Genomic DNA, 72,089 nt, shown 5'->3' on the forward strand with positions numbered 1-72,089 from the left:
GATCCACTAATCCTATCAATACATGTAAATAATTGGTGTAAAATGCAGTTTGTCATCTTTTCACGGTCATCAGATATGACCCATTTGGACGTTCAGAGGCACCGTAGTGAACGTGGAAACACTGTCATTGTCTTCAACATTGAATCAGTAGTAAAACCCATGGAGTTTGACAAATGACAGTGGTTGGAGATGTTTATTCTATGTTCAGTTAAGGATATATTTTGCTGAAAAAAATTCTTTTTCTTCAGTTTTCTCTGTTTTGGATATAATAACCCTCAACTTCAATCTGAGCTTTAATGAACATCTACATGATCAGTACATTAAATATAGGAAAATACATGATTTTCACTTAAAAATGCAAAATACAGAACATAATGTTAGAGCAAATGGTCATAAATCACTTAAGAAAGGGTAAAAATAAAGAAAAAAAAAATCATTTGGGATCTGCCACAAAAGCAACACTGGGTCTTTATGGGTTAAATCTCAGAAGTTCTATTTTTATTTATTTATTTACTTATTTGACATATCCTTTATTTAACAGGTTCTTATTTGATTGGTTTCCAAATTTAGATTTTTTTCCCCTCAGTTTTTTGGTAACTTGAAAGCAGTTTTTCAGGACGAAGACATTACTACATTGGAGCAGACTTGCATCTGTTTTTTAAATTGAGAAACGTTCCCAACCAAAAACAAGCTTGACATTATTTCCATTGTGAAGCCCTTTGTTTTGTGGTCTGTGGAGCTCCATACATTCTCACAGTGTGACTAAACAATCACACTGACTTGCTGAAAGTCATTCACAGCCAACTAACCCTGTAATGAAAATGTACTGGGGCCAAACCCAAACCCTGCAGATCCTCCAACCTATGATTGCCAAATGCTTTCGATCAAGTGCACAATAAGTGTGAGAAATAGACGTGAATGGGGCTCTTCTCACAGTATATCATCCTATACTTGCAGACCAGTCTTGGGAACAAACATTATTCTCCCAGGCCCTGTTGTTGTACATTGTACTTGTACATGTTCGAGGTCATGATGATGATTTATGGAGACGGTTCACTAAATGCACTACACAACTTAATTTGTTCTGGTTTTCCTGATTGGGTAGATTATAGGGCCCCTGTTGTTATGGCGACAAATGTGTCACCACACATATCTGCACATCAACTCTTGTCTCCTGGTTGGTATAAACACACAGAAAAACAAGAGAAACATTCCCTGATGCGTTGCTTCTGGGGAAGATCGAGCTGATATCCACTCATTTGGACGCTGCGGTGATGGATTGCTATTGGTGGTTGTACCATATTTGTGTCAAACCTTTATTCTGGGGTTTTGGTGAGGAGATGTCTTGTTTTGTGATTGACAAAATGTATTTGTCTGGGAAGAGTAGCTGAGGTTTGAGGTTGCCTCAGCTGAAGTAGAGTCACTGGGATCAGTGGAACGCAGCGTCGGCCGATTTTCTCATTGACTGAACTAAAAGATAATAATGCAGTACATCACAACTAACCAGACGTGACTGAACACAGATATGACTGTGACTGTATGAATTACATATGCCATAATATGTAATTAAAGAAAGTAATTGAAAGTAATTAAATAACATCCTCCTGTGACATATGAAACTGTCTTGATTAAAAAAGATAAATAACTGGTTTGTTTTTGCCTTGGTAAAACATCAGAAGGAATAATATATTATTATATAACGCTGTTTATGTGCTCTCTTTTAGCATTTGTTACATTTACTTTTTGTAGTTTGGTGGTTTTTGAAGTATTTAGAGAGTGTCTTTGGAAAATATGTCATATAAATTTATTTTTAAAGTCAAATTTGCCTAAAGGAGTGCTGTTTCTGTATGCAGTTAGGATGTCTTTGAGTAACTGGAAATAGGAGGCAGGCTGTAATGGTAAAATGTGATTACTTCTCAGTGACCCCAGACATTTTAAAAGATTCAGTCAGATGTGGTTAGATTTAGGGAATAAAAACATGGCATATTTGGACATTTTTTTCCCCACACATGGTTATGAGGTCCCCTTGTAACCCTTAACAGTTGTGGAATAATAGGAAGAAAAATAAACATATAGTTTATTTAAAATCACAAAACTACCCTGTAAGTAAAGTTTCTGTATCTGCAATTTTATTTACTTTACTTAAGACTTTCCAAAAAACAACAGAGCTATACCAAATCTTTATTGTATACTCTGTTAACTGCTTTTGACGATCATGTTTGAAGCTGTTACTAGAATTAAAGATTCAATGTGTAATATTATGCATGCTTTTGTGTTTGCATGTGAAATTTATGTTGAAATGAAGCTGGTCATGTGTAGATTTTAGGAAACTCCCATTTCTTAACCAACAACTTTCATTCACATATATCACTGATAACAGCCTGTGCACTTATTTCTATGTTGAGGACTAATTTTTACCTCCGCCAAGGAAGTTACGTTTTTGCCGGCGTTGGTTTGTCTGTCTGTCCGTATGCAAGATAACTCAAAAAGTAATGGATGTATTTGGGTGAAAATTTCAGGAAGTGTTGATACCGGCACAAGGAATAAATGATTACATTTTGGTGGTGATTGGGGGCGGGCACTGATCTGCCTTGGCTGCGCTCTCCAAGTGCTTTACTAGTTTTGTTTTATCTGCAAAATTCTTCATGCTCATTCTGGTCACTGAACTAGCTATCATTTTCTTAGACATAGGGCCTGCAAATGTACAAGGATGGGAGGATGAGGAAGATGCTTGATGTATCTGGATTCTGGAAATCATTTCCTGTTTCAGTGTCACATGGTTTGTCCACTGTCCCACCCCTTTTAGAGATTAGCAGCAAGTCTTGTTCCTTTTCATTCCAATAGGAGTGCACAAAATTCAACAATATTCAAATATTCTTCCACTTCATCCTCAGTCAAGTCAAAATTGGATTCATTTTTCACAAGTCACATATACTGAATATTCTGACATTAACGTTACATTTTAAAGATGCCCAGATCTAAAGACCATACAGTTTGACTGAAAAGTGTCTCAGCAATGAACTCTCCCAAGATCCTGCACAAATTTCATCTGGGGGTGGTAAAAAAATAGTTTTTATTATTATGATTGTGGAATGAGAGAAATATGATAATAATAATAATAATAATAATAATAATAATAATAATAATAATAATAATAATAATAATAATAATAATTGTCACAACGGGGGGAAAAGAAAGGACTCAAATGCTCGGTACTGAAGGGAAAAAAATAACAAGTTTATTTGACAAAATATAAAAAAAAAGAAAACCAGACAACGAAAAACCTAACACAAAAAACTAAAGCAAAAACAGAGTCCAAAAAAACATACAAAACCTGGGGTCAGAGTCCGTGGATGAATATGGAAAAATGTCCGGGTTATGGAGAGGATAAGGAGAAATGGACCAGCGCTGCATGGCTGCAAACCTAATCCTTAAATAGGCCAGTGGAAATTGGCTGCAGCCACGCAGCGCCAGCAGGTGAGTCTAATGATAATAATGATTATGACAAGGAGGAGCTGAGGGTCACAGGCACAGATCCTGACAATAATAATGTATTTACACCTTGTTAACATACTTTCATATATTTACAGGAAGTTCTCAATTCTTCTGACCACGTGCCTTTAGAAGACAGGAAGTGAACAACTTTATAATACTGGCAAAACAATACAATGCATAAGTGGAGAATCTTTGGTGTCGCTACCTGAGACACACTAGATACAGAATTTGTTCTAATGCTATTTCCTTTCATTGGTATCTACATAAGACTCTGGGATTTAAAGGAAATTAATATAAGTCTTACCTTTGGTTTAGTAGATTTGAAATGTCAAACTCAAATTTTATATCTACAGTATATCTATATATAACACAAGGTGTCCACAGAGCATTTTTACAATTTAAAAAAATTTATTACAAAAGCAACTGATAAGTTTAATCATATTTGTTCTATGTACTCAGTGATTTTCAAAGTTGCAGTGGTTGATGTGGGATCATGTGCAATTGAATCATTGCTCCATTTTTCTTCAACAAGAGATCAATTACTGCAAATGTTTACATTGAGCTTTTGACTGAATATGTGGCACCACAACTGGATGACCTTCAATCAACCATCATTTTCTAGTAGATGGTGCACCAAAACATTGGGGACTGCATGTTGGTGGGTTCCTAAATCAAACATTTCCAAACCAGTGGATTGGAAGGGATGGTCCAATGTCCTGGACACCTCGTTCACCTGATATCACTCCCCTGGATTTCTTTCTATGGAATTATGTTAAAGATATCATGTATCCAACAAAGATACGGGACATCAACAACCTGAAGCCAAAGATCACTGTTGCCATTGTCTCCATTGATGAGGCTATTCCACAGACAACATGAAATCCAGTACCATCTTGATGTGCTTCGTGCAACTAATGGTGCCCATATAGAGGTGTATTAAATGAGGCAAAAAAAACAAAACAAAACAAAAAAAAACTTCAATGTCTACTTTTCATTTTGTAATAATTTCCACATATTTATCTATTCATTTGCTTTTGGAATAAATTTGTCAAATTGTACAGCGACTTTAGGGACATGCTATACAGGGTGGGGAAGCAAAATTTACAATAAACATTTAGTTATTTTTTCTCAGCAGGCACTACGTCAATTGTTTTGAAACCAACCATATATTGATGTCATAATCATACCTAACACTATTATCCATACCTTTTCAGAAACTTTTGCCCATATGAGTAATCAGGAAAGCAAACGCCAAAGAGTGTGTGATTTGCTGAATGCACTCGTCACACCAAAGGAGATTTCAAAAATAGTTGGAGTGTCCATAAAGACTGTTTATAATGTAAAGAAGAGAATGACTATGAGCAAAACTATTATGAGAAAGTCTGGAAGTGGAGGAAGCAACAAAAAACGTACCAAAGCTTTTATTAAAGCTCTCAAACCCAAAATCCTAAAGGATCCAACCAAATCCATGAGAAAAATGGCAACTGAACTTTAGCTAGACAACAAGACCGTCAGAAATGCAGTAAAATATGATTTGAAGATTTAAATTATCATGACTTTCAATAAACTAATTGGTCATACACTGTCTTTCAATCCCTGCCTCAAAATATTGTAAATTTTGCTTCCCCACCCTGTAAACTTAATATTTTTTTCAACAGTTAAAATTGTCTAATGCTAATTTTGCCAGTTCAGACAAGGAGAAATTATAATTATATAGGCTATAGGAACTGAAGTTATGATAAAAACCTAAAACATTCAGGACATTTGAGAAATTATCTCTGTTCACTTAACACTGTTATTTAATTAATAAATTAAATGTAGCCAACATTCTGTTTTGTTAGTACTATATTCTGAAAAATTAGCATTTAAGTAATTTGCACCTCCTTTTTAATTGCTTATAAAATATAATAACATCAATTTAATGAAACATACAACTTTATTTTTAAAAAATCACGACAGTATTTTTGCACATGCGTTGAAAAAAATCAGGTGCAGAGTCAGTGTTTGACTTTTCTGTATGTCACTTTTTCTGAGAATGACTAAAGTTTAAGGCTTAAAGTGTGAAAGTTCAGTTCTATGTGAGAATACTTTGTCAATGACCCAGTAGCAGACAAAAGTAAATGTGTTGGTTCATTTTTGATTTAGCTCTTGGTGCTAATTACAGAGCTTTACTGTGGGTTGTGCAATGTTGGTTCTTGGTATGCAATAATAAAATATCCATGGGACTGTGAATAAACAACGGTTCTGTAAATCACTTCTTGTGTCATGCACTTTTACATAATACTTTTTTAGGCTTTCCTCATAATAGCTGAAAAACTACAAATAAAGTGGAAAAAAGTTAACTAAAACTAATTAATTACTCCAAAAAGAAATAGAACTGAAAATGTCAAAAATAATCTGAAACCAAAAGCTGAAAGACTAAGTAAAAATAAAAACTAATATCAAAGCTCGCATATGTCTGATATGAGTGAGAAGTATGAATTATGATAACACTAGAATATAGTTTATGAACATGTATAAGTAATGTCTGTTGGTACATGTCAAAAGTAGACACATTTAAAGGGTGGCCATGACAATAGTGTGTGTATACATTTGCAGGTGTGTGTGTGTGTGTGTGTGTGTGTGTGTGTGTGGAGACAAAGAGCAGTAGATACCGAGGTGTATGTTTGTGTGTGTGGCTTGTGTACGTTAACTTGAGGTGGGCCTGGCATTTACCTTTAACCGTCAGCATCTCAATAAACAGCATGTTTACGCCCAAACAACAGCTCAGTCTGATTTCTTCACATCTACTTTGAGGCATTCAGATCTCTACAGTACGAGCTCTGTGAAGACACTGAGGCGTGTGTTTCACAAGGACACACACTGTTACACAACCACTAACAGATCTCAGTGCTGATCAGATACCACCATGGAAAATGCTTTGGTTTTTTTTTTTAGCACTTTAGTGTGTTACAAACTCTATCTTCCACTTCTGTGATGTGAAGGAACATGATTTTGAGGTTGTTAACATTTAAAACATATTTAAAGATGTTATAAAATCTTGCATCACATTTCGGAGCACTTCAACACACCTACATACATCAAGATGAATATTTCGCTTCCCTATCATGAAGCAACTAGTCATTTCTTAAAACAAGTTATCTTTTTTAGTGATGACAGGTGCTTTGACAAAACCAGCAAGTCTGTAAGCAGTTTATATAATCAACAACTTAACAACCTTGTATACTGCCTTTTATTACCTATATTTTTGTATTTGTATTTATTTAAGTTACAGGACAGTGTTTAGTGTCATTAGTTCCAAAGACCAAGATGCATGCACCAGATTTAGCAGAAAAGCTCATTTCTGTCTGTTGTCCTGGACAAACAACTAACATAAAAAAACATCACATAGATTATGAAGTACTTATAAACTGAAAGAAAACCATTAGACATGACAGATATAGGAAAGTTTGCTCATACTGAACGGTTACAGCCAAGTACATAAAAAGGGGCTTACATTCTAAAAGTACAATAACATTTCCTAGAATAAGAATAAGATATAAAAGAAAGAAGAAAAGAGAAAAAAAACAGAAGAATACATAAATAAATAAATAGATAAATAGGCTAATCGCACAATAGAAAACCAGACGTAGAAGAAAGTGCAAAAGTAAAAACTGTATATACAGCGTGTCCCAAAAAAATGTATACGCACTTTAAATAATTGTAAAGTAGGTGTTTATTAAATTAATTTAATTTTCAAAATGTAATCGAATTTATAAACATCATTTTATTGTTTTGTCACCACCTGTTCTCAAACTGATGTCTATTCTGGTCCAGACACTGCTGTCAATGCGAAACAATAGAATCGCACACATCCTGAAACAATTCCCTTGGTATTTGCGTGCATTCATGTTCAATAGCAGTTCTCAATTCAGCGACTGTTGCAGGTCTCATAGCATAGACTTTGTCTTTTAGGTATCCTCATATAAAGTCTAGTGGTGTGTGGTCTGGTGAACGTGCAGGGTATTCAACGAAACCCCTCATCCAACCCACCTGTTTGGCAAGTTCACCAGACCTCACACCACTAGACTTTTTTTTTATGGGAAACATCAGATTATCTATCTTCATATTTAGTCTTCTGATATGGACTGAGAGGAGAGAGCTGTGCACAGAAGTTATGTGTTTCCAACTTCTGATGTATCCTCATTTTGGCTGATATAATTTTGACTTTAATTGAATAATGAAGTCTAATAATGTCAAAAAATACTCTTTACTCTGCTTGGTTTACATTTGAGCAATATTTTAGGTGATGTACTTTACACTGTGTTTCAGCCACATTAAACACAGTAAGTCAAAGATGCTTCCTTTCAGATGAATTATAATACATCCATTTTGGCTTTAGAGTGGCCTCAATGTATCACATCCACTAATGTGCAATAACTCTGCAAAATGTGAATTATGCAAAATTAGTCGTGCAATAATCTTCTGTTCTTACAATAATAATGCAATATTTATTCAGATACAAATGCACTATTTTTTTTAAACAAACTTTCATAGATATTCACACTGTTCATATTGTCAATATTCATAGCTATATGTACTATTAATACTGTTAAAATTCTAAATATTGTGTCTACTCATATCTCATGTCTTTTTTTTTTTATTTTATTCCACCTTTAGCTCTGTTCTTACTTGACTTTGGTTACATTTTATATTGTATTTTATTTAAATTTTTACATTTTTGGGAATTTTATATTTGCTCTTCTTATTTTCTGATTTTTTTTTTTTTTTTTTTTTTTTAATTATTCCTACTGTTTGTGTTGACTGGAATAGCACTCTTTATTTCACTGAACACACAATGACAATAAAGGCAATTCTATTCTATTCTATTCTATTCTATTCTATTCTATTCTATTCTATTCTTAGAGTTGTTGTATTTTAACCCCAACACTAACCCTAGTGGAGTGAATGTGAAATGGTTAAAATGCTGGTACTGTGTACGCAATGCAAAAATATTTGATTTAATCTGATGAAATCAGATAAAAAATCTCTTCGTGGGAATGCTTTCAGTGATGTAGCAGGTAGTCACAGGCAGATTCAGTCACCTGTACTTCTTGTAAATGTATCAAAAGGATACATTTCTTGAAGACTATTTAATGTCTATTAGTCCACAATGTGACTAAACGTGATTAGAAAATGACTTACAGAACCTTAGAACTAAAAACCCAAAAGGACTGTTTACCTGAAATAGCTGCATAACAGTAATGAAGTCTGCATATGATAAAAAGGACACATCTAACCACTTCAATATATGCCTGAGATCAGAAATGGCTGTACAGTACACACCCAAGAAGAAAAGAGGCTGTTTTTTTGGTGATCTTTTTTTTTTTATGATGTATGAGCTGAAGTCGGGATCAAATAACTCACCAAGGTTAGTAGCTTGAGGCCTGATGTTCAATGACAGGGATTTCTATTCGATGTACAGCTTCTGCCTTTTGACACAGAACCTTGAATGTTTATGCCAAAACTAAATAAATAAATTGAACTACATTATTTTAATTATATTCTGACACTACATGCATGTACTCAGCCGTTCAAAGAATATAAAAAGTACTCTACGTCTGAATGAGCATCTGATTATTACACATTTTACTGTCATTTGTCTCACAGTAGAATTACACACAATGAGACTTGTGTTTTAAGATTTACAGCTCACTGTAAATCTGCTGAACTAATGTACCAACTAAACACTGCGAAGAATGAGGGACAACCACAAAACACAACTAAATAGACAATAAAGGGTGTGCCTGTTCAGTGATGGGTTTACAAGGTCTAAAAAGTTCAGAACAGTAATTAAGTTTTACTATTAGCATCTGTCAGAATTGTAACTGGATGTGGCATTTGCTTCAAATGTTTTATTAGATTGACATAAAAAATTGTCATAACCTCATTAGTAAACTCGTGAGAAAAGAGATGCAGCAGATTTAATTGACTTAAATTAGTAGGTTTTTAATCAAAAGAATACCACTTCAATGTGTAGTGTTAATTGTATTAACCCATAAAAACCCAAACATCCACCACCGACCAAATTCATCCATTGATGTGAACTGTTTAATACCTGTTGATCCACTAGTCCTATTAATACATGTAAATAACTGGTGTAAAATGCAGTTTGTGATCTCTTCATGGTCATCAGATGTGACCCATTTGGATGTTCAGAGCTCTGTAGTGAACGTGGAAACACTGTCATCTTCTACAGCATTGATTCAGCAGTAAAACCCATGGAGTTGGATCAATGACAGTGGATGGAGACACTTGGTTCATGATCAGTTACTGATGCATTTGACTGAAAAAGTCATGTTTTTTTTCTCCAGTTTTCTCAGTTTCTGATATAATAAACTTTGAATTTACTCTGAGCTTTAATGATCTTCTACATGATCAGTGAATTAATTATAGGAAAATACATGATTCACACTGAAGCCCCCCCCCCCCCCAAAAAAAAAAAAAAAAAAAAAAAAAGAGTATAATATTATAATAAATGGTGATAAATCACTTAAGAAAAGTTAAATCTAGAGAAAAAAACATTTGGGAACTTCCACAAAAGTAGCACTGGGTCTTTATGGGTTAATTTACAATAAAGAGCAAATGCATGAGGAAGTTTCAAAGACAGAGTTTACAGTGTTATTTTTTTTTTTAAATACATCAGAGGTGAAAGTATAACTAAGTGACATTTTGGTACTTTTCCATCTCTCCTCACTACAGAGGGATAAAAACTTGGATTCTTGGTGTGGGGACTTTTATATCTGATCATATCTTTTCATATCTGTGGTTAAAAGAGGCATTTGGTTTGATCAGCTCATAACCAGGTGTAGGCAAAACCTACAAAACCCATCAACCACAGCCCTACCTGCGAGGCAGCGATGCGGTAGTCATGAAATTAAATTTCCTCGGCTGCTCCTTGCCTATGTCTTGAGGCTGAAAGCCGGGCTGTTTCATACAGTAGAAGGCACAGGCGCATGGAGATACCACACCATGCTTCACCTGCTTTGATGTTGGCGAGGCACCCGGGGCCAAGAATATGGAGAATTTGTTGATTACTGGATCCTGTATTCCGTACACATATTGGTGCCGGGTGCAGCGACGTAGTGGCAGTTTGATAGTTTGTGGTAAAAGTGCTGGCACGGCCACAGCTTTTCTCTAGCTTTGCCAAGACTGTGGTTTCTGTGATTATCAGCGGTAGATGGGAATCACAATATAAGCTTTTCCTGAGCACACTGGCCAAAAAATCATAGACTTTCCTTGGACTGGCTTGTATGTCAGCTGGTAAAAACTTTTATCTTAAAGGATCTACCAGTGTTGGCCCATACAGACCCCCTCACATTCTGCAAAGGTCTTCCAACTTTAAAGGTGCAATCTTTAAAGGCCTGTCTACAAAGAAAACCTGTTAGTGTGCATTTAAATGTCTCACAGTGAGTGCTATGGTATCCAAGGGTCACATTTGCAAATGTTTTTCTATGAGAAATATAGTTTCATAGCAGTGGCAGCTGGTGAAATAATTTTTTGGTGGGGCACAGTATGCAAGTTAGTCTTCAGAAACACTATAACCACATATCACCACCAGGATACACCAAGCACATGCACAACTATTGAAAAATATCAATTTAAATTAATAAATAAATAGAAGTTAGCCTACTGGTCTACAGTACACACACCTCTTATAATGGTAAAGGGAGAGCCTTGCGTGCAGATTTTTGCACCCCAAACAGGAAACACGTCATTTGACTGCTCACTAAACATTTTAAAGGTGCTTATCAAAAACATTTTAAAGGTGCCCTGCCACACACATTTCATTACTTTTGTGGTCATGTCTGAAGTTCTACCATGGACTGTGTAACATTTTTTGTGGAAAAAATTCCTTGGTTACCAAGTTTCAAGCAATTCTAACGTGGTATAGAAAGCCTGCTGGAAGACTCAGCTCAATTTGCGAAGTTGTCGTGAATAGTCAACATGCTTATCTGCTTGACTCTGATTGGCTAACAGCTAGCCAATGAGAGCCTGGCTTTATAGTATCCTTTACCCTGCGCAACAAATAGAAGAACTGGCGGAAACAAAAGAGAAACCTAACATGCTTTGAACATCTGACTCCCGGCTTTTATGCCTCTCTTGTACGGCGGATCTTACATGGAATTTTCACAGCTTCTAACCTGTATCCACTGGGCCCCCTCCACTGCTCTATGGGCCCCCTGGGAATGTTGGGCCCCTTGAATTTGTTATGTTTACCTCCCCCTTTACGGTGCCCAGCTTGCTCTATACGAAAACTGTCACTGAGCCACACGAATTCTGTGGGCGTGGTCTCACCTGAGCGAGCTTATGAATAGTAATGAGCTCAGGCATTAACATGTCACACTGACCAGCTTTTCTAATTGACCTGATGTCTCCACTTATTTCTTTTCAGTGGCAATAGCAGACAGAGGAGGTAGCAGTTCATTTTCAAATTCACTACATAACACAAATAACTATGGACCTAACATATTTAAAAAAAATACAAGTAAAAACCTTTAAAACTACACTTGAATGCAGATTATACACAGTACTCCCAGGCTGTATCATGTATGGCTCATTTATTTAAATATTCATGTTTTTGTAAAATTATTTTATGTGATTTGTATCGTCTTCTTCTTCACGTGAGACAGGTGGGGTGGTGCCCTTGCGCCCTCTATTGATGAACTGCCACTGTTTAATAGCATATTCAAGAATTATATTATATCATATTCAGAAGCCTGTGTTTGTATAATTTTAGGAATACTGAAGCAGAGCACATGTCTACAACACATTTTAACCATACATGATCAAAGTATTAACCACATTTATGAAGAGAGTAACAAATAAATAAATTTCTGCAGCTCATTTCATGTTTTTATTGCCTGTTTTGTATGTAAAATTTTTATCACTAGTAAAAGTAACTAAACCAGTAAAACAAATGCGATTCCATAGATTTTATTTATTTAATGTTAATGTAAATACTAAAGTGCACCTACCAATATACTGTAAATCTGAATAGTTGAGATATTTCATTAAAGTTGCAGTTTTTTTTTTTTTTTTTTTTTAACTTTCATTAATTTATTTATTTGGGGGAATATGTTGCTTATTGTTTGATTTATGTTGAGTATATTGTTAATTATTGTGTAATATAATGTTCAATAAAGATATTGTTAAAAAAAAAAAGTTGCAGTGGGTTACCCTGTTGTCGCTAGCATGGAACAACTATGTAACGTATAAAAGACAATTAATACAAGTGACAGCACGGAAGGAGGAAGAATTACTGCAATTAGGCAACGCAGCAGCAGCAGCATCACCTCAGTTTCCACAGCAGAAGACAGCAGGTGGCTTCACAACCAATGTGACTATCAGCACATCTCTGCCAGGCACATACTGAGAAAATAACTGTTAACCAACTTACGCTACATTTCCTTGGACGCCATGAATGAGAGATAAAGATCAGTGCATCTGCCATGTACAAGACGCCACACACAGCACACAACACCATCCGTCGTATTCTTACACACACACACGCATGCACGCACGCTTGCACGTATGCACACACACACACAAACAATGAGAGTGAGTCACTGCTCCACAGCAGCAGCTCTGACCACAGTTGAGCCGTGACATTTTCTCATGCCTCCAGTCTATTTACCAAAGTTCAGACAGGAAGGAAGTTTCTCACACTTTCTCTCATTTTTCCTTTCTTATTTTGACGAAAATAAAAAGGGGCAAACAATGACATAAATATTTGAGGTTGTGTCGTTGATTGAAATATTTGAACAGTTAGACTACAGTTAAAATGGGTTTAACACTGATACTGATACTGGGTCCTAAGCAATATGTTCTTATACAAAAAAGACAATTACATTACACATTATGGTACAAATATTTGGCTATATTTTTTCAACTGTTCTGTATGTTTATACACTCAACAGTTTCATATCATAAAAAAACAAATCTATGTACCAGAAATGGTTTGTCTCAGCTATTTAGTTTTATGTTTCAGTATTATTTTTCACCAAAAGTAGTTTTACATCATAAGATATAAACCTGTTTACTACTACTTGATGTTGCAAATATATCTAAGGCTGCACAATTATTGATCAGTTAAAATCAATAAAATGTCAGTCATCAATATATTACATTAGACTATCAGCCTACAAACAATAGTAAACTATTATCGTGAATTTGCCGCAATTTTTCACTGTTTTTGTAATGAGTTGTTGCTCAACACTCTTTACGCTCTCTCTGAATGTACACGTTAATTGATTACCAATAATCCCCAATGTTCATGTACTAATTTCAAAGCCCTTTTTCATTCACAGTATTATTAATTTCAGGACAGTCTACTGATTTTCGGATCATTTTTGTTTGGATTGTTGACTGGAGACAATGATCAATAACAGCATCAGTAATATAATCTTTACACCTGATACTGGAAAATTTGTTCAGTTACTATTTTGCCAGTTATGCCTAATGTCGCGAATTTGCACCATAACTAATTTATATACAATACCTGTGTATGTGTTATATTCAAATGAACAATCTCCACTTAATTTAGCATCTGCTGAACAGCAACAACACGAATAATTAATTTTTATATAACTGTAAATACATTTGGGCAGTAAGGTCAAAGGCTGCAGTTTAAAGGTTAAAATTTAGGAGGATTTAAGGAGATCTACTACTAGGAATGGAAAAAATAAATGCAAATTCTAGAGTTATATTTTGGATTTAACGACAATAAACCACGAAAAAAACTTTAATAGTTTTTTTTATTATTCTTTTTTGGCATTTTGTATTTTTAAATCTAATTTTAACATGAATTTTGACATTTCTAAATGAGTAATCTGTGCAATTCCCTTGACAACCAAGCCACTAGAGGCAAATCACGATCACATTCGGATTCACAAAAAAAAAAAAAAAAAAAAAAATCAAACTAGAAAAGCACTCGGAGAGCGCAGACCTCCGCCGAGGCAGGTCAGTCCCCCCCGATCACCACCAAAATTGTTTCATTTGTTCCTTGTGCCAGTATCAATACTTCTTGAAAATTTCATCCAAATCAATCCATAACTTTTTGAGTTATCTTGCTAACAGACAAACAGACAGCCAAACAGAGGTAATCATGAATGCAATCACAATCGCAATTACAATTTGCATTCAAATTTGTAATTCCGACCACAACTACAACCACAATCACATTAGCTATTTCAATTGTAATCACAATCACAACTTTACACACAATATTGCAATATGACTTTTTCACCAAATTGTGGTAATAATATAATTAATATAATGTACAAAACACAGGCATACTTTCTACCTGCACTGACATTGATGAGATTTACTCCTTAGGTATTAACATTTGGTATCTAATAAGTTCAGAACCAAGAACTGGTTGATGAAGGTTTCAAATACATAGGTTTCAATACATGAAACTAGCAGAAAGCCTCCTGTCTCTGAACATTGTTTTCATCTCTAGAGGCAACAAATCTGTACTGTTGAGTTCAACACATTCCCATTGTTCCTGTTTGTAGACATTACATCAGTGGGTTTGTCCAGACAAGATGGTAGACAACATTTACACTGAACAGCTCATCACATTATTATAATAACCTACTGTCTTCCTGAATTAAAACAATACAATAACAAGGGCTTATTCATATATTGCTATATTATAAAATGGTCCTGTGAGACTGTTTGAACAAAGAGCTCTCTTTTGCAAGCTTATCAATCTTTCGAAGTTTTCTCAACGGGATGAACTTGTGCAACAAATCATCCCTGAATAAATAATTTTACTGTCAATTATAAGATGAGAACATAAATAAATGAGCTCATGATTCTGACCACACATCCAGTGCCACATTTTATTTGACCAATTTCGAAACATGGCACAGCACACACTTTTTGGTCACTATTATTATATTCTTTCATTTCTCCTCAAGGGTCTTATTGTTGAGGAGTTTTTGCTGAAATGTTTGATGCTCCCTGTAGTACATAAATATTTCATGCATCTCACAATGAAAGGAATCATTTCATGACAGGAAAGTGCTTTGCATCAGTAATTTTCATGCTGGACTGTAGTTGATTATTGAATGAATTATTTTATTTATCCGGTTTTGGAGTTGTCATCTCTTTCGCTGCCTCATTTGATGGTCATAATCCCTCCAAATTTGGGGGAGTGGAAACTTCAAATATTAAAAATAAACCCCTCTATGTTGAAGAGACAAAGGTAAAAAGGTCTCTGGTTTTGAGCTGTTTGAACGCAGGAACATGAGGAACGTGATTTATAAGACTGTATTAACCAGAGCCCGGGTTACAGACTTCCACTTGGAGCTGGAAAAAGCAGCAGCATGTTGTGAAATCACTGACTCATGAGGGCTCTGGGACATATGGATAGATGGGATAGAGAGAAATGGAGCAGTTTGGACTCTATGTGAACCACTGAATTAAAAAAAAGATGACATACTGCCTTATTTATCCATATGTTGCAAATTAGGGCATCTGTTGACAATTTATTTTATTTACTTTGGTGATGCTTGGCCCGAGATGATTAACATTTTCTGTCGTGTTTGTTGTCTTCTGGATCAGAATTTGATTGGCACTCGGTGACGGTTGTTTGAAGCCAGCGTAGCTTTGGCTTTGAAGCTTGGGGGATGAAAGCAGAGCATCCAGATATGACTCGAAGGATAATCTAGAAATGAATTTTTGGCTGCCTCTGAAGGCGACCGACAGGCGACAAACATGTTGCCGAGTTGTTGATTAAATGTTACTTGAGAGACGCAGTGATGCAAGGACATAAAACCAAGATGGAAACTTCTAAATACACATTAGGAAATGACTTAAATGTGTTTGTTTAATGGCAACAAGCTGTGGATGAATAAAGAGTGAATGTTCTCTTCTCAGCAGTCATGGGATGACTCCTGTTATTTATGAGCCATGCTGTTTGTAATTGTGACTTTAATTGATGGTATTAATCAATGTTTCCCATCAGAGCTGCCTTCTGTATATAATTACTCATGAAATCCATGATTGTATTTTCTAATGACATCCAAATAAATGCTCCAAAAATATTCACATTTCTACATGTAAGTACTTTACAAATACAACAAACCAGAATAGAGAACTAACCTAAAGTTGTTGTTTTTTTTAACGATAGATACTGCTGTACTGGAAAAAGGAGAAGTACTCTAATCCTTTAGTCAAGCAGACAGCTATTTAATATTCAATATACTTAACAAAACACATGTTCAATATAAAAACCTCCTGGCAAAGGAGGAATAACATATTTGGCTTTGAGTTTTCCTCTCTAAAATAATCTCATAAAGTAAACGTTTTCCATGTTTTAATCCCTCTCCATAGAGAATCCACTAAATGCAGGCAGAATATTCTGCTGTTTCTGAGCAGGAGGTTTTGCTTCCAGTTAAATGTTAAATTTCAGTTGAAAGACTTAAATTCAGCAAAAACTAATAAATGATTATTTTAGTGAAAACTCTCCAAAAACTTGTGGTTAGGATGTTGAGTTTTTGTGATTTATTTGGAAGAAAAAAAACAATAAAACTACTACTTTTATTTACGTTAGATTTTGTGAATTAACTGTGATGAGCAACTGATAATTTATGCACAAATAAAATCTTTAAAGCTCAATTAATATTGCTTTCATAATACTATTAATAATATTTTAAAGGTTTCCAAATGAATAATAAGCAACAAAACTGATTGAAAGGATATAAAGACTGGATGACTACATTTAATATGTTGCTGAAAACACTTAAAGGATTACAAAATTTACAATCGGTACAATAAAATGGTGTTTTTCTTTTTAAAACAGACAAAAGGTAAAACAGAAGTAAGGTCTTGTGCTGCATCTTGCGCTGATCTAATTTCCAAAGGGAGTTTATTTCCAGCTAATTATCAACAGTGACATCTACTGGCTGAAACCCATCATACCCTTATTTTTCCCTCCTCTAAACTCATTTTTCTTCTGTTTTGATGCAAACAAAGCTCAGCTGTTTATTTCAGATAAGTTCAATTCAGAGAAGTTTTTCATTTACTCACAGGTGAAGCAGCTACAGTCAGACTCATACACTGTCACGTTGTAATTTCCTGTGAACTTTATCAACTCCAATGTTCTTTTACAAGGGAAAGTTCTCTTAATTTGCTGATTGTTGATTTAGAAAATATGACAAACTGAAACAACAACATTTAACAATGCCTAAAGATAAAGCAACAAATGAAATGATCATAGTTGAGAATCTTTCAAACAAGGCATAAAGAAAACAATTTGATCTGAGACTGAAGGAGGTGATGAGGTGTTAATTCTGAGCATTGCACTGCCAGATGTAAAACAAACTGCAAAGGAAGTGCCTTCGGGGTTTGGCAGCGTTCCCTTAACCAACCACACTGCTGTATTTCCGTGAAATTCTGCACAGGACAAATTAGACAGAACTGCACATCACTCACAAGCAGGAGACATTAAGACAAGATGATGTTTTTAATAATGAGGTGGTGTTCTTTGTTAGAATATATAACTAATGAGACGGTATCAGAAATAAAACAGCCTATTTGAACTTCATACAAGTCGTTATTATTTTTGTTTTATTTATTTTATTGTAAGGACTTAGTGAAAGTCTTTGAAAACACAAAAAATAATAATATATATTGTTTTATGTATAATATATGGGGGTGGGATTGAAAAAGTTTTCTTTTTCCTACTCCTTTTTGAACAGTACATATTGAATTTATTTTATTACTAGTGTACATGGCAATTACTATTTTGTCTTGATTATCTTTATTTATTAATGTATTTGCTCAGATATTAGTTCCTTGTACACAAAATTTTTAAATTTTTTTTCTTCTGCTCAAAACAAATAAATGCATGAATGAATGAATGAATGAATGAAAATATGTTTCATTGCATAGTCTCCTGTCTGTCGGTCAGTCGGTCTGTCTATCTATCGATCTGTCTGTACATTTTTAACTATTTTTGTTAATGTTTTAATGCTTATTTTACTTTTTACATTTTACTTCTTTTTTTCTTTTACAGTGTTTTCACTTTTATCTTGAGAAGCAATTAAAATTTATAATGATGATGAATATTATTATAGTGTCCACAATATTACTTGTACATGTTGATATCATGTTTGTCATGTTGCATCAGACTATTGCATCCACAAACTGTCCTCTTTACATGACACAGAATCTAATTTAACTCTTTAATTTAAAATTATAATGTGCTTCTGAGGTATTTTCATACATTTTTAAGGACACAGTGAGGATGTAAAATGTTTTACCTTAATTAGACATTCATTCTTGTAACTCTTCATTTAACTCAATGTACAGACAGAAGAATCATCTGGTTTTATAAATTATCAATATCAGCAAAATTTGGTTCCAATAGTACCCAATGGCTAATGTTAGACACAGAAAACTAAACTCAGTCCCATTTGCAGTTTTTATTTTATTTTTATTCTTTCTTTCTTTCTTTCTTTCTTTCTTTCTTTCTTTCTTTCTTTCTTTCTTTCTCCTTTTTTGTCAGGGATGGTAGAGAGATACTAGCCAGTTAATCAGATTTCAGCTTTTTCTTGTTCTAAAATATGATTATTACTCTTGAATTAAAAGCCACTATTGGTTGGCTTATACTGAAGTGTATATTAAGGTACTGTCTCCATATACAAATATTTTATCTAATCAGGGCAACAAGTTTTAACACCAATTTTCATTGTGATTTTGTGTTGAGAAAAGACACAATATACACTGTAGGAAAACTCTTAAATCTGATTAGAATTTCTTAAATGATTCGGTGGGCTTATTTTCATTTGTTTGCTTTAATATTTATTATGGTGAAACTGAGGGGAAATTTTCTTCAGTCAAATCATGATCATTTAAATTTCTACAATTGTTCTGTTTTCTGGCTGCCTTCTTACATTGGGTCAGAGACAGCAGATTGTGGATAACTATGGATAATTGACACTTTGGTATGTTTCTGTTGATTGATGGGCGCTGTGTCTGTCAAATAAAGCAATAAATTAGATGAAATAAAATTGGTTTGTGAGTAGAATATCAGTTTGAAAACATATACTCTTGAATGAACAGTGACAAAAACGTTTAAAATCAAAGTCTTGAATTTTAGCTTTCATGAGCATATCCCTAAAATCTTCACAGTATTCCATGGCTCATGTTGGCTTCATGAGAATCATTAGTTTGGATTTAAAATAAACATAACCAAATAAAGTGTTATTTGACTATCCACTAACATTTTCAGCATTGTTACATCCGGGGAAACACTTATATCTATGGTAAAGCGTAAAAACATAAGACAGACTACAAGAAAAAAAAAAACAAACAAAAACAAAACAAAACAAAACAAACAAACAAACAAAAAAACCAAACCAAAACAAAAAAAAAAACGCACGCCTAGTGACTCACACATCCTGGAACTTTGCACATCACAGCAGAGGTCACCCATGTTCTCCAGAGATGTCCGCTCTCATCATTTCCTCCTGCAGATGCAGATGTGATGTAACCCGCACCGTCCAACCGCAGCAGAGGAGCCTCCAGCTGCGGAAGAGGAGGAGGAGCCTCGGTCCGGGAACAGTTTTATCAACGCCGGCTAGTACCATGACAGGCACCGTTAGGGTGCAGAAAACTGATCTCCAGTCAGCTATGAACGTACTCTCTCTTACTGATGCTGCGGGGAGTTGCGTGCGTCTCGATATACTGCGCATGCGTTAAGGTAATTCACAACCACGAGCAGAGATGTCGCTGCCAAGCAAGACGGTTCACGTACTGCTATTTCCGGTTTAGGATTAAGTGTCGAAGGATCACGAAATACATCGTGTTTGTTCTTCTCTTTATCCAGTTTTCTTGAAAACAGTGAGAAAATATCTTGTACACAGTATGTTGCTTTCTTTTGATAACATATGAAATACTGGTCTGAACGACATCCAGTCAGAAAACTAAAACCAGGTTTCAATTACCTAAAAAATACAATTAAAGACTTGTTATTTAACCTAAATGACATCAAATAGTCCGAAGTCTAGTCATTTAAACTATTATTTCCCCCAGGACAAATTATTACTGAATTCTTCTTCTTCTTCTTCTTCTTCTTCTTCTTCTTCTTCTTCTTCTTCTTCTTCATCATAATAATAATAATAATAATAATAATAATAATAATAATAGTAGTAGTAGTAGTAGTAGTAGTAGTTGTTGTAGTATTGTTGTTACATACTGTCCGCAATACTGTCCGTACATGTTACACATAATTTCCTCTTCATGTGACAGAGTGTAATTTAAGTCTTTAATTTAATGTATACATCATGTTTATTCTTTGTTTTTTTTTGCAGTTTTCTTGAAAACAGTTAGAAAAAGTCTTGTACACAGTATTTTACTTTCTTTTGATAACATGTGAAATACTGGTCTGCACAACATCCAGTCAGAAAACTAGAACAAAGTCTCAATTGCCTTAAAAATACAACTAAAGACATGTCATTTCAATAATAATAATAATAATAATAATAATAATAATAATAATAATAATAATAATAATAATGGATTACTCAAAGCTCTTTACATTATTGACCCATTATTCATTCGCTCTCACATTCCCCCTTTCACCCAAATAACATTAAATAGTCACAGGTCTACAATCATTTAAACTAATATTACCCCAGTGCAAATGCCAAGTCATCAGAGGCTTTATAGGCAACACTAATAATCATGAAAAATGAAATGACTCATGAATTTAATTGAAATACAAATTAAACAATGATTGGGCTGCAAAGAAGTTGAATTTGCTAGACGTTAGCCTTCATGTTCTTATTATTAACAGTTTCAGAGTAGCATTATTTATAATCAAATGTCCTCCCTTGTTGCTAAACTAAAGAATTTATATAAGTAGAAATGATCATGATCTCACTATGATCAATTTACCATCATCTTTCAGAACAGGGTCAAGCATCTATATCAGTAGAGATTATAATGCTTTCACTGTAATCAATTTACCATCACCTTTCAGATAATCTTACAAAAGAGATTTTTTTTTTTTTAAATCTCTTTTTTCCTGGTTAAATAAAGGTTAAATAAATAAAGAAGAGGGTCATTGGTTTACTCACACCTGCAAAATACTCCTGAAATAAAAATGTAAGCCTTAAAATTGCCACCAAGTAACAGATTAATTAATCAAACATGAGCAAAATGTAGTGCATCACTTTTAACATAGTACTTTTCCCTTTTTTTCCCATTTATTTGGCATCGGTAGAACATTTAGAGGGAAACTTTAAGAGCAGGGGGGGTTAAACATGCGATATGCAGGCCAAAACTGGCCCGCCAAAGGGTCCAGTCTGGCTCGTGGAATGAATTTGTAAAGTGGAAAAATTACACTGAAGATATTGACAGTGAACAGTGTTGAACTTGTTTTAGGTCAGGGGCCACATGCAGCCCAATGTGATCGTAAGTAAAATAATAGCATATTAACCGACAAATAATGACAACTCAAAATGTTCTTCTTGGTTTAATGTGAAAAAAGTAAAATTACATTAAAAAAAAAAAAATCCATTTATGAACTATCCTTTGACAATAAAATGTGAATAACCTTAACAAATATGAACAACCAGAAATGTCTTAAGCAAAAAAGTGCAATATTAACAATATAAAACCTGTTACTAAATGTTATGTTCATTTGCAGATCCACTGTGTTAATAATAATCCGAGACATAATATTGTTGAAATTTCACTTATTTTCCTTAAGAAATTTCATGTTGTACATGGTTGCTCAGGTTATTCACACTCAATACTCACCCTACCTTAGTGCAATAATCCCAACCATGCACGCTGTTTGTAATTTTACCTTGTATATTTCCTTTTACTAACTGTATATATCCATGTACTGTATGTTGTACATATTTCTTACATGTAGTATAGCTTATAGTTTAGCGTATAGAGTTAGCTTTTTGTATATTTTAGTTGCAATTAGTAGGATTTTAGTGATATTTGTAAATTTGATATTTTATCTCTGTAGCTTTTGTATATTTCCAATATTTCTCAGTATTTTGTGGGATATTTTTATTGTCTTTTTTTCATAAGTGTCTGCTTTGTTCTGTAACAATGAAAATAGATCTATTCTATTCTATTCTATTCTATTCTATTCTATTCTATTCTATTCTATTCTATTCTATTCTATCCTATCCTATTCTATTCTATTCTATTCTATTCTTGAAACGTAATTTTACTTATTTCACAATAAAAAAAAAAGAAAACATTTTGGATCATTATATATTGGTTAGTATGTTATTTTTTTTACTGGTCCCGTTTAATTTCAAATTGGGCTGTATATGGTCCCTGAACTAAAATGAGTTTGGTTCCTCTGATCTAGAGTTACAAAGGTCCTGAAAACGCTGTGATCCTGGTCCAAATGCCAGTGCCAGATCTGCATGTGGAAGTGAACCATCTTGCTGTCAAACTGAGCTTCTGTAACAGGAGGCTGGTGCTGTTGCGTGACTTGTAACGTACGTGACGCCGCACCACCTCCCTCTTCTCTCCTCCCTTTGTGCAGTTCACAAGCTCTTCCCAGGCAGGATTGGAACCCACACACAGAGGTATGTGTATCTCATGCGGAAATTAAACCCCTTGTGGCTTTCTTTCACCTGACTCCACGGCTATTCCATGGATGTGGTCTGTCAGGTTCTGTCAGCTCGCCTTCAGCTGTGTGGGCTTTTTTTTCGTGGGTTTTCCAGACTCGGACTTGGATGCAGCTCGACGTGCAGTAGAAGATGCTAGGCCTGCTGCTGTTAGCATCATGGCTAATGTCTTGCTGTTCGGTCATTTGGTAGTGCACTCAGCGGTGGGCAGTTGCTATGCACGTCGCCACTAATCGAGGAGCTTAGCTAGCTTACGGTTTTACCCTCTTTGACACCCAGTCTGTCAGTTTGCATGGTAACCTCCACAGAAGCTAGTTCGCCTGTTCAACTTGTTAGCTAGCTGATGCTAATGGGCTAGCAGGCGAGGGCAGAAAGATGCTGCCTTCCATGTCCTTCCATCCTCCGCTCTGTTCAAACTTAAGGAAAACTTTACTGTTGTGTTACCGCATGAGCGACACAATTCTTCAGTGTCGTTTGGCGTACGTGAAGCAGTAGTCCTTTTCAGGTTACCATGCCTCAGGACTTGATAGTCAAGGTTGTCCTCAGCCCATGTCCTTTTACTGGCCTCTCACATTACTGCCTGGAGCCACGCGTGAAAGCCATAAAACTATTCACAGTCCAGAATGAAACGTGTTCAAGTGTATGGAGAAGGGTCTAGAAGGGCAAGCTGTTTGTCTGTGTCCCAACAGGCACCTCAAATACGTGACATTAGTCCATTTGCTATTCAAATACTTTCCTTATGTCAAAATGCATTCATTCATAGAGACTGGGATGATTTGGCTGCACCCACAGACACATGCTTTAGTAGAGGATGGTTGATGTGTGGATGATATGGAGACAAAGGCAAGGTAGGACATGGTAGGACACTGGCTTATGATTTAGGGCTAGGGTCAGACAAAGGGACATGAAAGTTACTGTGCTGAGCTATCAAAATGCATGAACGTAAATTACTACTGTTTTTTCCACCACATCACAAGTAGAATAAAGATTTAACAAATGAGAAAATGTATTCCAGTCTGTTTTTGGACTCTCTGTGATAATCTAGTCCAGATTTGATCTATCTAAGAATAGATCTGAACTTCTCTCATGTGGTCAGGATGTGGAGAAAGCAGTGAAAAGAACTGAACATGTCAGGCAAATTAATAAATAACTAAATACTTCAATCTGAATTGTTAAACATTAACTCCAAGTAATTAATCTATAAATTTGGAACTGCCCATTAAACTATGGGACTGATTATTGTCTTGTGAAGGTTTATTTCGTCTCAAAGTCAGGATATAAATTTTACAAGCCTACTAATAACAGGTACAAATAGTTTGCAACACATTTTATTATCTAAACTGATGAATTAATCTATTCCTAAATAAGGCTCAACAAATATCAGACTGGGGTTCAGACACCATTTCACCTTTATCTAAATTTTACAACACAGAGAGAGAAGAGACAAACCAGGTTAAGTTTCCCTTCTCTGCCTTCTTAACTGAGGCTAACTTAAGCATCTTCATGGAAAGAAGAGTCACTGTACCCAATCTGATATTGAAATGTTTTGGGGAAATTTGATGTTTGGGATAGGGCTGCACAATTCATTGAGTCACAACTGTAATCGCAATAGAGAGTCTGGTTTTGACCGGCTCGATATGTAAAGTGTCATGAGATAATTTTTGCTATGATTTGGTGCTATATAAATAAAATTTAAATGATTTGGTTGAATATACAGTTATACATTTTTCAAAATTCTGCAGTTGAACGGTTGTGATTTCGGGACATTTTAAAGTGATGTAAATGCAAAAATAGGTCTATGTTGGTTGTATGGTTACATTTTGATGGCGGCACTCTGTAAAACATACAACATTGAATTTGCTTGTTCTTTAAATGCATTTTTATATGTTTAAAATACTTTAGCTTTTTATATTTGTATTGGTCTCATTTATCTAGACGTGTCTCCACACTTGGTTTGCGCTGTACCAATGGAGATAGGCCTGGCACCCTCCACTATTTTTCTGGAATATGGGTAAAAGTTATCGGGGTTGGTTAACTAGTTCTTGAGTACAGGATACTGTGATGGTGCTTCTGCAAAAAGTGTTAGGACACTTGTTTTGATGGAACATGTGCGCATGAGAAAGTATGTTGCAGTATTAAAATGACTAAATCCCTGCAAAAGAAACGCACCTAAAAATACATCTTAAAAGATATCTTTGTTAAAACTTGGTATTTTTAGGGATATACTTGCACTTCAGACATTTCAGCTCTTTCATGTAGCATTATTACCATTAGAATTATGACAAACAGATAGCAGAGGAAAGAAGACGGACAATGCTGCTATTGTGAGGTAGAAATGTTCACCTTTATACTGGCAGAACAGTGAACCACAATAAATTTGATTTGGGGGAGAAATAAGCCGCATTTCAAAATAGGTAATCTGCGCATTTTCCTCGATTACTGAACATTACTCAAACTGGAAAAACTCACTATTGCACAAAATAAATCCAATACAGCTTTTGCACCAAGTCATGCAGGCCTTTTTCAGGTGTTTTTTATGTTTATTCAGTCAGAATTACATATAAATGGGGGGAGCTGTGTATAAATTTCAACTTGATGGAACAGGCTTGAGAGAAAGTATTGGGCAGGATTGCACTAGTGGAAAGACTTTCTCACATTGTTTTGGCAAATGATGGGATGACTCAGTGAAGTAACTATAGATGGGCGTTGACTTTTAAATGACTCACCACTGTTCTCCAACTACCCAACTACTGAAGATTTTCTGATTAGTTTGTACATTAATAAAATTTCCTTTTTTATTGGCCTGTTTTCTTGTTGAGAATCTGAAAACTTATGGCTGCTGTTCCCCAGGTAATATGTTAAGATTCGTGGTCTATCTATTACCAACATGCACATGAATCTTATCAATTGGTCTGTGCAACTACTAGATAGATAAGTCCTGTCCCATAAGTCTACATCTTTTAAAAAGATTGTATTGGCATATGTTTCACAAGAGACTGTTGGAGCAATGGGAAGGATGAAGATTTGCAGATATTTGGAAGAACAGCCATTCCAGACCCAGGTCACACTGTATTCTTGTGTTTTAGTCTGAGTAGTTAAACCTAGACTAGTCAATGCATGTGCAATAACTCACATACAGGTTAACACAAATGTATGTGAAAATAAGTCTGTTCCTGTAAGCCATTAACATCAAATCTGTACCTTTTCTATCCACCAGTGACCTCCCGTTACTCCCGCTTTCGTCTTTCAGCCATACTTCTCTCTCTCCCCCAGTACATCACGTCTGATTTGTTCTGCTGCTACACTGTACTTATTGTCTTTCCTTCTGTTCTGCCACGGTAAACTCTGCAACACAAAGGAAACATTGGATGTTGCAATGCTGCATTCACTGTGTAATTCTTACTCTGCCTTTACCATTGTGTGTGTGTCTCTGCAGATAATGGCTGTACCTCCCACCTATGTTGACCTTGGAAAGTCTGCCAGGGATGTCTTTACTAAGGGATATGGTAAGCAAGCACATATTGCAGTCTACTATACTGTACTGAGGAAAAGCTTGTGCTGATAGCTGATATTCTACAACTGTCCTCCAAATCATTAATAAGACTGTTTAACTGAAGACATACCATTCTATAAATATCAATCTCTCCCTTATAGTTATTGCATTAACCCATTAAGACCCAAACATCTGACCAAAAGAATCTACTGATGTAAACTCTTTAGTACCTATTGAGCCACGCATCCTACCAATACATGTAAATAATTGGTGTAAAATGCGGTTTGTTGTCTTTTCATGGTCATCAGATATGACCCATTTGGACGTTGAGAGGCTCTGTAGTGATTGTGAAAACGCCATCATCTTCTACAACATTGATTCAGCAGTTAAACCCATGGAGTTGGATCAGGGACAGTGAATGGAGACACTTGGTTTATGTTCAGTTGATCATATATTTTGATGAAAAGTCACTTTTTTTTTTCAGTTTTTCCAGTTTTTATAATAATGAATTTAATGCTGCAACAACAACAAAACTAAAGGTGGACTAAGGGTTAGTGTTCCCATCAAAATCTGGAACTGAATTTAGTTATTATTTCTCATAGTCCATAATTCCACTTGTGAAGCCTGATTAAAGTTTTTTTTTTGAAGTCCAATTGGTAAAACAGATTAAACAGTCTCTAGAATCTCAAAGTAAAATATCCTGTATAAAAACTATACCTCTTTGCCTCAATGAAAGAATTTAAAAAGTGGAACACATACGTGAATTTATGATGACACATTTCAGCTGTTAAAACACACATGACATGTCTATTTGGAGGGAAATAATTCAAGTAATTCAGAAACAGCATAAGCTTTTCCTCCATTTTGCCTTCCGTGTCTGGATGGGTGCCTCTGTTGATCACATTCATGCTTTGTAACAGCACCAAACACAATGTATTGGCAAAATATTGTGACATTACACAAGCTAGCATGTCGTGGTTTAACAGATTTCAGTAGTCTTTGTATGAAAAACCCATAATTGAGCCTCCAAAATTACCCAAGTTAAACTAAAGATGCTTACTATTAACCCTTTAGCCCCTGACGTGTCTGTGACAAGTGTTCTGAATGTAATGTTTATTTTAAATATTCATAAAAATTCAACCGTTTGCTCAATAAGAAAAATTTCAAAACTTGCTGAGAGAATAGATCTTGCATTTTACATAGACATCTGAGCCCTCTCAGTGTACCCCCCACTGCCTCAGTAATGGGGGGGCTAAACACAGAGCAGTGAGTGAGACCAACTCGCTGCTTTCCTTGTTGTTTTTGTTTTTACTGTTGTTTGCAGTTTTGTCAAAATTTTTCTTTATTTTTTTTCACTGTGTTTTTACTGAGTTTTGACCACATAACTGCTTTTTGGAGTTCAACCAGGTGCCAAAAAGCAGCTGGACTGATTTAGAAAATAAGAGCCCCAAAGCAAAAAACTACTGAGCCAAAATTCAAATACTTGCTGTTGTTCAGGATGTTACAGTTCAGTTCATCTTCAGCATCATAGATCTCTTATTGATGTTCATTCTAAGTGTATTATTTAGTAAAAACCTGTAAAACTGCAATTCCTCTGTCTTTTTCTGTTATTCCAACCTGTTTTGACCCTAAAACACACAGTAAAACAAAACCTCTGAAGAAAAGGAGCCCAAACACATACTCACAGCAGCTTTTGTCACACTTCTACAGCCATAAATTCACAGCAACCTGTTTCATTGAAAAAATGTCTCAGGGGTTAAAGGGTCAGACCTAGTGCTTGTTCTGACTCTAACTTCCTCATTAGCCTAATATTTTTGTTTCCCTTATTGAAGACGTTCACTGGAACTGGTTCTTTTCTTGGCCTGTGGTGTTTGATTCTACAGTGTCGTCCTCTTTCCTGTAACGAAGCAGTTTTCTTGCACGATCACCTCTGACCCTCCCCCAGGGAGGTGGGCAAATCCAGCTTACACGCTACTTCACATCATCACAAGGTCAAAGTAAAGCTAACGATTAAAACAAGCTCTTGTACAATATGGCTTACTAGTAGCTGCACATATGATGAGGCCTAGCACAAAAGCTGCTGAATTGATGGAATTGTGGGAAAGAAGTAGAGCCATGAACTATTTCTGTTTTAGTTATTAGGCTACTAACAGCACGAGAGACAGATCAATACACATGTTGAGGCTCTGACATATGGATAATTTAAATATACTCTGGAGGCAGAGACTGGATATGCAACACACTGTATTCAATCAATTTAATGGATTTTGTTTTCTGTTATGTATTTTTTAATTGATAATGTTGAATGGTTAGGTCCAGTAGTGTAATGTGATGTGTATATTTATACTGTTGTAGTCTTTATGCTAATGTGTTAAATTTTGTACCTTTTTGCAGGCTTTGGGCTCATTAAGTTGGACTTAAAAACGAAGTCTGAGAATGGACTGGTAAGTCGTCACCGGTCCTTATCAAATTATCAGAGCTGCCACTCCAGACTGTTGCTATCCTCTCATAGATTAAGAAGCTCCTGGCTGATAATGAGATAGCTGGTTATCTGATCTCTGAAATGCTGGCAAGATGCCTTCACCCTACCTGGCTGATTTCAATTTGTGCTTTAAACTGCAAATGTTTATCTTTAAGTACTCGTAGAGCAGTGATGTCAAACTCATTTTAGTACAGGGGCCACATTCAGTCCAATATGATCTCAAGTGGGCAGGACCAGTAAAAAAATAACAGTGAACAAAACAAAATTATGCTATGAAATTGTTTATATCTACAAAAAGTTTACTTAAAAATCTTAATTACATGACCACCTGAAATGTCTTAAGAAAAATAAGTGCAGTTTTAACAACATTATGCCTTAGTTTAACATTTACGCATGTACATTACAACTTACAGATCTCAGTTGATCGAGAGATACACAAAACATTTAGTAACAGGTAGAATATAGATGATTTTGCACTTACTTTAGACATTTCAGATTGCTTATATTTGTTCAGGTTATTGACATTTTTTGTTAAAGGATAGTTTATAACTGTAAACATTTTCATGTAATTTTACTTTTTTACACTAAAAGAACATTTGTGGTTTCTATTATTTATAGGTGATTATAATAGTATTTTACTGGTCTAATCCACTTGAGATTGAATTGGTTTGTATTAAATTATTTTAAGATCCTTGATTGTTAATATCATCAGTGCAATTTTTGTGTTTCACAAATTCCATCCCATGGGCCAAATTGAACCCCTGTGTGTGCTGGTTTTAGCCCACAGGCTGCATGTTAGACATCTGTACTGTAGAGTGGTTTTTATTTCACCGTCTGTCTTGTTTGCCTTTCAAATATGCAATGAAACCATCTTCTGCAAATGTATTTTCATGCAAGACACTAATAATTGGTTTGTTTTACCGGTATAAAGTTTTTTTTTTTCACATTACTCTCACACAATCCTTTAATCTGCAGGAATTCACCAGCACAGGCTCTGCCAACACTGAGACCAGCAAGGTGTCTGGATCCCTGGAGACCAAGTACAAGTGGGCAGAGCATGGACTGACTTTCACAGAGAAGTGGAACACCGACAACACTCTGGGGACTGAGATCACTCTGGAGGACCAGGTCAGTGATGGGATGGGGGTTTAAGAAGAGTGGAATATGTCCACTTGGATCTTACAATATATAGTTATGCTAAATGTAATTATTCCCTCAATTATTTAAGTGAATGTCAGTAAATGTTATTAGCAGACTAACCTATCTTACTTTTTTCTCCACAGCTGGCCAAAGGTCTGAAGCTGACATTCGACTCCTCTTTCTCACCAAACACTGGGTAAGGACCTTTTGAATCAGAGTCCTGAAAGAGAAGGGCATATCAGTCAGAAATCAAGACTGTAAAGAAACAGAAATCAAGGTTCAAGGTACTTTGAGCCCTAGGGGCAAATTATTGTACAGCCAGCAGTACACACATCAAAAACAAATGACGGATACAATACAAATACTCAAATCACACATTACACACTATTCTGCTGCATGTCACCCAACCAGCGCCATTAATAAAGACCATTTTACATAGTTACAATTTCGATATTTGACCTTTTTAAGTCTCAGAGTGAATCAAACCAAGCTCAGCAATAAACCTGATACATTTAAAAGGGTAGAATCTATTTTCCAGTAGCAGTTTTCACTTCACAGTAACACAGCTCTTGCACACTGAATCAGAAACCTTTGTCTAAAACTATGTAAAATTATTATATATGATGTTAAATTTTAATGTTGTGTTTTTCTTGTCTACATTTATTTATTTTCTATGGACCTTCTTTGCATTACAGAGTCATAATGGTGATGCTTGTAGCTCCTAAGAGCCTTGGCTTTAACAATATTTCGTCTCCCTCTTATCAGTAAGAAGGGCGGCAAGCTCAAGACGGCTTTCCAGTGTGACCACATCAATCTGGGCTGTGACGTGCACTACGACATTAATGGTACAGCCATTCACGGCGCGGGGGTGGTAGGCTACGAGGGCTGGTTGGCCGGCTATCAGATGACCTTTGAGGCTGGCAGGAACAGGATCACCCAGAGCAACTTCGCTGTAGGATACAAGACTGATGAGTTCCAGCTCCACACAAATGTGTAAGGACGCACCAAGAGGAGGAGCAATGGGAAGGGATGACTTAGAACAAACATGCATGTGATACTGATAACCACCTGCAGCAGAAAGTAGATAAATCCTGCTTGAAAATACAGTAATTTGCATCTTTGTGTCATCATCATCTAGCTACATTATTTATACCCCCACCCAGCCATAGAGCGGGGAATTCCGTCTGTCTGAGATTTTAGTCCAACTGATTTCTCGAAGACTATTTACCTGATTTGGCAGACAAAGTGTGATTGAAAGTTAAGACTTGGGCAGAATTATGTTTCTCTTGGTTTGACTGACCAAACCAAAAGGACAGTAATTTAGTTTAATCTCATTTACAATTGTCTTTAAATTAAAATTCAGAATTAATACCTGACTAGGCAGGATATCGGTGAGCAGGAGGGGCGAAGTGTTGTGCAACTCTGCTTACTTTTTCAGTTGTTATAGTTAGTTTAGTAATTTAGAAATCTAATCTTTAGTAAATTAGAACAAATGCAAGGAGGAGAAGTTCCCTGGCAAATAATGGGGATCAGCGGCTGATAGTGTGATACATCCGTTTCGGGCTCATTCACATGGTTATGTTGCTTTGTAAACCCACTTCCCAGACAAAGCCAATCCAGGCTATTGACCTTGACCAGACAGACGCTCTCACACTCTTGTTTTCTTGGACTTGTCTGGATGGTGAAGTTGTCACCTGTTTGGCTGTCCACTAGCCTCCAGGTGCCTAGTAGTTATTTTTACACCCCGTGATGGGGATTTACTATATTGAAAGTGAGACCAAGTGAGTTGTTGGCAGAGGCAGAGATGGGGCACAGTGTTAGTCTTGTTTCTGGCTGTGCCCTGAGGCCAAGCCTGTCTGTTTGAGTCTACGGCTGAGAGGGTTATGTGAGGTCAGAGGGAGTGGAGTGAAGCTGCATTTGAGTGGCCGTGTGCTCGTCTTATTGTCGACATTTGTGACACATTATCATTTTTATATTAAGTGTGTTTAAGGGGGAAATAATCAGATTGAAAATATTGGTGTTTAAGATTTCTAAATCATTTTTCAGAAATGACGGGACTGAGTTTGGTGGCTCCATCTACCAGAAGGTCAACGACCAGCTGGAGACCGCTGTCAACCTGGCCTGGACCGCTGGAAACAGCAACACCCGCTTTGGCATCGCCGCCAAGTATCAGATTGACCCTGATGCATCTTTCTCTGTGAGTAATGTCAAATCTGTAGAAACAGTGACAGCAAATTTGGGGCTGAACTGTTAGAATTGTTGAAAAACCAAAGTATGGCCAAGCACAATATCTAAATTGCAGGAGCTGCTCATTGTTAGATAAAGGTAAAAATGTTTAATTAGCACAAAGTCCTTGATTTATAAAGAGATGTCTACAAATGCTCTCCAAATTTAAGGAAACATATTCTCATTCCTGACAAAACTATTGTTTTGCAATCCCAATATCTGTCACAATGATCATAGTATGATTGATTTTATGTGTCATTCAGTAGGCCTATTAGTAGTTTGAACCTGGTATATAGCTCTTCATCCTGTAATGAATGCCTGTGTACAGCAGCACAATTCAGTAAAAAATGTCATAGTGAGATTAACATGGACAATATTATGGTGATGATATGATAAATTAATAGTATCATGAGTCTAGTCAGTGACCACCATCATCATGTTATGATTTAATAAACTTCAATAAATTGCAGTTTTTACAGTGTAATTTTAGGAAAACTGTCTATAAATGTGCCTCCGTTATATGTCAGAGCTCTGTTTCTTATTTAGCAGCAAAAACAATGAAAAAGTGCAAAGAGACTATAAAAAGATCACACAAAATTATTTGGACAAGTATTGACAATATACAAAACTAGAAGCACTTGAAGAGCGCAGACCTCCGCCAAGGCTGATCAGTGGCCCCCCCCGTGGGCCCCCCCACCCCTGATCACCACCAAAATTTAATCATTTCTTCCTTATCCCATTTCCAACAAACCCTGAAAATTTCATCCAAATCTGTCCATAACTTTTTGAGTTATGTTGCACACTAACGGACAGACAAACAAACAAACAAACAAATAAACAGACAAACAAACAAACAAACCCTGGCAAAAACATAACCTCCTTGGCGGAGGTAACAATTACAATGAAGACTAAAATATACAAAAAGCCATGTCTATACTGCAAATGAAAGAAATATATACAACATATAAGGATATATATGAACAGTATGAAACGTGCAGTGTACGATTAAAAGACAAGGTGCATTGGTTGTGATTATTGCAGGGTGAGTATTGCATTGATGCTAGCTGTGTAAGGTTAAATCCCACTTACTATAGAGTCAATTAATGGGAATGGATTTGTTAGTGTGATGTAGCACTTCTGACTCATTTCGTTTTGTGACATTTTGCTTAGAGATCAGTACATATTTGATATATACTGTATATGGTGGTAACATATTGTCTTTTTGTATGATTTGTGCACAGGCCAAGGTGAATAACTCCAGTCTTGTGGGTCTGGGGTACACTCAAACTCTGAAGCCTGGTAAGTGCAGTCTGATATTTTCAGCTTATTTATGTGGAACTAAACACACATTTATCTGTAATGGAACAAGAAAGTTCTGCCTTTATCCAGCTCTTCTGCTTGTGTTACCCATAATTTCCCTTGAAGTGACACTAATCACTTACACATGCTTCTGAGCTATAAACTGATCTGTAGGTATTACTGGTGATGATACTCATAAAAATGAACAAATGTTAAATTTATGTTTTATTGGTAAAAAAGATTTAACTCATCACATTCTATTTTAAAATCTTCTTGAGCATTCACAGTTTGATGGTGAAGCCATGTCTAATATTTTGGATTACTCAGCATCATGAAAGTTGTATCAAAAACTCTGTTTATGTCTCTAATCATTGGTGAGCAGCCCACCAGTCCTCTGCAGGACAATGTCAAACTTCCTATAGTTACCAATAGGTTGATCTTGAGTCATTAGACTAAACTCCAGTGGGACCAGCGAATTTTTTTTTTTTTTTTTTTTTTTTTTTTTTTTTTTTTAACATATAACCACTATCTTGATCAGCTACATTTTTTGTCAGTTTGAATCTGAAATGACTTTTAAACACCATAGTGACACAACAATACAGGCTGCAGAATTACCTTTTTTTCAGGTAATTCAGTCCCAAGAGGCTTCAGTTCTCTGCAGGAAAGGAGTGCATTATGGCAAAATAAAAAGGCAAAAATATTCTATATATAGGATGCACTCAGACATTAATTTCTTTAGACTGGCCTTTATTAGTTGGTCAAATGAGCACAAAACTGTCCCACTAATCCTTTTAGATCCTCATAGTTCTACATTAGTCTACTGTGGTTGTCTTTCATATGGATGTCCCTGAACAACTTTTTCCTCCTTTACCTCAACGGCCGCTAGGCCATGAGCGATTGTGAAGACGCTGTGTCCTGTGTCATCTTTGTGCACAATTTTTTCAAACAAATGTGATTAAACGACTGGTCGGATTTGTTTCAAATTTTATATGTAGCTTCCTTGGGACGATGTCTACAAAGTACATTTACAGTTGTGAGAAATTTAGATTTTTACAAGTTTTTGAAATATTACAAATTTGCCTATACTTATAATGGTCCATATTTTAATGGCTTTTAACATGGAAGTGGTTAGAGATATCAGTATAGTTGCTATTTTGCACTGATAGGAAGTCATATATGGACTTTCATTTAATTTGTTGAGTTATCCTCCAGTGAAAGTATCCACTTCTATTGGGAGATTGATCTCCTGCATCAAGACCACAGGACCTTAACATACATGACAACCTGACAACTTCCACTTGTTATTGATTCTTGATAGAACATTCCAGTGAGATACAGGGCCATTGGTCCTCTTTTTAGATTTTTAATGGGTGGAGTTACTCAGAACAGGGGTAAAGATGCACTTTAATGTAGGAACTACCAATGGTTTATAGAAAGGGAGCAGGGATACAAATTATCGATTAATCCGTTCATCATTTGTTGATTGACCTTATTGACCGATTAACGTTTAATTGATAAGCGGTGATTTTTGTGAGAATCTGAATTTCTCTTTCGATCAGGTCTGTAACAATAAAAGCTAAATATTGTGTATATTTAGTTGTTTATATTTATATTGAAAAAACATGTCATATCCCTTAATGACTATTTATTGAACCATTGGATACAGTACAGACAATGACATGTATGGAGTAGAACTAAAGAAATTCTGCAGAGAAATTCAATAAAATAAACTGATCTGAGGAGGCCCCCCCCGCTATTTTCTTGTGACTGTGGGACATAGGGCCAGCCCTACTAAAGGTTTGCATGTATTAAAACTAATTGCACATGCCAAAAAACTGTATAAACTGATTTAGTAACAGTGCGCACTAAGGGTTCTGTCTTTCAAAGGTGCAAAATAGCACGTCTGCATCCAGTTAGTACATTTGCCACAATGAATATGCAATATGGGGCGTTTACACGCAATTGTGCGTGTGCTGGGAGTAGAAAATGTAAACATATTTAATACACACAAAGTGATTTATCGAACCCAAGAGTAATTTTGCTCATAGAAACTGCGTCTATATTTAACACGTCTCAAAAGGAGGTGCAAACGGTTTGTATGTGGACTTGCGCACACATGGAAGTGGTTAGGAGACATCGAAATGATGAAACGAGAGGCAGAGAATGCATTTTTCACCCTCGTGAACATTTTTGGAATGATGGAAGAAAAAATAATTTAGATGTTTTTGCTCCCCCTCTCACTCACTCACTCACTCACTCACTCACTCACACACACACACACACACACACACACACACACACACACACACACACACACACACACACACTTTATGGGACCCTTTTCCACTCCTGATGAGTGTAATTAAAAATATGCACTGACATTAGGCTACAGTGTGACAAAATTATGTACACCTGACAGTCATTCAATCCAACTACTCCACCACCACCAACACCACCTTTCAAATGAAAAAGGAATGAATGAATGAGTCATGCAATACCTTCTATGACAAAACTCCTCCAACGTTACATTTCCGTGCGTCTGGATCATTCAGTGCACTGTTACCATTAGTGCTGGTGTATCCCAGAGCAGTTTAGCACACGCAAAATCCTCATTTAAATTGGGCGGTCTGCAAGACTTTGACTGTTTCTCGCTCCATCATGTCCCTAAAGCGATTCTAACTCATCAACACCATGATACGGTGCGATGACTGGCTATCCCAGCTGCAGTGTCGCAGCACGGACAAACTGGCAGCCGTCGGACAGGATGTGGAAAAGGGCAATTAACCAAAAATTAATAATTTAATTGAGCAACTTCTTATCGACAATTAATCGATAGTCGATTATTTGTTTACATCCCTAAAAGTGAGCTATTACTTACTTAAGAGCCTTAAAAACACCTTGTTTTACTTAATTTTGTAAATGAAATAAATAATAATTTATGCTATGTGTAAATTTTCTATCTCTGCAGGTATCAAACTCACGCTCTCTGCTCTCCTTGATGGCAAGAACATCAACGCCGGTGGCCACAAGCTTGGACTAGGGTTGGAGTTCCAGGCATAGGAAGATGGAAGGATGAGGGAGACACCCTTCCAGACTTCCCTGCACACACACACATTCCCCACCAAAAAATAAATCCCCTCCAAAATCTTTATCAATTAGCTTGCCCTCACAAAATCCCCATTTCCCCTAAATGTACAACAGCTGGAAATAAAACGGCCTAAAGATCATTTGCTAATACAAAGATCTATCACTTTTAAAGGACCAGATCAAGGGAACATTATATTTTTAAATACAGAGCCTGTTTCAGAACAAAACAGAACAGACACGTTTGACAATGAATTGTGTAGCTTGTCAGGGAATTGCAACCTTGAGCACGATCATGGTCTCACTCTTTATCATGTCACTACGGTCACACTCAATGCTTTAATTTATGTGTTTCTATAATTTCTGATGCAATTTCAAGGGAAAAGTAAAATGAAATTGGGGTAAAATGCATAATGAGCTCAACGCAGTTACTGTGCAGTTGAGTACTTATGTCACCAGATGGCGCTGTTGTGTAGTGCCAGTATGCACTCCTCGCTCCAAAGGTGTAGAGGTCAGTTAACTCTGAATTCTGCACTGGGGAGCTCTTGTGTTGGTTTTGAAATATTATCCAATGGGAAAGGGTTAGTTGTCGCTAAAGTAAGTAGCTTTGAGTAGCTCCAAGAGACACTATACCCCAATGTGTACATTCTATGTTTTTGTCTCACTTGTCTTTTGTCTCTGTGCATTTGGTGTGAATCTTGTCTTTTGTTACATATAACAGAGAACGTTATTTTATTGACAGTCTTGCATATTTTATTTCACATGTGAAGTCTTATTATGGTAAAGACGTGTCAATGTTTCTTGATAAGCAAAGAGGCACACAGTTGAACTCTGAGCAAGAGCTATAGTACATCTTTGGAGAAGGATGAGAAGAACAAGTATATTGGACCGGGAATGGTAGTCTTCCACAACTGGTTTTGGGACTCATGCTTAGTGTATTTGACATTATGTCATTCCCTTAATTAAATAAAGAACAACTTGAACCAGGTTCTGACTATTTATTCTCTTGTCATTTGTCATCCAATCATTGGGGATTAGCACAACTGCATCAAATAGTGTCTTGTTACAAATTCGAAATAATAATAAGGTCATGGAATGTGTATCTGTCTAGAAAATGGAATAAAATACAAGTTATTTTTCTTTAAATGTCAAAAATACATTTTAAATAAATGAAGAGACATTTGATGATTGCATTTAACACTGATGATGAGGGACCTTTCTAAACTGTAATGGTAACATGGTTATAACTGTTAATTGATTATGAGTCTTGGACACTTCCACAGGATCCACCCTGACCAGTTAAACTCAACAACACTCAAACACAAATAACTAAAAAAATAAACTACAAAGCTGCAGTGCTGTGAGAAAATGAAGTGTTGACAAATCTGTAGGCAACAACTAGATAGACAAAAGTAAGGTGCAACAATAAACTGTAATATGGGAAGTAAAAGTGGAAGTTTTCAGTGGGGATCAGGTGCATAAATAACGCTGAAGTGCAAAGTGGAAATTATGTTTATGGCCGGGTTTAAACATCAGACACATGAGTTTATTGTACACTGTAATGGAATATGGTAGGAAAGATTTCCTGTATGTGTCCTTTCAACAGCTGGGCTGTAATAGTCTGTTAGAGAAGGTGTTCCATTGTCTCTCCAATGTGTGATGGAGAGAGTGGACAACATGGGGTGAGACCAGTAAAACACAGGAGACTATGATGTGACTGGCAAAGATAAAAAAAAACAAAAAAAACAACTTGGGTTTTTTTTTTTTCCCAGAAGGTACATATCCTATAAAATGTGAAAATTTCACAGTACATCAATACATGAACATTTAAAGTGACATGTAGACGTGCACTCAGATATTCTTATCATACATCAAAATAATTGTTGGGTATTGACAGAATTGAGAGTCATCTAAATGTTATTTTTACCTGTATATTTAGTCTCCAGGAAAACCTGCTGGCATGTCTGTCAAGGTCGCTGCTATTGTATTCACATTTGAATCTGAATTGTGCTTTTCATAGTGACTGTTTTCTTTTTACAGAAAGAAAGGGATTGATATAATGAAAACTCAAAGACCATGGTTTTTGATGCTTCAGCTTTTAATCATGCATTACAGGAAAAGAGTAGAAACAAAATAAAGTTGTGCCAAAAGTGTCTTTTCATAACCTTTCAACCTGCTCTTTATGAGACACAGGGTCCTAAAAGCAGTCCACCTACTGTTAACATTTTATTTGTCACTTCTTTCCTTGGGTAGGGCTACAGCAAGGAAAAGAAAAGAAATTTAAATTTGATTTAAAATGTCAGGTCAACAGCTTATATATGAGACTGATGACGAAGACTGATGAGTGCATAAACTTTGGACACAAACACACATCGCTGAGTGTTTTGCAGGTTTATGCATCTCTGTTCACTCAGAAACTAACGAACTCTCCTGGCACAGACAAAATACAGATTGTCTGTGCAGGGGACGTCATACTAGCACTTTGCACCTGTAAGTAACAAAGATAAAGAAGTCAGTCATCACTGTCCAGTCTAACCAGTCACATTGTACATAGGCCTACTACTACCAATAAATGGATCACTGATACTTCAAGAAAGAATTATTTTTCAGTATAAACAATTTAAAGTTGAATTTGAAACAAGTATTTTAACAAAAATATGACACTTGTAACCAACTTTGCCATGTCTGACTTCACAGTGTCTGTGTATGATGTAAATGTAAATAATGTTGAGTGACTTACTTGATACGTTCATCACTGCGCAGGCCTCCTTTGCGTTGTTAGAAGGCTCTCCACGACACCAATTGGTATAGCGGTAACATGTACCACCTTTCCAAAACCACTGACCTGGCTAAAGGCAAAAATGACAATGAATATTGTTTAAACAGCATTTTAAACAGTATTCAAAGAAAACCCTCTGAAAGACATGACTTTGATTAACTGACCTTCTGTGCATCAGAGAGTCCGATCCATGCTGGTCTGTTCTTTGTCAAACGCTTAACGAAATTTTCCTCCCCTGCACTCCGTAGGGATACAAGACTTCCACCAGCGCTCACACAGATTCTCTACAGGGACATAAAACATCGTTGGATAGTAGAGTTACCGTGAAGAAACCTCTAAGTTTTGTGATATTACAAGATGCTATCTCAAGCATGAAAATAATTGAAGTGTAGAAGCAGAATTGGGCTCAAATACCTGTGCTACAACCCAGTTTACGCCTCTTTGAACAAAGATGTAAAAGTTATTACCATACCGATACCAGGTGTTGCGAGTAGTACACCTTGCTGACCTTTTGACAACTGACACAAAATAGGCAAAAGACATTACATGAAAGTTATATTTAAGGTGGACTGATAATGTAACACTCAGTACTGTAACCCATATTCGTAACATGACCCAAATTAATTCTCTACAAAAACAAAACAAAATCCTCCTGACCCATTTGGTTTAATGTCTCATTTCCGTCGTCTGGGCCTGGAACAGACAGACAGTTTGACATAGTTGGTAGAATCCAAAACACACTCTATACAATACATGGCATGCAAATGTTATATTCTCTTCCTCGCTCTTTATCCAGTATCTACAAAACAAGTGTCACAATGACTGATACAACACATTCCTTTTTATTGTTGGACAGTTAATACAGTTCATGCAAATAATGAAGTATGTTTAATTGCCTCTGCAAAATATATAATTTCCCATTGTTTATTTGCATAAGTCCTAAGTGTTTCTTATACTGTTGTGTAAGTGATGTAATGAGTCAAACGAGATCAGCCCTGTCTTGTTGAAATGTTATGGTTTGATGGTGTGTCTCACTTGTAGTAGCTCATAGTCTTTAATTGCAGCTTGGTGTCAATATTTTACAAAATTTGTATGACCAACTACAAATTTCAAGAACATTTCACTTACTGTCAAATGTTTCTGGCATTGGACATGATGAATGTGAAACACAAAACACACAAATTATTCAGACAGCACATACAAATCACACAGGAAATGCAGATGAACACTTAAGAGAGGAAACAAAATAAAAGACTTCACTGTTGCGCTGTTTGTTGGCAAAGTAGTCGTCATTCATTACACTTGGATTTACTGATGAAATCTCATTATTTATCATCTAAAGAAAAAGGTTCTTACTCTCAGTTGGATTGGGCTCCTCATGGAAAACCTCTGGCTTTTGAAAAGCTGGACAATTTGACACAACAGTTAATGAAGTTTGTTACTTTGTTACAGAAAAATGTGTTTCTGTCTATACAGTCGAACAGACACATGGAGGGCCAGTCAAACTCATTGGCACCTCTTGTCAGGACCATCATGGCACAAATGAGTAGAGACACAACCAGCAACTTCATGGTGATGATGATGATGCAGATGTCAAAGATGAAGACCTTCAGTGAAGACAAACACACATTAGTTTTCTGAGTCTGAGCATTAGTCAGGTTATAATTCAAGATTTGATGACAAACCTGCTGCAGATTTCCTTCTCTTCTGTCTTCCCAGGGTTGGCCTGTAGCTTCAGTCTGAGGTGCTGAACTACACTAAGTCCACTTATATACTGTTGATCTGTTTGATGAAATAACCAGGAACTGTGGACATATTTTCTGACAATGTACACAGAGAAAAGAAAGTTGAATACACATGTACAGGGGTTGGACAAAATAATGGAAACACCTTCACCTCAAGATGATAATGCCCTAATCCATACAGCTAGACTTGTTAAAGAATGGCATGAGGAACATTCTAATGAAGTTGAGCATCTCGTATGGCTGGCACAGTCCCCAGACCTCAACATTATTGAGCATTTATGGTCAGTTTTAGAGATTCAAGTAAGACGTCGATTTCCACCGCCATCGTCTCTAAAAGAGTTGGAGGGTATTCTAACTGAAGAATGGCTTAAAATTCCTTTGGAAACAATTCACAAGTTTCATGAATCAATACCTCGGAGAATTGAGGCTATAATTGCTGCAAAAGACGGACCTACACCATATTAAATTATATTTTGTTGATTTTTTAAGGTGTTTCCATTATTTTGTCCAACCCCTGTACATGTATCACTTTCAGTCATTAATGCAAAATGAAAGTTTTTTTTGCAAAAAAGTGTAAACAAAAAAGATGGAAAGTCAGAACTGTTTACCAAATTAACAAGATAGCCTTTTGAATTTATACTTACCATGGCCCCAGTAAATGACCTTCCATTAATTTAATGAAAGCATTCCACATTGTAAAAATATAATTTCCAATATTAGTGCTTACGTGGCTTCTAGGGTTTTATATTTCATCTATATTGATACAGGGATAGTGCTTGCCAAGTGTAGAAAAACTGGCATAGATATGTTTTACCAAATAATAACTACCTCCGCCAAGGAGGTTATGTTTTTGTTGGCGTTGGTTTGTCTGTCTGTCTGTTTGTCTGTCTGTCCGTGTGCAAAATAACTCAAAAAGTTATGGACAGATTTGGATGAAAATTTCAGGAAATGTTGATACTGGCACAAGGAACAAATGATTAAATTTTGGTGGTGATCGGGGGTGGTGGGGGGCCACTGATCTGCCTTGGCGGAGGTCTGCGCTCTAAGAGTGCTTTTCTAGAAAAGAAAAAAAACAAACCAAAATTTAATCATTTGTTCCTTGTGCCATTATCAACATTTCCTGAAAATGTCATCCAAATCCGTCCATAACTTTTTGAGTTATCTTGCACACAGACAGACAGACAAACAACCAAGGGGGGGGGCACTGATCTGCCCTGGTGGAGGTCTGCACTCTCCGTGTGCTTCTAGTTTGATATGTTTTTCCTGTTACTGACACAAAATAAATTGGAACATTTGTTCCATTTTTCCACTGAGTGTCTAAATGATATATTGAATTGTGCTGACAAAGTCTTCCTTCTGTTTCTCTTCAACATGGCACTAATTCTGGGCAAAAATAAACAGGTTTGTTAGTTGAAATAAAAGAATATAATACTTTTTAACAGCTACGTGATCTTCAATTTCTTCTGGTTAGTATATTAAATGCAATGTACTTTAGTAAATCTTGTCGAAAAAAGCACTTCCTCACCTTATCTTGTGACTGTGTTTCATGTTCTTCAAAAACACTTTCACACATTAATAACAATAAAAGTGGCTTGTTTTTTCAAAAGCAGTTGTAATAAACATGTGAAAGATAAAAATATATGCTGCTAAATGGTTGATCAGCTCCTTGTCTCCATAGTTTACCTTGGTTGGTTCAGGTTTAATAAACTCTCACCCAAGTTAGTTTTACTACTCATCACTGTCCCCTAAATGTATTTTTGCATAGATCTGGGTTTTAAACACAGCTTCCAATGGCCAATGGTGCACATTTATCCATTAGTGTTTAATAAAATTTAACTCTCCATTAAATATTTATATGTGGATCAGGTCAGACTGTAGAGGTTTCAGTAAAATGAATTGAAATTGCTGCATATATTCAGTTTTCTCCCAACCTGGTCTTAAAAGTGGCACGTTTCCAGTTTCTCATATTTCAGTTTTGTCAGGATGTTCAGTAGATCTACTACATATTTGTTTGGTAATAAATAGCAGATCTACTTCAGGCACATGATACTCTACCAGCTAACACATTAACTCATCTAAACATCAATGATATTAACTAAATAACACAATCAAATATTTTTTACTTTACCCAGTGCTACTTTGGTAGCTAAGTAGGCCAAAGTTCAAGGTCACAGCAAGGTCACAAAATCTCAAATTTTCCTGTCTCTCATCATTGAGCAATTTTTGAAAATTCATAAAAAATTGAAAACAACTCCGATTAGCCTCCAATTTGATACACCTGTAGCTTATAACAATATCTTGTATCTGGCATAAAATTGTCCACATCCACTGTGGAATGTGGACTCTGTGGAGATTTCAGTTTAACATTGAAAATTCCATTTACGACACATTTTTCATTATAACTCAACATTTATTGATTGGAATTTAATATAATTTGACATACACATGACTGGTACCAAGCTTCAACTTTTTCTGCTGCATGGAACAACCTTGAAACTGTTTAATTTAAAAAGAAATAGTTGATCCACACATCCACACTGTTCGAGGCGCTTGGTGGAGGTTTGCATTCTCTGAACACTTGTTATCTAAAGCAATCATCCATCTGTGTTCACTGACCTCTGTGTTTTTGTGAAGACGATGGAAGACAGTGATACTGTTTATAGTTTAAAGTGTAGAGGATTATGGGCTGTTAAACTGAGGACAGCAAGGATCCACAGGTGCATCCGTGAAAATTTTCTAAACAAAGTATTTAGTTCCTAAAAGGATCCTGGACATTGAAACAGTCCACTTGGCTAATCTGGATAAAGTAAATTTATATTGATACAAACAACAGCCATCATATGTGAGTGACAAATAATTTCCATAATTCTTTGATAATACATTTGTTATAAGTTTGCTTTGTTTAATGTATAATGAATAATATCAAACTTAGTGTAATATGATGACTTTGAAAACATAAATGCAATCATAAGTATAATAGAAAATACAGGCATTTACCAGTAAAAAAAAAAGAAAAGGAATATATTATTTTATTTAGACCTAATTAGCAGTTTAGCAAAGCAGCATAACATTAATTTGTTTCAGTCTGCACATTTGTGGTATTTATATTAATTTTGCTATCAGTTAATTTAATAACTCAAACATTATTCTCTCTCTCTCTCTCTCTCTCTCTCTCTCTCTCTCTCTCTCTCTCTCTCTCTCTCTCTCTCACACACACACACACACACACACACACACACACACTGAGGTTATGTGTATTTCTGTATTTCTGTACATTATACATAAACCTTACATGACAAGGGATGTGAAATGTTAATGTATTCTAATGTCCAGACAGTGTTTTTTAGAACTGGTAATTCAGTGACAATTATATTAGTTACCCAAATTTCAGTATGTTTATGTTTGCTTTTCTTGCCATGTTTGAAAAGGAGTCGGCAGAAACATAGACTTAAATGTTCCTACCCCATTCCCATTACACACAACTCAAATGAATTTGTTTGAATAAAGAACAGAACAACACAAAACAATACAGCTATATTTCTTTCTTTAAACACTGACATTACTGTCCTGGATTAAACTGCATTTCCTCATACTTACATTTATTTAGTTTAGATAGAACTTTATTGATTCCTTGGGCAAAGTCCTCAGGAAATTGAGGTTCCAAAAGTAGCACAACACCGAACAAACACAAGAGAAACCCCACAAGAAAAAAAAAAAATCCTCTTGGATTATATTCCCCTCCTCTCTATGAGAACAATTCCTGTATTTCATCTGTAAGTAATTTATGTCTTGCTTAAATAGTAGTTGTGCTGTTTTAAACTGAATCAAATCTGGAAATTTTATTGCTTGTAAATCTAAAAAAAAAAAAAAAAAAAAAAAAATCATTTGTATGCTTTCTTTTAATGGGCTTTTTCTGCATTTTTTTAATGTTGTTTGTATATTGGTTTTATGTGTTTGCCCACACCTCAACACTGACTCAAATATGGTGAAACTAATGTACAGTATAGTAGTATTGTATAGTAGAATAGCACTTTGTAATTCAAGATATGCCTCGTTTTTCCCTGGACGGCAATGCTCCCTGACAACTTCACACGAGCATATTTAATAATGCTGTTTAGACAAATGCACTAATAACTTGCTACGGTGGGATTTCACCCACCAGTGAAACTGACAAAACCATAAACCAGTGAAGCTTAGTCAACAGACCTGTGAAGACTGACACAACACAAACTCAAATCCCTCTGTACCCACTTTGGCCCTCCTACTGACTCACCCCCACCAATGAATTTGTCGTCAACGCCCACTTCTGACCACTCACACTGTTGGCGAAGCCTGATGTAACCACGCCCCTCTCACTCACACATCAACATGGCGACATTTGGGGCGATGGGGCAAAGCAGGAGAAATGTTTGCGCTCTTTCACTCTTTATCTTCCTCCATTTGTTGGTCCACTGCTGTCTGTCAGCTCCGGTAAATAGCAGTAACACTTCACAAGGTATGTCCCACGAAATATTTTAGAAGCTATTGATATTGTAATGTCTGTTCTTGCTAAAATTGCTGCTAGTTAGCTGCTTGTGCTAGTTGGCTAGTGGACGTCATGCTAACAACGACGGTGTCAGGTGAGAGACTGTGTCAAGCTGCTTCTGGGTCACATAACAGCCTGAAATATCTTAAATATAGTATTCTTTGAAGACAAGAACACATATACTGTCAAAGCACACTTTGACCAAGAGTTAACATGAATACGAGTTACGTGAGGCTGAAAATAGCACGGTTTAGACAGGTTTGTCTGTCGCGAGACTGTCATTTGAAACGTAGTAACGTCCGACGCTGTAAGTTTTCTTGAATGCGTCAGTAATATGCGTTTTCATTATATCTGACCCAAATCTTGTCATTAAGTACTATCTACATACACATTAAGTCCATAAACAGGCTGTGAAAATCCGACGCGTAGTTCATAATTGAGACGTTTAATTCCGCTTTCAATCAATATTTTCTTCTGATTACATTAAGTTAATTTAGACATTTTTACAGTCTTCTTGATATATTTGTGCGTCCAGTATATGTTTTAGTAAAGGAAGTTTTTTTTTTGACCTGTTTTTACTTGTTCCAGGTGTCCTTGTCATATATCTGTGTTTTTAATTATCCTCCTGTCAACGCAGTATCATCAGCTCTCACTAAAGCAACTCCTTCTTAAGTTTACCGTCATGGGACTGACAACACAGTGTAGGTTGTAAAATTGGTCTTTCTCACAGGGTCTGTCTTGTCTAAGTGGACTTTTAACATGCAGTATAGTTTAATGCCATGAATCAGTCAAAAGAAGATCAGTGGTATTTGTGTCTTGGCCTGTTTTCTCTCGTTGTTAAAACAATTTGCCTGCATTTCTCGTTATTGTTTGTTGGAGACTATCAGATTTCAGCATGGTTTTTATCACGAAAATATGGAATGCCCTTTGTTAGAGGTCCCCATTTCAATGGGGACTTTAGATAGTACACTTTAACATTTTTCATAACAAGAAGTGTTCTCCTCATTTATAGGAGTTATTTCATGCAATACTGATCTAATCTGATTTCATGTGATTGCACAAGACACATAATTAACATTTTATCCTTTTGTGAAGCAGTAAGTTTCATGTACTGCCTTAAAGTTACATAAACCCCAGCGTGTGCTATGGGTTCAAGACATGAATCACTTGTGTGCAGTTTCTGTATTGAAAAGGGTCATCTCCGTTTGGGTTGGATAGGTTGAAGAAGACCTGGATCAGCTTTTCACTTCTGTGAGGGCTAAAACTGACCAAAAAGCAAAGCACAGATATAGGTTATTTATTAGACAGTCAATTTATTAGCATTTTTATTTATACTTTCTTAATAATTTAATGGGGTATGTCAACTGTGTGACTCAGGCTAAATCCATTCAGCTTCGTGGCATAAGTAAAGCCTATAACCTCTGCTGACACAAATGGCTCCTGTTCACTTATTATTTATGTTGGCCATGGCCCATGGGTATGAATAGTTCCTTTCTTCTCTTGGGAACTTGTTACTCCGTTCTTCAAGTCCCCACTGCTCTGCTCCTGTCTCTTCCCAAGCACCGCCTCCTAATCCCACAGGATCCAATAATGTTGATGCTTGTTGGTTAAATGGTGTCATTGATTCAGTTAGACTGAGTTCAGCTCAGATTTTAAAGACACAGATAAGATTCACCTGTAGAGATTTTAACAATTACTGAACTGTGCAAAAGTCTGTGACCACATTCAGCTTTGTTGTTTTTGCTGGGTTCTAATTAGCTGATGTTTATGGAGAGAGTGGGTACACTGATGACTCCCGTCGTCATATGACTTAAAAATCTACATTTTTCTGTTGGACCTGTACTGCTGTACTATTTTGAAAATATTTTTAAAAAACTCTGCTCAACACACAGTTCAACTTTTGCCAATAATAGACAACTCACACTAAAATTAAAACTTTTAAGATTCTTCTCTGTCTGGTTAAACATTTAGGTTTCTCCACCCAAAGTCATATAATGGAAGGGAGAGCCCTGATACATCTTTCTTTGTCTTCATAAAGAGACTAGAAGAAAATACAGTGAGAAATACATCTGGCGACTGAATATTAAAAATGAAAAGAAGAACTTAGTGGTTTCTACAAACAGTCAGTATTTAATGTGACCTCTGTTTGGTTGGTTTGACTGTTGAGGTTTTCTCCAGAAATATGTGGTTTAGGCATCATACAAAGTATCTTTCAACAGAGTTCTTTAGACTTGGACAGCCTTTTATTATTTTTGCTGTCCAAATCATCTTATAAGGTTCATATACAAATATTTTCATTCTGAATTGTTTTATTTATGATTGTCGTATGTATATGGCCAGAGCATCCCATTTATATCTTGGGACAAGGGTTAGGAAATGCTTGTCTGGTCATTATAACTTTGCTGAAACAGCAACCCTAATAGACTTTTGCACAGTGCTGTGAGTTGGTCCAGTTTGGCAAGATAAAATCTGTCTTACTGCAATCTTTATCACCTTAAAGTTTTGGAAAATGTAATTAATCTTACTTTATATTTAAATTCTAAAGTGACAGTCAGTGTGATGAAGAGTGATGACATATTTCCACTGAAGCAAACAGCACACACATTTTATCAGCAGTTGTCATGAGACTAGTGCCATGTTGTAATAGAACAAACATTTTTAAAACCACAAAGAAAGTACTGTCATACAAAGAGCAGTTGAGTTACCTGCAGCTGGTAGGTTAACTAGTTTTGCCTGAGGACTTTTGAGATGGCAGCTTCTTAAGACAAGAACAGGGCAGTAGGGTTGATCACATGCTGAGGGTATGCTATATGACACTCTAGGAAATGTGTATTGTGAGTACATTAGCACTCAGCTGCTAATGATGGAACATGATGTTTGTTATTGTCTTGAAATGCATTAGGTGCGACAACCCATAGCCAATCTGCATTAGTTGAGAATGAACAATCCAGCTTTTCAACATTATCAGTAGATGAATCATCACATGAACTCTACAGCCATCATTAACCCCTGCATTATCATGCATTTTTTTAAATTTCTCTATTTCTCTACATCGGCTATGACCTGAAAAAATTTGATGGGCAATTTTGCTATTAGGCTAATGATATGAAGTATTAAACAAACTTCAATTGTTGGAATATTACAAGGGTTGGGTTGATTTCAGATTTTGGCTGGTCTGGTGTGGAAACTGAACTATCCTGATTTGTTACTATGACAGATGACTATAACAACCTGATGACAATGGCATCACAGCACTAAATCCAACTAGTTTTGGATCAGTAACAAGCAACATGACAACCTGATGAACAAAGTATTATTTTGTTTTATATTGTATTTTTAGAGTCAGGCTAATGGAGCAACTAGTGTCTGATGAACCACAAGGGATTTTACTGTGAGCTGAAGCCAGCAACACAAAAGAGGATCACATTTCATTGAAGGGTGGGGTGGAAGATGTGCATGATTTGTGCTTTATTTGTTCACTGGAAAGTTCACTTGCTTTTTGTGGTGACATAAGAGGAGACGTCAGACTAAAACTGCAACATTATGGCAGTATGGACAGAATTGACTAAAGAAAGTCAAAAATGGGTGACACAACATATAAACACTGGAAAAACCTGATTATAATGTAGCTTTAGTCTCACATAGCCAGCCATGTGTTGACACTGGAGACAATGCTGCTTTGCTGCTGCCTTTTATTCTCAATATGTAGCAATTTTTTTTGCAATTGACTAACCAGGATAGAGGTCCATTAGGGCCAACAGGTGTTGGAGTTGCCACACTGTCAAACACGGGCTTTGGTAGTCTCATTTCTTCTTCTGCTGAGGGAAAGTGTGGCACCTAATTGTAAAATCTGGTATACTGGTTTTATTTGGTGGCTCAATCTCAAACCAGTTGTAAAAATGACACCGGTCCAATTCTAACCAGGGTTGTAACAATGTCATGGTGTTACGATTAATTGCTAGTTTAAACATCACGGTTAATTAATCATCAAGGCTGCTAATAACCATTTCACAAAGAAAAGATTAAGAGCGGAACAACAGACACGCCAATTTGCGCTTCCTGGATGGAATGGAAGCAACGTTACAGAAGCACTGCATTCAGCATTCCACCAATGACAATGACAGAGAAGAAACAAGCTGATCATCTGTCTCAGGAGGCAGACATATTTCTGAATTGACTGTAAATATATTTTTGATGCGGGCTCACTTTTGTTTCCATAGTTTGCATTTGCTGCCGTCATCTACGCAGCTTCAGGCTACCATTGCTCAACCCATTCACAACAATTTGGCTTAAACAAACGTCCTGCCTCCTCAAAAGAAAGTTAACAAAGTTTCACAACAGCGGGAGGTGTAGAGGAATTAGTAACGCGTGTTAAGATGTAAAGACCCCATAGGTGATTACCTATATTAATGATGTCCTTTGAATATGGATCACTTTAAGACCTCCAGCAGGGATGAAATAACTTACTTTCCAGTCCTTTTGTTAAACTTGGTCACAGTGTTGATTTATTGTGTATTATATTCTTCAAAAGGAATTTATAAAATGTATGTGCACTGTCAGCATAAAAAGGATGGGATAGGAGGTATGCGCACAGAGGAGGATGTCATAGGCCAAATTGGAAGCCTGCGAGAGTTTGAGACGCTGTGGATCTAACTTTGTGGATTCAATACCTTTCTGGATTAAACTTCTCCCAGTGTCCAGTGGATGATTGTCCTCCGAGGAGCTACTGGGACCAATGCAGGCCGATCCTGTGGTGGTGTTTACGCTGTACTGCCGTGAGTAATGCCTGCAGCTACAGTGCTACTGAACTATGGCATTATTTGCGTGCGTAAAAACTTTGGGGACTTAAAAAGGGGAAAGGTATTTGGGGGGTTTGATTTGCTTTATGTTTAATAATTTGTGGTAAGTGAGTTAATATTTTTGGTTGGCTCTGCTTTGTGGTTGCTTCGTGGTTTATTTGTGTTATTTTGGGGTTCGTTTTGTTGGAGATGCGCTTGAGTGTGGGGGGTGTGTGTTGGCTTCACCTGTGGAGATGAAAAGGATGATATAGAGCCAAATGCAGACTTATTTTGTCTTTCTTTTTATTTCCCCTGCTGATGGTTAGTCCACCTGTGACCCTAAAGTGCGTTGTAGTGGGTTGCTTTGGAAAAAGTAAGTGAACTGTTACAAAGTTTCACTTTCATGTCTGCGCGTACCTATTGTAAGGTACACACAGCATGGACTGCACCCCCACATATATACCCTCACAAAATAATTGTAGTAATCGTGAAACCGTGATTATTTTCCTGATGATAATCGTAGCATCAAAATCTCTAATTGTCACATCCCTAATTCTAACAAGGACTCTCTGTTGGCAGGACCACCAAATAGAGGGGTACCCTATTTATTTAACACTGTTTTTGTTTGTTTTTTTCAGACTGAATATAGGCTTATGTGCAATTAAAACCATTATTATATTTGTAGAAAGCCAGATGTAAATTTATTGGAAATGCATATTTGTCCACTATACAAACATTTACTGGCAGTGGTATTGCTATTTTTTTTGCCATGAATTTGTAAAAAAAAAAAAAAAAAAAAAAAAAAAGGTGTAAATGAATGAAATCAGAAGCAAGCAAGCCTTGATAATTATCATATTTACCAAAATATTTTGACAGCATTTTGTCTAAGACCATTTTATTTTGAAGGACAGATTTCTCCAATCGTAATTTTGACAAACGTCAATTCCTCACGCGTTGATATGAATTAAATCTACCTCTGTTGCTCAATTCTCTTTTTTTCTTTCATGTCAGTTGGATATTGCTACATCTCTAAGTTGTGTACCTGTGTCAAATTAGAAGTCCTCAGCAACTAAATGATATTTTATAAAATTTTGAATGTGTCGAATGAAAATCCTGTGTTTATTGTTGTTTGTTCAATCAGTGCTTTTTTTTTTTTTTCAAACTTAATATAATTCTATCTTACTTTTTTCTCTTCTCACAGTATCAACCAATGAAACCCTTGTTGGAAATGCATCTCAAAGTGTAACTGTGACCAATGACACCACGAAAACACACAACATAGTGCCTTCTACCCCTGATCAGAGCCCTGTAGCTGAAACAGAGCCTAAGAGTCCCACCACGACGAATGGGAGTGACTTGCCAACAGCAAAAACAGCAGCTCCCAAAGAAAACAATACAATAGCCATTCAGCCTAAAACGACAAAGGACCAGGAAGACAATAATGCCATGATTGTCATTGCTACTTCTGATAATACAAGAAGTACTTCACCAGTATCTGTCAACAGTGAACATGCCCCTACACAAAAAGATACCAGCTCTGACGTTATTGAACCTACAGAGGACCCTGCCTTGTCTGAAACAGCTATGATGGCGATAGAAGAAACTCCCGCTACAACCGTCAAAGCCCCTGAAGTAGCCAAAACCTCACCCAAACAGGCTGATGTGACACAAACAGAGAAGCAGGACACAGTGCAGAGTACCGATCCAGACCTGCTGCCAGCCCAGGACATAGAAACGACAACCAGTCTGTATCCAGAAGATGATGACGACGAAGATGATGAAGATGATGGTGACTTTGTCGGTGATTTCAGTGATTATCCCATCAACAGCAATATAAGAGAGCAAAACACCATGGTGCAGAGACAGCCAGATGGTGTGGAGAAAAGTCGGGTAGAGCCAGCCGACAGCTACGACACTGAGGGCGAGAATTCCCACTTCTTCTTTCACCTGGTCATCTTGGCTTTCCTGGTTGCCATCGTTTATATCACCTATCACAACAAGAGAAAGGTGAGTGTTGGTGACATGCAGGGCTTCTGGAGGTTATTTTAAAAACCCAGCATCTAAGTAATCAGAATTCTTGGGTGTTGAAGTTCATATGTATGTGATGGTTTTTAATTGAGCAAAAATTCCACAGTTACTTTACAGTGCATTGTAATCCAAGTGGTTTGACATGAAATGAGATTCCTGCTCCTGTGAAGGAGTGGTTATTGTTGTGAGGTTTTGAATCAATATTGATGTTTTTACAATGAGCTAAGGGGTTAACTATGTGACCGACAAATGTATTTACCAGGGATGGGCATCTCAAGGAAAAACACTTGTCCATAAGGGCTGGTAATACGTCGTGCTAAATAAACATTTGAAAGTCATGACCCGTCCCTGTGAAGAACCAATTACTACTAAGAGTTTGTCTGATCTAACTCTACCTTTCTACTCTTAAAAGCAACATGGCAGCTCCCATGATAGCTGCCACTACAACAGGAGCATGAAATGTTGTATCCTCTGCCTCTACATTTATTAGTTTTTGGATTTGGGCAGAGAGGAGACAGTATATTTTCATCTTCTGGGTTTTCCTCCCTGATTTCTGACTCCTGTAGCTCTTTAATGTGTCAATAAAATTATGACAGTTAAAGATGGAAAAAGACAACGAGAGGAATTGAAGTTTTACTAAATAAGGCACTCAGAATTTACATCAACAAGAGATTTAGGATATTTAACATGAACTGTGAACTGGAACACACAGAACAACAAATATTTGAGTTTTGGCCCAGTAGGTTTTTTTTGGGGGGGACTCTTTTTTTTTTTCTAAATCAGTTCAGCTGCTTTTTGGGACATGGTTGAAGTCCAAAAAGCAGTTACACGGTCAAAACTCTGCAAAAACACAGTAAATAAAATAAAGGAAAGTCACATCAACACTGCAAACAACAGTAAAAACAAAAAAAAAACGACAAGGAAAATGGTGTTTTAAAAAAAAAAGAAAAAAAAAAGTATTTTTATAGTGAGTCGGTCTCACTCACTGCTCTGTGTTTTGCCCCCCATTACTCAGGTGGCGGGGTTGCTCTGAGGATGTTCAGATGTCTATGGAAAGGGCAAGGTCTATTCTCTCAGCATGTTTTGAAATTTTTCCTATTGAGCAAACAGTTGAATTTTTATGAATATTTAAAAAAAATCACACATTCAGAACACTCACCACAGATACATTAGGGATTTAAGGGTTACACACTTTAGGTCACAGCATTTTGTCTGTTTTGAAGACCTGCTGACGCTGTCCCTGTCGTCTTTTTTGCCTCGTCCATCTCTACAGATTTTCCTTCTGGCTCAAAGCCGCCGCTGGAGGGACAGTCTGTGTTCCCGCAACACCGTGGAATATCACCGTCTCGACACCAACGTCAACGAGGCCATGCCGTCCCTCAAGATGACCCGTGACTACATATTTTGATCAATGTTTCAGAGGAACAGTTGGTGCTGACACGAGTAGAGCCCAGATCGCCTTCCTGCCCGCGTTTATTATTGGACTGCTGTGGGGCTGGTTTTGACGCATTCCATTGCTTTTGAGGCCTGTAGAGCAGGGAGAGGTTTGTCTTTGAGTTCAACTTCTGTTCTTGGAGAAACTCCCCTGTTGTATGCATAGGGAGATTTTTGTAGAGCTTTTCTATTTTCCTTATTTGTTTATTGTAAAATTATTTGTTATATTTTTTCTAAATTAATAACTTGATGTGATTTAATATTATAGTTTATTTGGGGTATTTGTCTTAATGGGAGGAGTGTTTGAGCTGTACGGTCCCTCAACAGTTCTTTTTGCATACTGGTTGTTTTATTTAGACTTACAATGAACATGTATGGTATTCTAAATATAACTTTTAGGTCTATAATGTAAAACTATGCTATACCAGTTTATTAACAACAAAGTTAGTAATAAATTTTCTTTTTCAGATGTTGTCAAAAACAAATTGAAACAAAAACACTCTGAAGCTTCATTCACACAGTATTTTTTTATTTATTACATTTTTAAAATAAATGTGCCCTCATTACTCTAGCTTTCAGCCTCCAAAAATCTGAGACTTCTGGAAAGGTTGCTGAGTGTTTAAGTTAAGAAACTTCATGGTTGAGTGTCTCAGGCAAAACAATGACAGACTATCTCTGCCTGACTGGATCTTCCTGTTTTCTTTAATTTGTCTCACACCTTTCACATGACCTTTTCCACAAAAAAACAAAGAAGACATTGGCCTTCCCTACCACTTGTTAATTCTGCATGAATACTGAATTACAGATGATTCTTTGTCATTTTTGTCCAATGTGCAGTTAAATTCTGCTTTATTTTCATATGAGCGACTACATTCACAGCAGGTGAGCTGCTCTATCAGCACCTGTCACCATGTGATGCACGTTTCATGTGTGTTTGAATGTTCTGAAATTTTGTCTGAAACTTTACTAAACCCTAGTGTAGAAGGACCTCAGTTTACCTTAAAATGAAAACTTACTCATGTGGATGTAGCCTAGAGCTGGTATACACACACACACACACACACATACACACACACACACACACACACACACACACACACACACACACACACACACACACACACACACACACTGCATATGTCATCATTCCAAGAGCTGTTCTTCCCCTCACATTGATTTTTGAGGCCTTTGCTCTTCTTATAACATGAATGAAATGATTTTAAGGGTTTTGATTTTAATGATTTTAAGCCACCTTTGAACTTTGGAAATATATTGTGACCTCATATTTTTTGTTTTAGCTGTTTCACAATCACCTTTATATGTAAAATTGTTGCAAAAAAATCCATTAATTGTCTTTTTGCTTTGTCTTTTTTTTCCCACATTTGCTTTGTATGTACAGCCTGTCCTTCATGTCTGATAATCAAGCTGTACATTACTACTGTCTCTGTTTCACCAGAGCACAAGCCATTTAAATGAAGAGTGATAATGTTTATTGATAAGAATAAGATGTACTAATATAATGTACGGGACTGGCTTCAATTGCTAGACTTTCTCCTTGTTGGTTATTTTATATTTCTAATACAGTACCTCTTCTACTTCTGCCCAGATTTTGCTATGTAGAAATCCTGGGGCTGGCCCTCTTTGGTTTATGACTTCGGTGAAGTCCCTGTCAATTGTTCATGGCCATTTTGGTAAAAAAACATTAACGGCTATGTTTTGTCACACTCATTCACAAGTTTGATTCCTACTATACGTTCTGTTAACATGGATTGTCGGTGCCTCTGTTTGTCAGAAATGTTTGCACTCTGCTTGTGGCCTGATATGTGCACATTGGCATGTTTTTTTTTTTTTTTTCCCCTGTCAGTCATTTCTAGTCACCACAGCCAGTTTTTTTTCTTTTCTCTTTGCTGCTGTTTCATGCCTTCACTTGAAATGCCATAAATCTTACATGAATCCGGTCTTTTGTAAAATCGGTGTCATCTTCTGCCAGTTTTTCCTGCTGTTTGTCCACATATAAGTTAAACAGTGGATTGGTAGATAATGCAGTTTGCACTGTCATACTAGCTAGAATATGATCAGAGGAGATTTCCTGCTGCTGCTGATGCTAATGATGATTATACACACGGCTCTTGCAATCAACAGTAGAAGCTGTACAATCTCTTTTCTGTCAATAAAGCACAAGTTCGCAGTAGAGTCCTGTTTGGTTCTTTGATTTTCACCAGTAACACATTGAGTGTTGAGCAGCTGAAGTGGTGCTCTTCTGTTCTGTGATCCAGCTCTTTATGTGGTAAATGTCCAGCTTAACTACTACATCCTCCACTCACTAGTCATTCACTTTGATCTCCACAGATCCAAACGGAATGAGAAATACTGTTGTTTGGTTTCAACTGAGATGAAAATCTGGGGCTGAAGGGTTTCAATAATTACCCATCAGTTGAATTATCAGAAAGAAATTTGGATTTATCAATTAATTTTAACATTAAAGTTTTAGTCCTGGTCTAATGGGCCAAAGTACACCTCATCCAGACGATATCTGGGGTTAAATCGGCCTAGGCTAGATTATACCCCCATGATATCAGTAGTGTTGTGTGATATACACAGGAATTCATTTTTCAACTTCTTATTGGGGATTCAGCTTTGTCAGGTTTTAATTTTGTTGTTATTCTATTCTATTCTATTCTATTCTATTCTGTTCTATTCTGTTCTGTTCTATTCTGTTCTGTTCTATTCTATTTTGTTATCAGTGTTTAACTTGGAGCATTTATATTGTAGAGAGGACTTGCTAGTCTAGACCTTGAAGTTTCAGGATATTATGATTAATTATATTATGAACAGTCAAATTAACTGAACATTATGTTCCAGTTGTTTTATAGTGTTTTGTTTTTAATTCAATTTTTCAATTCAACTTTATTTGTATAGCCCAATATCACAACAAGGTTATCTCAAAGGTTAATGTGTACACACTACTGAGAAGTGTGGTCATAATCTTTGATCATTGTGGAAGTCTAATATTTTTACTGACTGAAGTTTCGGTTGAAGTTATAAAATTAATTGTTTGGAGTTTTAAGATTTAAGTCAGTTAGCTTTCTCACTTACTTGACAAAGCTGAATTCGCAATAAAATGTTGAAAAATTATGTAATTCTTGTGTACGTGACTCAACACTACTGGCATCATGGGGGTATAATCTGGTTTAGGCCGCTTTAATCCCAGGTATTGTCTGGATGGGGGTATACTTTGGCCTGTTATACTGTTTTCCAAATGTCAATTCAGTGTTAAATCACACACAATGTGAAAGGACAGCATCTGCTGCAGTGCGACAAGATGAGGCATCACTCGCTGTCAGGTGCAAGTGAGATGAGCAGATATAGACATTGCTGAGATGTGAAGTATTTGACCACAAGGAGGCAGCAAATACATACAAATACCTGAACATTGTTAAGGGCCATCACCGGCTGTAGACAAAACAAAGTAGAGTGTGGGTAGGATCACTGCAAAAATCGGAAAAAAATATTATCTTTTGTGCGCTGACTTCTCTGTCACTGTGATGTTAAAACATGAATTTAAAGGGTAGAGAAACCTAACCTGTGTTCCTCATCATCATTTACCATAAAGAATAACTGGCTGTTACGCTGTTCTTTGATGAACTCATGTCAAAAAACAAAACAAAACAAAACAGAAATGAAGGTATATATTATTTTGCATTTTTACTGAGATAAATCTTTTAACCAACTTTAGTCCTAATCATTAAAGTTAAATTTTCATTCATTTTCAGGATGGTGACCCTTTAAATGGTTTTTGTGTGCATAATACCACACAGGTGACCAGATCTGGACAAAACAAATGTGGTATAAAGTAAATTAGTTTTAGACATTATAGGACAATGTAGAGACTTAAAATATTCATATAATGTCTCTCTAATCCCACACAATAGACTGTACAGATCACAGATCATCCTACTAAATTAACCCTTTAAGCACCAAAGTCACAATATTGCGACAAGCAACATAAGTGAATGAAACAGACAACTTTTTCAAATCTTAACACAAAATTTAATATTTTTGGAAAAAACAACAAAACAGCAGAAAACTCAGGAGCTTAAACAGTTAATACAGTATGTATAAGAGGAAGCTTAACATGACAGGTGGGAAGTAACAAAGAGCAGATACTTGATTACTCATTTCATTAATTTTTTTTTTTTTTTTTTTTTTTTTTTTACATGTTTTTTCTTTCACCCCTTACAAGTAAGTCTACTTTCTACTATTTATATTTTCAAATGGGTTTATTACTTTCCTATTATTTCAATACATTTTGAAGCAGATTATCAGTTATTTTTGAGTCACTGCACATCTCTATATCAAGACCAGTTTTAAGCCAAATGGACTGAACGATAATTCAGTTCAGTCAATTCATGTCACACACTGCAGTGTAACAAGACATAACCATGTACAAAGTAAAAGTGATGTGAAAACAACATGAAAGATTAAACAAGACTGAATGAGATGAAAAACACAGTGACAGAATTAAGAAAAGGAAAACTGTAAAAAACAGTGTAATAGATGAAATGAGACAAAAATAATGTTAATAACAAAATTGAGATGAAAAGTTGTAAGAAGACAGGAATGGACAAACAGGACATAACAAGATGGTTGTAGATGCAAATGGTGAACACAACAGGAAAGGAAGAACAAGACAGGATAAAACAAAACAAAAATGACATGAAAGACAAAATGAGATAAAACAACACAAAAGATAAAAACAACACATCTGAAAACGCACTTAAAGTCTGTAATCATGTGATACAGATATTTTAAATTCTGTTGATGATACTGAAAGCTGAGCTCTCTGGAGCAAAGTTAATAACTGTCATAGTTACACAAAAATAAAAACTGTAATTTTTTCCCCCCTTTCTAAGTCAAGACCAGTGTCGTGGACCAAGCAGTCAAAGCACAAAACACAGGTTTAAAGTTCCGACAAAATGGATTTATTTTTCAGGAGAAGAAAAATGTTTTTACAAAACAAATAACTGAAGTACATGAAATCAGAGTTATAGGGCCCTTAAAAGAAATCAACAAAATATAACTCTACAGAAAAATTAACTACTAACTATTAACAGACCTGCCAGAATGAGACATTGGGGCAACATGTATACTAATAGATCCAACCACAGTTAACACACAGGGGGAAAAGTAAATAGACATCATTAAAGACTAACACAAAGAAACCCTAACCCCCCCCCCCCCCCCCGAATGTTTTCAGTATAAAACCCTGCTCCATCCTCAGCCCCATCTTTTGTCTCAGAGCAGCAAATGCCACCCAGCCCCAGGTTACTCAAAAAACATAACGCTTGTGCACTTGAAAACCCTCAGCCTGACCTATTAGGCACACTACTGCCACCCAGTGGCCTGACTTATCAGTGCAAGTTTTTGGACAGATGGATGGACGACTAACTGATGACAATATCCCGCAGCCAGTGTGGCTGAGGGTAAAAATGAATTAATAGCAAAATGACAAACAATGTAAACTAAATGTGCACACTCCATCTAGCAACAGTGTATTATCAAAGTGCTAATAAACCAATTTTAAACAAAAGAAACTAAGTGTGTTGTGTGTAAAGTAAGTGACTGCAGCTCAAAGTAACTGAACATGTGGTGGTGGTGTTTGTGAGTGTAACTACTGCAACCTTTAGTGTAGCTGTGGGCATGTGGCTTTTTTGTTCACTGCAGGAGATGATGGGAGTGTATTTGGTTGCAGTCTGAAACTTTACCACTAGGTGTCACTAAATATTACACTACCAGTATAACTACCAGTAACTACTACAAATAACCATAAATACAAGTACTACCAGTGGATATACTACTACTGCAGCTGTTAGTACCAATAATAGAAACCTCTACCATCCATGTAACTATAGGATGATCACTATCATAACTATATGGTGTATGATGGTGGAGGCAGGAGAGAAACAGGACCACAGCAGCAGGTCCAGAGATGATCCAGGTTTTCCCTGGATCATCTCTGGACCTCTGGAGAGCACAGTGTTCACATCGTAACAAATATTTTTTTTTGTCTTCCATGTCTTCCATTAAAACTCCACAGAAAAACCAAAGGAGGGACACCTCTGTGTTCTTCATATTCTCATTTCCTGATAACACTGATACTAATACTGAGATGAACTCCTGACAGCCACCAACATGCAAGATTATCACTGCGTATCTGCTTAAACAGCGTCGAGTGACAGGACAGATGGAAGCAGATAGAAAAAGGAACAACACAGACAAGCTGAACATGCATATCTTTAACCATCTCATTTTGATGAATGGCTGTCAAATTTTTTCCTGCTGCAAGTTTGATCTCATTCAGGCATATTCATCATTTACGAGTATCATGTTTTGTAGAAAGATGAGACCTAAAGAGCCTCAGTGGAGCATGGACTTAGAGTCTACTTAATAGAGATGGCTTTAGTTTCTCATAACAGCCAAAGGTTGGGTTTGGGAGATAAATCATATACTTGAATACAATATTTTACTGGTATACATTCTAACCCCCCCACCTAAAGTGGTCTACAACCATCACCGTTAAATAACAGAAGAACCGTAGATGTTTCACTAGGAAATATAACACCTCTTCTACAGACAGTTACAACTATACTGAGGACAAAATTCTGACATTTAAGAATAAACTGAGAATATTCCAAGACAAACATCAATTTGTCAAAGTCATAGTATTGTCAGAAGAAAGTGACAGTTTTATAAGAATAACATTTTGAAATACAAAGATAAGATCATGACAATAAAGTAGTAATATTTTGAGGAAAAAGTGCTAAATAAATTTGTAGCGTTCAAAAACTTTTAAAATAGGAACAATGGCCCTGTATCTTAAGGGCAGGTTCTATCAGAATCAATAACAAGTTGAATGTGTAAGGTTGTTGGGTTCTGGTGCTATGTCCTGTGGTCTTGATGCAGGAGACCAATCTCTCAATATAAGTGGGGGGTACTTTTACTGGAGGATATGTTAACAAAGGCTTTGTCTCCTTTCTGTACCTACCTGGCCCACTTTCATAGACTTACCCAGAAATAGTTGAATTTTTGATTCCAAGAAAGATACATCTTATGATGCTATATAATGATATACTACAACTATCTAAACCTCCAGATGCTGCTATGGCAGCAGCTGAAGTCATCCCCATTTGCCATCACCTTGCACCAGCAATGTTTCCTAAAAATCACATCAAAATTCTTATGCGATTTTATCAACTTATATATCATTCATACTTAAATAGTGCCGTTAATACATATCCAGCTCCATATAATGACCAAACCTGACCTTTGACCTGAACTCATTTTAATATCATGTTGGAAAATACAGCAAAATCATTAAGTTTGACTTTTAAAATCTAAAATAACATTCTTGCCCACCTTGTAGATTCTATTGCTTGAAATATGTTAAACGCATTAAAGGGTCTATCAGAAAAAAGTAGACTCACAGAAAAAACAATATAAAACCAAAATGCAACATTTTGAAAATCTGGTCATATGTGTGTTTTGACCATGTAATCCTCCCTTGATTGACACCAGTATCCTGGGTCAGTTTTTGTGCTTCAGTGAACAACGCTAATTTGAACTGTGCAAAATAAAAGTCTTTTGCGCATGAAAGTATAAGGGTTAATATGAGATCTGTCGCCATGTTCACTGAAGCATGAAAACTGACCCAGGACACTGGTGTCAATCATGGGAGAATTACATGGTCAAAAAACCACATACGACCAGATTTTCAAAATGTCTTCGCATTTTGGTTTTATGTTGTTTTTTCTGAGTCTATTTTTTTCTGATAGACCCTGTATATTTATACATAAAACATATCAAGCTTTAGAATCTATGAGGAGGGCAAGATGTTCAATTTTAAGGCAAACTAAGAAGGTTTAAAAATTATGCATTATATACAGAAGAGAACGTAACATCCCAACTGATCACCTAAACATGTCTTATTTTCAAATGTTTGCTTTTATTATGATCGTAAGTATTTGTTGCTTTAATGAAACTCCTTTCCAGTTGAGTAAATCATGCTGCTATCAATACAAAAGAGTTCCATACTTACTATTACAGACATTATCACACTAAAAGGGATCAATTTTGGAGATGGTTGATAATGCTGTTTTGCTTCAGCAAATGAGTCATCCATCACTGAACATGGTCCAAAATGATTTTCTAGACATAGTTATGTATTTTACTGAATCAGACACACCCTTTTTTAAAATAAATCCAAAGTGGGCAAAGGATACCAGAACATGTTCTTAAATGAAAAGTCCATTTATAACTTCCTATCAGTACTCAATAGGAGCTATATTGATACACTATATTGCCAAGAGCACCTGCCTTGACTCGCATATGAATTTAAGTGACATTCCATTCCTAGTCTATGGGGTTCAATATGACGTTGGTCCACCCTTTGCAGCTATAACAGCTTCAACTCTACTGGGAAGGCTGTCCACAAGGTTTAGGAGTGTGTTCATGGGAATTTTTGACCATTCTTCCAGAAGCGCATTTGTGAGGTCACACACTGATGTTGGACAGAAGGCCTGGCTCTCAGTCTCCGCTCTAATTCATCCCAAAGGTGTTCTATGGGGTTGAGGTCAGGACTCTGTGCAGGCCAGTCAAGTTCATCCACACCAGACTCTGTCATCCATGTCTTTATGGACCTTGCTTTGTGCACTGGTGCACAGTCATGTTGGAGGAGGAAGGGGCCAGCTCCAAACTGTTCCCACAAAGTTGGGAGCATGGAATTGTCCAAAATGTCTTGGTATGCTGAAGCATTCACAGTTCCTTTCACTGGAACTAAGGGGCCAAGCCCAGCTCCTGAAAAACAACCCCACACCATAATCTTACTTAATCTAACTTTACACTTGGCACAATGCGGTCCGACAAGTATCGTTCTCCTGGCAACCGCCAAACCCAGACCCGTCCATCCGATTGCCAGATGGAGAAGCGCGATTCATCACTCCAGAGAATGCGCCTCCACTGCTCTAGAGTCCAGTGGCGGCGTGCTTTACACCACTGCATCCGGTGCTTTGCATTGCACTTGGTGATGTATGGTTTGGATGCAGCAGCTCGGCCATGGAAACCCATTCCATGAAGCTCTCTGCGCACTGTTCTTGAGCTAATCTGAAGGCCACATGAAGTTTGGAGGTCTGTAGCGATTGACTCTGAAGAAAGTTGGCGACCTCTTCGCACTATGCGCCTCAGCGTCCGCTGACCCCACTCCGTCAGTTTACGTGGCCTACCACTTCGTGGCTGAGTTGCTGTCGTTCCCAAACACTTCCACTTCCTTATAATACAGCTGAGAGTTGACTGTGGAATATTTAGGAGCGAGGAAATTTCATGACTGGATTTGTTGCACAGGTGGCATCCTATCACAGTTCCACGCTGGAATTCACTGATGTCACAAGGGGGAAAAGAAAGGACTCAAATGCTCGGTACTGAAGGAAAAAAAAAAAGTTTATTTAACAAAAACTGAAAACAACACAACAAAAACCTAACACAAAAACTAAATCAGAAAACAGAGTCCATAAAAAAAACATACAAAACCTGGGATCAGAGTCCATGGAAGAATATGGATAAATGTCCGGGCTATGGAAAGGAGTGAGGAGAAATGGACCAGCGCTGCATGGGTGCAAACCTAATCCTTAAATAGGCCAATGGTAATTGGCTGCAGCCACGCAGCGCCAGCAGGTGAGTCTGATGATGATAATGATTATGACAAGGGAGGAGCTGAGGGTCACACAGGCACAGACCATGACCACAAGGGAGGAGCAAAGAGTCACACAGGCACAGATCCACAACCAAGAGGGAGGAGCCGAGAGTCACACAGGCACAGATCCTGACAGGACCCCCCCCCTCAAGGGGCGGCATCCTGACGTCCCCAAAGATATGAAAAAGCCCCCACGGAGACCAGGGCATCCTGGATTGTAGAGGGGATCCTGGCAAAAAGGGGCATGAAGAACCACAAGGGAGACCGGCTGAAGCACCTCCCGATGGGACGGCGTGAAAAGCCTCTGGGCAGACTGGATGAAGAACCTCAGGCCGAACAGGCTGATGCACCCCCCGGAGAAACGGCGTGAAAAGCCTCCGGGCAAAGAGGTTGAAGCACCTCCTGGTGAAACGGCGTGAAGAGCCTCCGGGCATACTGGCTGCAGAACCTCAGGGCGAACAGGCTGAAGCACCTCCCGGTGAAGCGGCATGAAGAGCCTCTGGGAAGACTGCCGAAGCACCTCAGGACAGACCTCCGGACCAGGACGTGGAAAACCTCCAAACCAGGATAGAAAAAATCCCCTGGTTCGTGGACCTCCAGGGCTGTGGCAGACAGGACTCCAGCTGGGCTTAGGACATTGATTGGAATTGAATATGGCTGGACTAGTGACTCTAACTGAGACAAGACAGACCGAACACTGACTGGACTACAGACATCGACTGGAATTGGACTATGGCTGGACCCATGACTCGAGCTGACTGAGACTGAACTGACAGGACTATGGACTCTGAGACTGGACAGACAGAACTATGGACTCTGAGACTGGACAGACAGGGGAACGGACTCTGAGACTGGACTGACAGGGGAACGGACTCTGAGACTGGACTGACAGGGGAACGGACTCTGAGACTGGACTGACAGGGGAACGGAGAGCGAGACCGAGACGGGAAGACAGGACTACGGAGAGGAAGACTGAGACGGGCAGACACAAAGAGCGAGGCCGAGACGGGGAAACAGGAACGCTGCGCGGACGGAACCGGACTTCAGGAACGCTGCCGGACGGAACCGGACTTCAGGAACAGACAGGAACAGGCTTTAAAAAACGCTGCGCGAACAGACAGAAACAGATTGCAGGAATGCTGCACGGACAAACTGAATCAGACTTCAAAAAACGCTGCGCGGCCGGAACGGACTTCAAGGAGGGGAAACTACCAGACGGCGTACTAGCCTCCAGGTAGTACTAAGGAAAAGGGAACTGGGCCAAGCAAAGAGACACGGACAGACAGACACAAAAACACGGACAGGCAGAGGGACAATCTACAGAACTGAACTGATGAGAACGATAAAATGGAACTGAAGAACATGAACTGCAAGAAACAGAGCTAAAGGACAAACAGGGAAAGAACTGAACTAAGGAGAAACTGATGAAACTGCAGACAAAGAATAAAGAGACTGAAGACAGAGACTGAAGACAGACTGAAAAAACACGGGGAACATATAACGCACATGGACTGCAGTAACACACATTGAAAAAAAAATTTGCACCCACTGAGAAATACACACACAACAGAAACTAGGAAATTCACACATAGACTAAGAAACAGACTGAAAAATACACAGAAAGACAAATACACACAGAAATACACACAGAGAAACACACAGAGAAACACACAGAAAACGGCACACACGGACAGAGAGACAGGGAGGAACGAATAAAACAAGCAGAACAAAAACTAACATGAACAGGCAGATCAGAGCTAATAAACTCACTCAAACCATTAGACACACGAAGGAAAAGACACAAGAGAAGAACCCGGACCTCACGAAGGCCCAGGTCCCCACATGGAACAGGACACTGGAAACACGAGGCAAAAAACAGACGAGAGACAGAAACGCACCGGAAAAAACAACACGGGAGGAGAGCCCGGACTCAACATGGACCGGGACCCCAAATGACATGGGAACGCCGGTAATACAAGACAGGAATCAGACAGGGGACAGAGATGCACTGGGAGAGAGAGAAAAAAAAAAAACCGGGGTGAGCACCCGACGGATCCGGGACCTCCCGAACCAACCGGCACGGAGGAGACCGAGCCGCCGGAGCTGAGGACAAGGGTGGAGACAAAGGTAAGTCTCGGAAACACCGGATATGGAGCTAGGAAGCACAGAGCGATGGTACAAAGGTAAACTAAGGAAAGGCGAACGAAACCAGGGATAAACAACTAAAACACGGAAAAACGAAAAAACGATTCCCTTCAGTACCGGCTGAGTCCAGGTGTGGCTGGTCCATTCTGTCACAAGGGGGAAAAGAAAGGACTCAAATGCTCGGTACTGAAGGAAAAAAAAAAAGTTTATTTAACAAAAACTGAAAACAACACAACAAAAACCTAACACAAAAACTAAATCAGAAAACAGAGTCCATAAAAAAAACATACAAAACCTGGGATCAGAGTCCGTGGAAGAATATGGATAAATGTCCGGGCTATGGAAAGGAGTGAGGAGAAATGGACCAGCGCTGGTCCATTTCTCCTCTTTCCATTCCATAACCCGGACATTCACTCATCTTATCCAAGGACTCTGACCCAGGTTTTGTATGTTTTTTATGGACTCTGTTTTTGCTGTAGTTCGTGTTCGTGTAGGTTTTTTGGTTGTCTAGTTTTCATATTTTGTTAAATAAACTTATTTTTTTCCCTTCAGTACAGAGCATTTGAGTCCTTTCTTTTCCCCCCGTTGTGACAACTGAGCTCCTGAGAGCGACCCATTCTTTCACAAATGTTTGTAAAAGCAGTCTGCATGCCTAGGTGCTTGATTTTATACACCTGTGGCCATGGAAGGGATTGGAACACCTGATTCTGATTATTTGGATGGGTGAGCCAGTACTTTTGGCAATATAGTGTATTTCTAACAATTTCCATGTTATAAGCCATCAAAATGTGGCCCATTATAAGTAAAGGCAAATTTTTATTTCAAAAATTTGTAAAAACAGAAGAAAACAAAAACAAACAAACAAACAAAAAAAAATGCAGAAAAAATAGGAAAAAAAAAAAAGCAAAAAGCAAAATTTGTTAAAACTTGAAAAAACTTTGTAGACATTGTCCCAAGGAAGCTACATAAAAAATTTAAATTAATCCAACCAGTAGTTTCATCAGAGAAGATCTTTGAACAAATTGCTGATGACAACAACAACAAAGATGACGCCAGACACAATGCCTACTAAAGGTAAGGTCAATTCACATGATATGTTTTTATTATTTCTCAAATTTGTGTCATTAACATAGAGTTGTAGCAATTCTAGGAAACAATTTTAACATTACAAGAATAAAGTAATAAAGGCTAACTTGTAATAAAAGGGGAGGCATAATATACAATTGTAGTACTTTTAGAAAACAGTCATTACATTAAAAAAATAAAGTTGTGATATTAGGAAATTGATGTCATAATATTCATAGAATAGAGTCGGGATATTTTAAGTAATTAAATGAAAGAATCATAAAATTTCAACAAGTTCTTAATATTATTCTAATTAAGTCTTTATATTATTGGAATCAAGTTGTAGAATTTGGAGAATATTTACAAGAACAAGTCATATACTTCATGGGAAAAAGATTGATAAATGGGCACAAGCGGATGATAAATAGAGTTGTACTCACTGAGCCAAACAGATTTTTCATACAGATAAAACTTTATCTTCATAGTATTAGGATTTAGGATTAGAATTCTTAAAATATCAGATTTTCCCCTCTTCAGCACGGCTGTAATAGTCAGTTGGACCAAATATCTGACTCCTGTCTCCTGATGATGTAAAATATGAATGGAATTCATGTTGTTGTGTCACCCATCTGACGGGTTTGTTTCTGTTATGAAAATGCTAAACTCCCACCCATAAGCTCCTGTGGATAAGAGCATGAGCCAAGAGCCTGAAGTGTAAAAGCTGTGGGTGAAAAAGCAGGCGGCGATGCTTCTGGCGGCGCGCCATCAGCTAATAAGATAACCAGGCCTGTGTGGATATTTGTACAAAGTTATGTTGGGTGTATCTGTCTGGGAAACACAAGCAAATGAAATCTACCTGCTGGAAAATCTCACAACTACCTTTAATCGCTGGAAGGGGAAAATCTCGACAATCGTCCAGTGATTTTTGAAGAGGGTTTTCTATCTTAAGAGAAATGATTCGGTTTAGATTCCTGAACATAAAAGGAAAAGAGGAAAACCTCTGTTGAGGGACTTGCCGCTGAGATAAATATTTAGATGATGTGTTTCTGTGGTCACATTAAGAGGAGACAACATCAGAACTTCACTGCTAAAATAGGTTAATGAAGATCTGCCTCGTGTTTAGCGCAATTAAACATCTCCTCTCTCCAACGTTGCTGCTCATCTATTATTAATGTGTGCTACATCCTTTCTTTAAATGAATAATAACTGAGGAGGGGTGTTTCATTATGTATAAGTGTAGCCAAACAGGGAATAAAAAAACAGGAAATTTTGGTAATAGCTACAAATTACAGCCCTTTATGATCCGGTGGTGAAAAAAGAAACACATACACACAGCCTAGTGAATGTAGTGGAGGATTTCCAGAAGAAAGATTAAAAGGGGGAAAAACAGGTTTTTACTATAATCAGGTAGACTACAAATCTGAGATAAATGTGAGTCATTGGAGCAGCTCCACTCTACAGCTTTATTCTCCAACTTCACTGCATCTTAGAGGTAAATTTTGCACTTTTGACTCCTCTACATTAGTCTAACAGCTTTAGTGACTGTTCACATTATAGTTTTTATCTCATTTATGTTGATTTTGAATCTTTGTGATCCTCTTGGCTTTGCTGGGTAATGCAAAATTCATTAACTCATTTTCTGAACCACTTAAAGTGTACCTGTACTGGTCATGTTCATGACATTAATTGTGCTTTGTGTATTACTTATAGCAAAAGAGGTGCAAATTCAGTAAAATTAATCACCATAAATGCACCACACTGGATTTTTTTATTATATGAATTGCGGGCGGGGGCAGAAACTATGGGGAGCAGCTATTGCTGGCCAGAAGTGACGTACCAGCGTTGATTCGGGGTGAATGTGAGTAAACAAGCAGCAGCCAGTGATTGAGTGGAAAGCATGTGTTCGCGCTTGTTTCTGCAGCCATAAGCTTTGCGCTCCACCATTGTCCTGGAGACTCAACACTGGCCGATGTGTGTCATCTTAAGCACTATTCAGACTGGATTAGTTTTATATGGGCACATTGGGTAATGCCACTTTACCACAGGACATCCATAATATTCATGGCCAATTCCCACGGGATAAGAAAAGTAAAATTACCACAAGTGGGAGGGGTAAATCCATTCACGCACCGCCATCCCCTCCTGTTTTCATGTGTGTATGAGGTTGCATTCTAATTAGGCTTGAGTGTCCAAAATAGAGCCCTGGCTCGGGCCGCATATTTCTGTCTGAACCTGACCTTTGCCCGACACAGCTGCGTCTGAACGCGACTCAAATCCAACAGGCATTTCAATGTTTGTGTCCAAACCCGATCAGTTAAATCCAGTTGTTCCCATATTTATGTTATAGATTGTCATTAAATTTACTCATTTACACATTTGTGGTATGTGTACAGTACCTTTATTAAATGACTACATGTGCAACAAATGCTTTGCGTTGCCGCTACAGAAATGAAACCTAAGACTTGGGGTGACACGAGGTTTCACACAGACTTGTCTGACTGCCTACTGGAAAACTGAATGCTTCTTCAAGTGCCTCCATGCTTGAAAATACGTGAAAATCCACTTGTAAACAGGATATGATGGAATATCTACACACATATTAACTACTGGTCTATTTGCACAGGATCAGTATTACCTGGGGTCATTTTCCCAGACACTTTTACAGAAAGTAAAAGTCACGGTAATCTTTACTGATATTGTTTGGTCAGTATTACTGACGTAGCACATTCGGACGGGACTAAAATCTCTGGCAATTATTACTTTACCCCACGTACTTGTGTAAAACTAATTCCATCCGAATAGGGCTTTAGACTGGTGTCTGCTGCATGGGTCAGTGACCAGTCCACCGCAGCCCAGCTATTTGGACAAATCAACAAGTCTGCATCACTACCGGTGCTGGAACAGCCTGTGAAGGAGGCAACATGTCTCTGACCATGCCTGACGGAGCAGTGACTTAGTACCCGCATGTACTTGACAACGGGCTATAAAGTAAGTTACCTGGTGGAACTAGTATTATACGTGGGCTTTTAAAATAGCTAGCAATGAAAATTCACTACAGGTACCCTTTAATCCTCGTAGGTGGTTGTGGGCCTGCAGGAGCCTGTCCCAGCTACCATTGGGTGAAGGCTGCGTACACCCTGAATGTGTCCCTAGCAGCCCAACAGGACTGACATACTGTATACAAATGAACAACCATCCACTCTCACATGCACACCAACGGGCAATTTAGATTGACCAGTAAACCTAATAGTGCATGTTTTTGGAAAGTTGGGGAAGCTTGAGTACCCAGAAAGAACCCACGCAGACATGGGGAGAAAATGCAAACTCCACAACGAAGGACTTTTTAAAGACACATAGTTCATGCAGGACAGGGGTACTGACAAATGTGCCGATCATGGGCAGCCATGGCTCAGGAGGTAAAGAAAGATGCAGTTTTCACGTCCTCTGCAGAGGTTTACATAAAGCAGCAACATGTTTCCTTCACGCAGCTCTTATAAAATACCTCTAAAGGTATTTGAAGAATGGAGGTTTCAAATGAAATTCGTTCCATGGCCAAGTTGAAAACGTAGGAGAAAACGAGGTTTCATCGGGCTCTGAGTTTACCCTGGCAACATTCAGAAGAAATAAAGCAGTCTTTCAAGTGCTACAGTTTCTGGTGTGATAGAGTAAATTATTTTCTTGTTTCTTCTGTTTTCACTCAGGACCAAAAACCAGGCTTTAACCCTTAAGTTTGTGGTGACCTCCAAATGACATTTTCCCTACACTTAACCTTTCCTAACTGATTTATTGCCATTTATTACCTCCGCTAGGAGGTATTGTGATCACTTTACTTTGTGTGCGTGCATGTTTGTTTGTTAGCACAATAACTCAAAAAGTTACAGACGGATTTTCATGAAATTTTCAGGAAATGTTGATACTGGCACAAGGAAGAAATTATTAAATTTTGGTGGTGATTGGGGGGGGGCAGATCTGTCTTGGCAGAGGTCTGTGCTCTCCGAGTGCTTTTCTTGTTATATTATCCTCTATTTGTTTTTTTTTCAGTGAAAATCAGATAGTTTCCTGTATTTACTTTACTGTACATGTAGATAAAAGCTCAGAATAAATTCATAAGTTATTGAAAAAAGTGACTTTTTCAGCTAAGTATATGATCAACTGAATGTAAAAACAAGCATCTACAACCACTGCTATGTCTTAAACTACACAGGTTTTCCTGTCAGTGTTGAAGATGATGTTGTTTCCATGTTTACTATGGAGCCTCTAAAGACATTTTACATCAGTAGCTGATTTCAGTTGCTGGAGGCTATTTAGAAGTTTGAGGGTTAAACTCAACAGAAATAATGGCTTGACTTTATCATCATGATTATCTGAATGAAGTGATTTGACAATTCTAAATGACATAACACTTGTTTGGTAATATATTTTCAAGACTTGACCTGAAAAGGGCTTTTTGACTGCAAGGATGGTAAAATATCGTAAATATAGCATGCACAAATGTTTATTATTGGTTGTTTTTTTTTTTTTTTTTTTTTTACATGTTTAAGGCGTTAAATCTGTTCTTGTTCTTCTTGTTCTTGGCTCCGCTGACAGTAGTGCATTGCTTCACTTCTGACTGTGATCTACTGCAGTATTACACCATAATATATTCCGGACACATACCTCATACAACCTCATCTCAGCAAATCTGAACAATCCCTTTAAAATGGGGAGCAGGTGGCATGTGCACACCCCCACCATGGTAAAATTCAGGAAAAACTCTGTCATTGACCGTTATTGACTATAGTGTCACCAAATGTTTCCAAAGCTTTTCAGCTTTCAGTAGAAGTTAAGTAAAAACTGTGTGTTGAGTTTTATAGCCCAGCCCAGCCCAGCCCACCCCACCCCCGAGTCTCATACATCAGCGTCTCTGAAGAACGTCACATTATATCCACAGTCTGGGCTCTCTGTTTACTCCATTTTGTTTTATCTCAG

The 72,089-nt window shown here is 37.1% G+C and overlaps 3 protein-coding genes across 3 annotated transcripts; 2 read left to right on the plus strand and 1 right to left on the minus strand.

The window, feature by feature from the left end:
* The first annotated feature begins 22,984 nt into the window (after window positions 1-22,984).
* On the plus strand, window positions 22,985-37,865 carry vdac1 (voltage-dependent anion channel 1). Its single transcript, XM_030154174.1, has 9 exons — window positions 22,985-23,111; window positions 26,590-26,659; window positions 29,041-29,090; window positions 30,104-30,256; window positions 30,412-30,464; window positions 31,034-31,261; window positions 32,315-32,465; window positions 33,736-33,793; window positions 36,762-37,865. The coding sequence occupies exons 2-9, from the start codon at window positions 26,593-26,595 to the stop codon at window positions 36,851-36,853; spliced, it is 852 nt and encodes a 283-aa protein (XP_030010034.1). The 5' UTR covers window positions 22,985-23,111; window positions 26,590-26,592; the 3' UTR covers window positions 36,854-37,865.
* Window positions 37,866-39,013: 1,148 nt separating this feature from the next.
* On the minus strand, window positions 39,014-40,953 carry LOC115433245 (galactose-specific lectin nattectin-like). Its single transcript, XM_030154552.1, has 5 exons — window positions 40,917-40,953; window positions 40,071-40,174; window positions 39,821-39,940; window positions 39,618-39,726; window positions 39,014-39,365 (listed from the first exon to the last, which is right to left on the minus strand). The coding sequence occupies exons 1-5, from the start codon at window positions 40,951-40,953 to the stop codon at window positions 39,352-39,354; spliced, it is 384 nt and encodes a 127-aa protein (XP_030010412.1). The 3' UTR covers window positions 39,014-39,351.
* A 4,789-nt stretch (window positions 40,954-45,742) lies between these two features.
* On the plus strand, window positions 45,743-56,359 carry c14h5orf15 (chromosome 14 C5orf15 homolog). Its single transcript, XM_030154413.1, has 3 exons — window positions 45,743-45,896; window positions 51,906-52,711; window positions 54,006-56,359. The coding sequence occupies exons 1-3, from the start codon at window positions 45,770-45,772 to the stop codon at window positions 54,138-54,140; spliced, it is 1,068 nt and encodes a 355-aa protein (XP_030010273.1). The 5' UTR covers window positions 45,743-45,769; the 3' UTR covers window positions 54,141-56,359.
* The last annotated feature ends 15,730 nt before the right edge of the window (window positions 56,360-72,089 follow it).

Source organism: Sphaeramia orbicularis, chromosome 14, assembly GCF_902148855.1.
Source record: "Sphaeramia orbicularis chromosome 14, fSphaOr1.1, whole genome shotgun sequence".
In the NCBI taxonomy this organism is placed as follows: domain Eukaryota; kingdom Metazoa; phylum Chordata; class Actinopteri; order Kurtiformes; family Apogonidae; genus Sphaeramia; species Sphaeramia orbicularis.

What these genes read in the sequence shown, in the direction of transcription:
- vdac1 (XM_030154174.1), top strand. Translation starts at nt 26,593, where the DNA reads ATGGCTGTACCTCCCACCTATGTTGACCTTGGAAAGTCTGCCAGGGAT. An exon ending in TGTCTTTACTAAGGGATATG is followed by an intron (nt 26,660 to 29,040) that starts GTAAGCAAGCAC and finishes ACCTTTTTGCAG; the next exon opens with GCTTTGGGCTCATTAAGTTG. An exon ending in TTCCAGCTCCACACAAATGT is followed by an intron (nt 31,262 to 32,314) that starts GTAAGGACGCAC and finishes ATCATTTTTCAG; the next exon opens with AAATGACGGGACTGAGTTTG.
- LOC115433245 (XM_030154552.1), bottom strand. Translation starts at nt 40,953, where the DNA reads ATGAATGACGACTACTTTGCCAACAAACAGCGCAACA. An exon ending in TAAACTGGGTTGTAGCACAG is followed by an intron (nt 39,941 to 40,070) that starts GTATTTGAGCCC and finishes ATGTCCCTGTAG; the next exon opens with AGAATCTGTGTGAGCGCTGG. An exon ending in GACTCTCTGATGCACAGAAG is followed by an intron (nt 39,727 to 39,820) that starts GTCAGTTAATCA and finishes TTTTGCCTTTAG; the next exon opens with CCAGGTCAGTGGTTTTGGAA.
- c14h5orf15 (XM_030154413.1), top strand. Translation starts at nt 45,770, where the DNA reads ATGGCGACATTTGGGGCGATGGGGCAAAGCAGGAGAAATGTTTGCGCT. An exon ending in TAGCAGTAACACTTCACAAG is followed by an intron (nt 45,897 to 51,905) that starts GTATGTCCCACG and finishes CTCTTCTCACAG; the next exon opens with TATCAACCAATGAAACCCTT. An exon ending in CCTATCACAACAAGAGAAAG is followed by an intron (nt 52,712 to 54,005) that starts GTGAGTGTTGGT and finishes CCATCTCTACAG; the next exon opens with ATTTTCCTTCTGGCTCAAAG.